Source organism: Schistocerca americana, chromosome 11 (genome assembly GCF_021461395.2).
Source record: "Schistocerca americana isolate TAMUIC-IGC-003095 chromosome 11, iqSchAmer2.1, whole genome shotgun sequence".
Lineage (NCBI taxonomy): Eukaryota > Metazoa > Arthropoda > Insecta > Orthoptera > Acrididae > Schistocerca > Schistocerca americana.
Genome location: NC_060129.1, coordinates 129,248,954 through 129,321,042, shown reverse-complemented (window position 1 = coordinate 129,321,042; position 72,089 = coordinate 129,248,954). Strand labels below are relative to the sequence as shown.

Below are 72,089 nucleotides of genomic sequence, written 5' to 3'. Positions count from 1 at the left end.
ATTCTGGATTATAATAAAACAAAATCAGGAGTAGATCCCTCTGCCACACACCGTCAGGTGGCTTGTGGAGTATGGATGTAGATGTAGATGTACTATGGACAAGCTGCTTAGAACGTACACTACAAAGAGGATGAGCAGAAGGTGGTCAATGGTATTATTTTACAACATGATTGATATCAGTGCACTGAATGCATTTATCATAAGGCTACATCTTAGAAAGGACCAACTACAAGAGACGGGCAATTCTCATAGAATTAGGAAAGCAGCTCGTCGGAACAAAGCCAGACAAAATTATTTCCCCAGTACTTCCATCAACAGTACAGACAATAAAAAAGAGGAACGAGTCCGTTTTGTATAAGGTCTGAGGATAGAAAATTCACCGATAAATGTTCAAAATGCGGATTTTCTGTGTGTAAAAACCACTCTGCAATTTATTGCTGTAAGTGTAATGGGTCAGAAATGTCAATTCGGAATTTAAACAGAAATGTTTGTAGTTTCATGAGAATCGTTTGTAAATTATATGGAAATAAATAATTTAAAAATATGTATTTTAATTTAATGTAATGTCACTGACATCAAGTTTTAGATTGTGGAAAAAAAAAAGAATGTAATATTATTCTACCATTATTAAAACTATCTTTAATAAAAAATAAATTCCGTTGGGGTCACTAAAGACCCCAATGGTACTCAGTGTAACAAAAAATACTCGGTATTAGAAGGGTTAAAAGAATTCCCGACGTCAGCTTTTAACTAGTATACCTGTACATCCCACTGTTTTCGTTTCTCTATCATCAACCCTAAAACACTTAACCGAATCTTTATCAACAACATGACGGAAAATTTAGGGCTATGGAACGGTTCTGACAAAGGGACAATGGACTTTTCATTGCCTGCTTTCAGTTTGCTTTACATTTACTTATCATTCCTTTGAAAAACGCGTAACGACTTGAGAGTCACAGCGATGAAACAATCAGTTTGCACATTTTACAGGCGATAACATGGTATTTCGGTTGGACTGAGACAAGTCACCTGGGCAGAAGCAGCGGGTGGCACACATAGCTGCCAGCACCTGTTAGTTGCTACTTGCAATTAATTAAAGTGTAATATTTAATGTAACGGATCTCATAATAGCCTAATTACAGTGCTGAAGGATGCAACCCGTGAATTCGTCAACTGCGTTTCTACCTATGGCGATTCTCCAGTTTCTATTTATTCATGCGCACCAAGTTCTTCTCTGCACCAATACGCCCAGACCACAAAATTACACTGAGCCGTCCAAAGCTATTGCATTTTTTTCTTTATTGTATTTCAATGCCCCATCTGGGGTGGGCTGGCAGCAGCGTTTGCGCTGCTCTTCAGCCGAAAGACATTAATCATACAACAGAAGACATTTAAAATAACATAAAGGAGAGAATATGGCGTACATACGTATAATAAGGGGGAACATCATGGAAGAGAACAGACGAAAGGGGGTCGACTGAAAAATGGAGATAAAAACCGCAACAAATTAGTGCACAGAAAACAAAACAACACGCTGGATCATAAATGCATCGACAGACAGCGTAGATGTCACAGCAAAGTTCAAACTCTGAAGGGGGAGGTGCTAGAAATTGCCCTGATGAAGGAGATGGAGGGTGTGGTGATTAAGAGAGGGAGGGATATAGCGATAAAGTCGCAGCAATGGGCGAGGGGTGGAGAGGAAGGAGGAAACCAGGGGGTGAGAAGGAACAAGCCTGTGGACAGTGTGAAGGATGTGTGAATGTCGGAGGAGAAGGAGGAGGTGGGGGAAGAGGATGAGGTCATATCCAAAACTTTCATTACCCCTCAATAACTTTTTTCCCTTTTTGTTCCTTTATTCTTATTTCATTCCTCACACGAGGTGGGCCTGCAGCGGCCTACATATGCGGTTCTTCAGCAAAATGGTACAACATTAGATACAATAGAAAACAATAGAAAATATATGTAGGGAAAAACATGGTGACAATACGTAACACGATAGAAATGAAGTCGTTCGACTGTAGGCTTGGTATACACAAATGAAGTCAACAGTTAAAAGAAATGTAGACATCCAGTTGGAGACACAAACGTAGAAGGACACCGAAAAACACTGTTGAAGAAACAGTGGTGCACTAAACCACTGTGGTGAGGATCATCAGCGAAAAGGTAACCAACACACTGAAGAAGGGGGGGGCTGCCACTGAGTGTAAGGAAAAGGCATGAAGAATGGAGAAGGGGAAGTAGCAAGTGCGAGAAAGAAGGGTGGGGTGAGGGGAGAGGGTAGGTGTTGGAAGCCCAGGGAGGAGAAGTGGAGGAAGACAGAGACAAGGGAGAAAGTCGTTCGACTGTAGGCTTGGTATTCACAAATGAGGTCAACAGTTAAAAGAAATGTAGACATCCAGTTGGAGACACAAACGTAGAAGGACACTGAAAAACACTGTTGAAGAAATAGTGGTGCACTGAACCACTGTGGTGAGGATCATCAGCGAAAAGGTAACCAACACACTGAAGAAGGGGGGGTGCTGCCACTGAGTGTAAGGAAAAGGCATGAGGAAAGGAGAAGGGGAAGGAGCCAGTGAGAGAAAGAAGGGTGGGGTGAGGGTAGAGGGTAGGTATTGGAAGCCCGGGGAGGAGAAGGAAGAGGGGGATAAGGGAGAGGGGCGAGGGGAGAAAGGAAGGTGGGGAGAAGAGAGGAAGACCAGGAGGAAAAAAGGGGGAGAGAGGGTTAGAGCTGGTAGGAGGGCTAGATGGGGGAACAAGGATATCACAGGGAGGTGGAGTCGGCAGAAACCACCTTGGGCGAGAGTATGGAGAGTGTGAAGATGGAGAGCAGGCGGGATGCAAGAATACAGGCACGGCAGTGGGCCAGGATGGGCGCAGATGCGAGAGACAAGTGGGTGTGAAGGATCGAGTCCGCAGGGGGTGCAAAGAATTTGTTTGAGGAAAAGGAGAAGGTGCGGGAAGGGAATCAAGTCATAAAGGATCCACATGGGGGATGGGAGGTGGATGCAATAGGCAGGGCAGAGCACATGGCATTCAAGGATTTGGATGGACTTATAGTATGTGGGAGGGGCGGAAACCCAGGTGGGATAGGCATAGCAGATGAGGAATTGATAAGTGTGGAAGAGAGTGGAGAAGTCGAAACCCCATGTTTGGCTGGAGAATTTAAGGAGACAGAGGCAGGTACGGGCCTCAGCTTTGACTGCCCAGAGATGGGGGTCCGGGAAAGGCGGCAGTTGAGGGTGACACCACGGTACTTGAGAGTGGGGGGGTGAGGTTGATGGGGTGGCCATATATGGTTAGGTAAAAATCTCATGACGGTAGATAGGGGTGGTGTTCCCGACCATGATTGCCTGGGTTTTGGAAGGATTGATCATGAGCAACCACAGGTTGCATCAAGCAGTGAATTGGTCAAGGTGGGATTAAAGAAGGCATTGGGAGCGTTGGAGGGTGAGGCCGTGGGCAAGTAAGGCAGTCTCATCAGCAAATTGGAGGAGTTGGATGGGGTGGGGTGATTGCACATTCGCCTTATAGAGGAGGTAAAGAAGAGGGGAGATGATGGAGCCCTGGGTCACACTGGCGAAGGGGTAGAAGATGTAGGAGTCAGTATTGTGGATGGTAACATAGGAGGGTGATGGGAGAGGAAGGAGGCGACGAGACAGGCATAACTGATGGGAAGGGCGAAGGTTTGGGGCTTGAAAAGGAGACCGAAATGCCAGACATGGTAGTACACCATTTTTAGGTCAAGGGACATGAAGATGGTGGAGCGATGGGAATTTAGTTGGCCGGAGAGGAGGCGCAAATGCCAGACATGGTTGTACGCATGTTCGACATCAAGGGACATGGAGCGATGGGAATTTAGTTGGCCGGACAGGAGGTGGGTGAGATAGAGGAGGAGGTCATCAACAGAGAAGGAGGGTTGGAAGCCACATTGGATAGAGGGAAGGAGACAGTGCAGGTGGAAGTGCTGGTGAATTCTTCAGGTGAAGATGGACCAAGACATTGCTGAAGAGTTAGGGGATGGTAGGAGGAGCCATCAGTGGGTGGTTTGGTAGGATTGACAAACATCAGGATCTGTGAGGTTTTACACAGGACGCAGTAGTAGCCGGTCATCAGGACCACATTATAGAGCACAGCCAGAATGGTGAGGAACGATATGGGTGCCTCACAGAGATAGTGGTAGGTGACAGAGTTGTGACCAGGAATGGTGTAACGTTTAGTGTGAAGTGTGGCTATGGTGTCTTGTGTGGTGATGGGAATGTTAAGAGGTGTGTGTGGGATGTGGTCCAAGTACTGGAAGCTAAGGGCATGCGGGGGACCAGAGGTGTCAGTACAATCACAGACATCTGGGAAGAGGGAGTAATCAAACATGGGATCATCAGAAATAGTAAGGATATTGGACAGGTAGGAAGCAAAATGATTGGTCTTACTGAGGTTGTCAGGAAAAGGTTGATCATCATGGAGGAGGGGATACTGCGGGGACGGATTAGATCCAGTAAGGCAATGGAAGGCTGACCAGTACTTGGATGATGTGATAGGGAGAGTATCACTTAGGTGGGTGCTGGTGCCAGCCCAGCGTTTTTTGGCAGCGAGCAAATTTCGGATCCCACCCTAGAGTTGCCAGAGGCGATGGAACGTGTCCCAGTCCCATGTGTGGAGAAAGTCGTGGTAGAGATGGCAGGATTCATGAAGGAGAAGGATGGCCTGTGGGGGTTAAGTGGGGCAGTGCAGGTGAATGAAGGTAGTGGGGAAATGAGCTTCAACAGCCTCAGACAGGGTTTGGTGGAGAAAGCAGGTGGCATGGGTGACATCATCAGGATGCTGGAAGGCCAGAGGGTGGTCATCAAACCAGGTATCTAGGGTCGCCTGGTCGGCATTCTATTTAGCACGGGACTAGTCATGGACGAACTTTTGGGGAGGGTTGGTGCATGGACCGAGGTGTGGGTTTCATCCATCTGTCACGGTAAGGTGGACAGGGAGATGGACGCTACCAATACGGTCGAGAACGTCCGCTGTAATGCGTCCAAGGCAGTTGGAGGAGGCCAGGACTACGTTGGGAATGGTATTGGATTCAGGGATGTTGTGGTGGGGGACGGGAAGGAAATCACCTTGAAGTGAGGCGAGGAACTGAAGCCACCATCCTAACTCGGCGGTGGTATGACTGTGTATGTCTAGGTTGGCGGCAATCATGTAGGAGGAGTAGGTGCAGTCAATGTGGGAAAGGATGTTAAATGGATTGGGACCAGTAGCACGGACATAGATGGTGGCACAGGTTATGGTGAGACCAGGGAAAAAGAGGCTGAGGATAAGATGTTCAGTGGGGTCACGAAGGAGGGTTTGGAGCCAAACAGGGATGTGGCATAGGTGGCTGATGGCAACTCTGCCACGACCAATTAGGAAGGGATTATCGGAGCAGTGAATGAGGTAGGGCGAAATGCTTATGACATGCGGGAGCTGGAGAAAAGTTTTATTGAGGAGGAAGGCATCCACGTAGTGGGTCAGAAGAGTGTGCATGACGAGATGGTTGTTGGTAGCTAGAGAATGGATGTTACTGAACAAGATACGATGCTGCCACGACATGGTGAGGTTTAAACTAGGATGTTGAGATGGGAAACCGGCTTTAAATGATTACTGTAGGGAAATAATACAGCTCGCTACGTATTGCACATAGGGTCATAGTGAGGATAAGATTGGAATAATTGCTGCACGCATGTAAAAAATCTTGCTTCCCGCACCCCATGCGCAAATCGAGCAGGAAAAAGCCCTAATAACACGTACAATGGGATGTACCCCCCGCCATGCATCTCACAGTCGTTTGCAGAGTATAATGGTTGATTTCACTTATGGTCGTAGTTATTGTGCTAGTTGAGAATTAACTTACCTACTGCAAGAATTTCCAAAAGTTTGCATTGAAAACTTGGAGTAGCTACGAGTTTGCATTTGGTGCATGTTAGCTCGTATGTTTCTGTATACAGAAAGCAAATAATACAGTGAAGTAGAAGGATCACCAATACACAGACATGAAAGAAAATACCAACACCAAGAAGGAGTTGTGCATTATAAACAAAAGCTGACAGGTGTGTTTCTACGTCTGAAAGATTATGTCTTTTCAGATTGCGTCACAGTCGCATAAGGGTGGTGCTAGTAGCTTCAGTTGCCTCTGCTATTGGGTGTGCTGAATTGATGTTAGTCAAGAATGCCTTTCAAAAATGGTTCAAATGGCTGTAAGCACTATAGGACTTAACATCTGAGGCCATCAGTCCCCTAGACTCAGAACTACTTAAATCTAACTAACCTAAGGACATCACACACATCCATTCCCGAGGCAGGATTCGAACCTGCGACCATAGCAGCAGCGCGGTTCTGGACTTAAACGCCTGGAACCGCTCGGCCGCAGCGGCCAACAACAATACCTTTAAGGAGACAAAGATGCCATTATCAATGTCTCACTGAGTTTCAATGAGGCTGTATGATAGGGCCAGGCAAAGCTGGATGTTCTGTCTGTGATACTGCAAAAAGACTTAGCTGGAAAGGACTCACTGTACATTTTTGCTGTCAGCAGTGGTCACGAAAATGTAGTCACAAGAAAAATGATCTCCAGACAGGCACGTGGCACTTTCAAGAGGGACGACCATCGTGTTTCGCATATGGTTATGGCGCAGCGTATTGCATCTGCCCCAGGAGCCTAAGCAGCAGTTGGCACTATAGTGACACAACGAACTGTTAGAAACCAGTTGCCTCAAGAACAGCTCCAAGCCAGGCGCCTTGTAATGTGCACTCCACTGAACCCAAACCATCGCCATTTGCGACTTAATTAGTGCCAAGCGAGAGCTCATTGGACGGCAGGGTGCAGTCTGCTGTGTTTATTCATGAGAGCTTCTTGTGTTGGTCGGTGCCAGTGATCGCCGTGTGTTGTTTAGGACTCGGCCAGCTGAAGACCTGCAACCAATTTGTCTGTGTGGTAGGCACAATACACCTATACTTGGAGCTATTGTCTGGAGTGCGACTTCGTATCACAGCAGGAGCACTCTCGTGGTTATCCCACGCATTCCGGCCGCAAATTTGTATGTAAGTCCGGTGATTCGATCTGTTGTGGTGCCATTCATGAAGAACATTCCAGTGGGTGTTTTGCAACAGGATAACACTCGACCCCATACAGCTATTGTAGCTCAATACACTCTTCAGAGAATCGACATGTTGCTTTAGCGTGCTCCACCACCGATCTGTCTGATCGAGCACATATGAGACATCATCGGACGACAGATCCAGTGCTATCCACAACCAACATTAACCATACCGTTATTGACCGACCCAGTGCAACAGACATGGAACTCAACCCCACAAACTGACACCTGAGACCTGCACAACATCTACGATTTCATGGTTTCAATCAACATTTTGGAACTTACGCTGGTTAATAGTGTACTATCCCTTTGATTTGCGACAGCTTACCTTGCACTTAAATTAACCTATGATCTTGCAGTGTTAATCACTGAAATATGTTACCAAAGCAAGTTTAGCCAAGAAATTTCATTACTCCACAGTAATTATTATTTGTTGGTGCGATTTTTTAATCTGTCAGCGTATTTGACACTCTCTGTGTTCAACCAGTTCTCACACATCTGGACTCAATAAAGGGACATAGATGGTTAATTTACAGACTTTCCCAATCGTACTTCACGATATCTTCTCACTTGTAAAAGGCTGCGCAAAGTATATTCACGTAAAAGCTTGAAAATTAACAGCAGTTTCACCCTACGAAACATACACTATGTGATCAAAAGTATCTGTAATCCTGGCTGAAAATGACTTACAAGTTCGTGGTGCCCTCCATAGGCAATGCTGGAATTCAGTACAGTGTTGGCCCACCTTTAGCCTTGATCACAGCTTCCACTATTGCAGGCATACGTTCAATCAGGTGCTGGAAGGTTTGTTCGGGATTGACAGCCCATTCTTCATGGTGTGCTGCACTGAGGAGAGTTATTGATGTTGGTCGGTGAGGCCTGGCACGAAGTTGGCATTCCAAAATATCCCAAAGGTGTTCTATAGGATCCAGGTCAAGACTCTGTTCAGGCCAGTCCTTTAGAGGGATGTTATTGTTGTGTAACCACTCCCCCACAGGTCGTGCATTATGAATAGGTGCTCGATCGTGTTGAAAGGTGCAATCACCACCCCCGAATTGATCTTCAACAGTGGGAGCAAGAAGGTGGTTAAAACATCAATCTAGTGCTGCGATAGTGCAACACAAAACAGCAAGGGGTGCAAGCCTCCTCCATGAAAAACACGACCACTCCATAACACCATCGCCTCCGAAGTTTACTGTTGGCACTACATACGCTAGCAGATGAAGTTCACCGGACATTCGCCATACCCGCACCCTGTCCATCGGATTGCCACACTGTGTACCGTGATTCGTCACTCCACACAACGTTTTTCCACTGTTCAATCGTCCAATGTTACTCTCCTTACACTAAGCGGGGCGTCGTTTGGCATTTACCGGCGTGATGTATGCCTTATGAACAGCTACTCAACCATGAAATCTAAGTTTTCTCACCTGCTGCCTGACTTTCATAGTATTTGCAGTGGATTCTGATGCAGTTTTGAATTACTGTGTGACAGTCAGGATAGATGTCTGCCTACTACACATAACGATCCTCTCCAATTGACGGTGGTCTCTGCGAGTCAACAGACGAGTTCGGTCTGTACGCTTTTGTGTTGTATATGTTACTTCACGTTTTCACTTCACTATCACATCGGAAACAGTGCACCTAGGTATGTTTAGGAGTGTGGAAATTTCGCATATAGACGTATGACACAGGTGATACCCAATCACTTGACCATGTTCAAAGTCTGTGAGTTCCGCGGAGCGTCCCATTCTGCTCTCCCATGATGTCATTGATACGGAGTACCTGGCAGTAGGTAGCTGCACAATGCAGCACAGAGCTGGTTGATGTGGTGAACGGTATCTGTGGTTCTGAATGCCTATACCAGTTTCTTTGGCGCCTCAGTGCATAAAAACCATCATAAAAATTAGAAATTTAGATTCCAGATTAGTATTATTTTGTCAAATAAAGGGCGCACAGCCCAATCATGTCGATTTGTCATTCCACTCCCAGCATCATTGTACATACATTTATCCATTTGCTGCCATGGATTAAGTAGCTAGAATTGTCTGTGATTGCTGTGTGTTTTCGTACTAAGAAAAACCCGGCTTTTCGTTCCAATCTATCACGTAGTCTTTTGGCAATATGCGCAGCACTCAGAAGGGTCCTGTATGTGGTTGGTAGAAATCAGACGCGTGTTCTTCAGATGATAGTTTAGTTGTTTTGTCTGTCAGTAGCTCAGCAGAGTGGGAGGGGAAGAGCAGAGAGGAGCTTAAACAAGGGTCTAGGCATATGAAGATAAAGTGGGCCTGGTTGTGAGATTAAGTGGCATAGCTATTGAAATGGAAGACGGAGCAGCAGCAAGGAAGATCTGCTGGAGGGTGTGGGGATGCTGCAGTGGGTGGATATTCTGCAGAACAATGGTCAAGAACCAGATGTCTTCAGCTGTAGGGGGAGGGTGGAGGAAATTGATGGGATGGATGGGCTGGTCAGTGTGATGAACGGGGGCAGTGAGCTCAGGATTGGTGAGAGGGGGTTCGGCTTTGCATTTGGAGTAGGTGGGGTGGAATTTGTAGCAGGTGTTGCAGGAAGGAGGAGGCCAAGGTTAGGACATTATTTAAGTTAGTGGGAGGCACTCCACGAGGTAATGGTGGACGCAGGGCAAGTAGAGGTGTAAATAATGGTGCAAGTGGGTGTGTCCATGATGGAATGCGTTGTCCACTGGCAATAGGAGTCACTGAAATGGGAAAACAGAACAGATATGGAGGGTGGCTGTGACGGGGACAGGGGGGCGGCGGCGGTGGTGTTGGGAAGCATCGGACGGCATCGGCGGTGGCCGGCAGAGAGATGGCAAAGGCACCTTTAGAGTAGCCCGGGTGGCATAATCGTCCGATTTGGAAGTGAGGGGATGCAACCCTCGAGATGTTAATTTTTTCCCCTTACTGAATGTCAATCCCCCCTGTCGATAGATGCGTTAAGCAAAAAAAAAAAAAAAAAAATATTGAAGATAAACGATATAAAAAAGCAATAAAACGGCGACTTTGTTAAAAACGGTAAAATGGCGGAAAAGTTGCAGAAGTTAAAACAAAGAAAATATGGGGTTGATGAGGCTAATGAAGAAATACAGGAAGTACACAGGCAAAATTTAAAAAACATGGCGACAGTATGTTTTCTGTTCGCAACACGCATGCATGTGAGCCCGCCGGCGACTGTTTCATCAAACCTAATCGTACTTCTCCAGTCAACACCACCAAGAAACAAAGCCTCACAATGCCTGCTGTGACATCACAGCTCTGGGACTGTGTTCAGAAACTAGCATTGAAGTAGCGCGAGGGAATGCACATTCGCTATTTAACTGATAGAAGTAACGAAAACAATGACACCTAGAACTAAGAGAGTACTGCATACTGTATCACCTAGTTCGTAAATGATGAATTGTGTCGTAACACGATTGAGTGAAAAATATTTATATAAATATTGGATCGTGTATCTTCAAAGCCAGTTTATATAGTCACCACTACCTACTTTTTAGGATTTGAAGCACTTATAGCGTCACCTTACTGCTGATTAGATCTTACAATTAGGTAACCAACGCAATATTTCGAATACCTAAGGAATAATGATTTTCCTTGAATACATAATAAAAAATACACTAGGACCTTAAAAATTCACCGCAAATACTGCAAACCATTTATTAAAAGTTTTTTCATTTAATAACTTATGAAAATGGGACATGTGATACTTAACAAGCTTCACTTTAATAAGTAAATTTCCAGAAAACATTTATTTCACGATTTTTTGTGACAAGGAGTCAGATGTCAAGACTTTTTAATTCTTTTATAAATACTTACATCTTTTGTCACACACACATAATTTATTCGTTTTACAAAGTTGTTTAGTAAAATATTTGCGCTGCAAGTCAATATACAATGTATGATAGATTCAAGAGTGTGACCTTTTAAATATGGACAATTTATTTTAGATGCACTTGGTGTGAGCAATATAATGGAGTAATGGCCAAGTGTTTTCCTCTATTTTATCAACATCACTATCATCAACTACTACATTTGATAGCTCAGGGTTGTCGATATCTTGAAAGTCTGGGATTCTACAACAAGCAGCATCAACATCATTAGGTCTTACAACAACATCACCAAACACTTTGGCCTTTAATACAAGGGAAAACATACTCAGGGCCCTTAATTTTCCTTCTGTTTCAAATAGCTGCCTTTGTGATACATGGTAACTTCCCCCATTAAGTTGGCGGTATTTCCCAAACCTGTCTGTCTGTATTTTCCCAAAGAGCAAATATGTTCTCTTCTTCTCACACAGCCAGTATTCACTAAAATCAATAAAGGCTGCAGTAGTATGTTTGAGAGCAAAGTGTGTTTCTCTGGTCAATTTCTTTCCTCCATTGCAATCATCCCATGAGCACAACCACGAGAGAAAGTTTCTCAAAAAGTCATGGATATGTTTTGAATTGAAGGTAATCTGTTCTTGGTATACATTTCTTAGCCTTTTACCCTTCAGCGGCGTTTCAACATTCAATATCAAACGACTGACTTATTATTTTTACAAATGTGGCAGTAGTCTCCCAGTTTTAAAATTCATTCTTACACCTAGTTCTTGCATTGCAACAACTGTCATTATATTAAAAATACGCAATGCTAATTTCACATTTTTGCTGTTCAAAAGAATCTGGATATAGTGACTTAAGTGTTAAAGTGCTGCCATACTGCAAAAGTTCACCTTTTTCTAGTAAATGTAGTTCCTTCAATGCTGTAACAGAAGCAAGACCTCCCTTCAAGCTATCACTAAAAGAAGGAAAGCACATAATTTGGTCCTTTTCGTTACCCCAGTTGTTCCGTTTACATTTTACAATGTGTACAGTATCCACAAAATAGTAAAGTGGGCGGTCTGCAGAAGTCTGCTCAGGATGAAAATGTCTTCAAAGCAAGACAAACTTGCCTAAAATGGAGCCGCATTTATATGAAACATCACATACAACTCTTTCAAAATATTGCTAACTGTACCAGTATCACTTACTTGATTTGGTAATTAAATCTTACCAGCACACTTTAGCTCAGCTTCCTTCACAAATGCACTTACCACTAAATCTCTATTTGTAATGACATGACACTCAACACTTAGATAAGGAGCATCCTTTAACACAAAAGACAAATTATTTGATTTGGTTACCGTGACCCAGTCACTGTGCTTTTCACAATCAGATAATTTTGATTTAAAATCTTCTAAACTAGCAAATGAACTCTTCTCCATCATTTTTTGTGTGATTCCACACTCTGCTCAATGACTTTCTCAAGTGCTTGGTTCCCCAAACGTTCGCGACTCTCTGGATCTTCTCGAGCTGGTGCTTGTTTTGAAGATAAATACGTAGGTCTTCCTGGCAACTTTGATGGTACAGCATCTGCAAACAGAGAGAGAGATAAACATGAGATTCGAATAGCAATGTTTATTGATCTTAGATATTTAACAATATCGCAAGAAAATTAAGGAACCTGTACATTAATCTGTAAACTGATTACAAGTACCCTTTACGATAAATTTTCACGAACGTTTCTTTAAACGTGGACGGTCCAAAGGTGCTGTAGTTTGTCAGTTTTGGGTCGTAAGCACTGGTAATTTTCTCAATGTCGTCTGCAGTGAAATGCAGTTCACATATCTGAAAAGAACCATATATTTTACTGTTAACGTAAAGGCAGAATGTAAACTGACAAATGAAATCTAACTGAGGACTGCTTAAAGTGAGCTTAAAAGTATAATACTTTGTTATAGACAGGGTATTGATTTGAATTTTCATCTCTGTAACATAACAGTATTAAAAAGAGTAACAATATAGAAATAAAGTTAAGTTACAGATACAACGAACTGTTTACTGGGTTCCCAGTCTTTCCTATGAACTGCAGCGATCCATTTCAATCTTAAGGCTTCATTAGACAGGAATGAAAAGACGCTAACTTTTAAACCGTTGTCGTAGTTTCCCCTGCAATAGGGCATACAGCACTTGCGTGGCATCTCGAGCAGATGCTCAATAACAATCCGAGTCGTATATAACAGTGAGAGCAAGATTTCCGCCACAAATGTTACAAAAACAAAGCCATGTTTTCAGACACTGCTGCGAAAACAACCCATGCCGTGACCACGCTTCCAAACACCGCTTCAACAACAGATAGCACTGCTCAACTGCAGAACGCTAACGTCACAGCTCCCACAGAATTGTGTGCGTAAGCTTTGTTTCTAGGTGTAGTTGCTCCAATGCGACTCGTTTTCGGCCAGTCACGAATTGCAGACGGAGCTAAAATGATCGCCATATTTTCTGAGGTGGCGTCTCGCAGTGACATCTGTTGGCAGCGCCCAGCAACACTGAAGGATTCAAGCGCTGCTTATTTTACTTTACAAGTTCAGCAGGAAAATATTGAGAGTAAGAAACAATTCCGTACTTGTATCAAGTATTTTTTTCTATACCGCTAATAAAATAGCAATAACCACCCTCGCCCTTGGTTTGTCTGTGAAGAGTATAATTCATACCCACAAAATTTCTTGGTAAGGTATGATTTAAATATGGCCACTTTCTGCTTAGTCCTTATTACTTCGTTGGCCTCTAGAAAGTGATTTACAATTTTTGGAAGGGTCGGATAATTTATTCCGTCCCTACGTATCAAGTAGAATAACTGTATTGGTGTCTTTTCGCTGTTTACCTATGTGTTAAATGTATATTCTCCCTACAACATTTCTCTTAAGAACTGCAATATGGTTTGCTAGTGCGTTATGGGGCTGACGTATTTGTATATATCCCTGTCTCCCCCAGTAATTCCCAACAAGCAACTCCTCAAGCTAAGGGTCAAATCGTGTAGACTGCTATTATTTCCAAACTTCGACTTTTGAAGAAGTCGGACACTTAGTTTTAAACCTACATCGAGTTTACAGTAAAGCACCCACCTTACTTTTATTTTCGTGTTTATCTTACTTCTCTGCCCAATCTGTAACTTTCATCGATTCAATGGTTGCATGATAGTTTAGTTTTTTGTATGAAGTTCCAAGCATACTTTCGGCTTCCCTCTCTCCAGTATTGAAATGACAGTAAGCTTTTCTTTCGTCGCCGGCGCTCAGCTTTGGAAATCCAGGCAAGTACAAGACTTAGACTGTAGCGACAGCGAAACACAGGAAGTGGCGGACAGAAAGACCTATGTTTGCTATTGTTTTCGTCGGGGTAGTAGATGCCGCGTGGAACTTTTCTAGTTAATAATGGGCTTTGTGGTATTGTGAGTTCTAAGAGACGAAAAGCGGAACACAAAATTGTTGGAGAGAAAACAGGAAATGTAATGTACATTCGGATTCTGGGATGCAAACAGGCTGATCGGTTAAAATGATTGTGGCTAGAATATCGTATTTTCCCATAGAATGTAAATGTATAGGATCTATTTAGACTGTGACGTATGTAATAAAGCAGCACGTGTAGTGTTGTACTCATGAACGTTATAAACGGCAGATTTAGTTTCATAGCTGTGTTGTATGCAACTTACTACTGTTGTAGTGGCCGTTGAAAGGCCTCTTGAAAGGTAACTCTCGTTGAAGCCTGTTCAGATGTTCATTAATGGAGTTTTTGGACTTTATTTTTACTCACTAAAGTACATAGCGATGAAACTCGCTAAAAACAGGAAGAGAAATGCAGCAAACTGGAGATAGTGAGGGAAATTCGCATTTGCAAAATATGCTGATACAGCAGGTAAGAGTTCATGTGAATGTCCCGCCTGACATTCAGGTAATTCTAAAATCAAATCAGTGTCTAGTGAATTCAATCTTCATTATTGGTCATAAGGACCATTAGGGAGTAAATGGTTTAGGATGTAAGTATTAGAATTTCAATGTTAGAATGGACAATTTTTAGATCTAAGCTGCGCTGCTTAGAAAGAAAATGCTGTAGGGCAGATTGAATAAAAGTATTCTGTTTGTGGGTCAGTACAGTGAGAAAGATATCCTAAGTGCACAGCAGGTAGTACTGGCCTTTTTGGGTTTTAGCAAAAAGATGCAAACTCAGGACCAATGTTCCAACAGTAATTAAGTTTCTTTTTTGATAATTTAGTTCTCTTTTCTTGCCAATTGGCAGTCATTGCATTCGCACAAGGTCAGGTGCTTTGACCCGTAATGTCATGGAGAGACTCGATGTTTGTAGTGTGACACGAATTGAATGTTTCATGTTGGTATTGAAAGAATTTGTGCTGGCTTTCTGGTGAGTTACTTTGAATTTGCATACTTTGGCTGATAGATTCGTTTCTATGTTTGGAAATATTAGTGCCAGTGTTTCCTGTGGAAGGAGATTTAATATTTTTCTTTTTTCTTCTGTTGTGAAGAAGATACAGATAGTTAAGAGTAGCTCATTGCTTGTTGCAATAGGTGAAGTTGTTTGCGTATATTGGAATTGGTGGTGGTGAAAGTTTTCATGAGTTTTCGGGATTACCATGTTAGTCTTCGGTAATTGTTGGAATGTTATTAGTAGGTATCATGGGTACTGATGTACCATCGTTGTTTAGGATACATTTCTGACTTTAGTCATGTGAACATGGTTTGGTTTGTTGTGCTGAGAACTTTGGTTTAGATAGAGTACATGAAAGTTTTGTATCTGGAGCTTTGCGGGTGAAGTGAAATTTGCAACACAATGTTTTAGAGTGGTCGGTTCCTGGTATTGAGGGCTTTGTTGGAGCTGTGTAGCTGGAGTGAAAATTGTGTTGAGTTTTCGAGTTCTGTGTGGGTTACTGGTACTGAGGTCTTCATTTGCGATATATGGGTGACGTGAAATTTACAACACCAATAGTTTTCATTTTTGTAATTTTTTTGTTATATTATGTCATTTTTGTGTGCTTGATTTTTGGATGAATATTTGTTTTGCATTGATGTCATTACTCTTACTGTCGTGTATTTAGTTTGCCCTCTTCATTTGGTTGTTGTATTAGTTTCATTCTATTTCTGGAGTTAAATACTTCACATGCTCTTTATGTTTGTTCGCAGGTGTAATGAGTGATGTCGTGGTCACCATATTGTATTTGTTTGAAATAGCGTACACCTTGTTGAGGGCATTACTGGTCAAAACAGACAGGTGGAGTCATGACTTTACACCAATCTACCTTTTATAATTGAGAAGTAGATCACGTTATACAAACTGATTTTGTTTTTCAGATATAGTTTGTGTGTATTTTGATTAGTTAAAAGTAATGCTGTGTTCCAAAGATCATTGGTCTGTTTCTATCAAAATGGTGTAGATTACTTTGGATTTACACTCTGTGTCTTTGTTTATGTCTACATACTGGCTATTTACAGATTACCAGGTAACTTATTGGCTGAAAAATAATTATAATGAAGATATTGGTCTCTGTCACTGCTCATGTTACTGTTACAGAATGTTTACATCTACTTCTAAATAGCACAAGCAATCATTGTAGTCTGTTTATACCACAATGTTTTTGTTAAATATCCCTCTTTAAAGCAGAAGTTGCTAGAATAAGCAATTTCAGTTCAGATTTAAATTTTTGTAAAGGTCTACATGAGCCAATTTCCTTTGGTTTTGTTCTTCAGTTTGTATTTACCATGACTAGTTTTAAATTAACAAGCTGTTTATCATCAGATGGTGCATATTTATTGCATATTTGCAGCATTCTTGTGGCTCATGTAGTTATGGCAAGAGAATGAAACATACACGCACCAAATGTGGTTAGAAGTATGTACAGTTCTCGCCTGGCCACAGCTGCACAACTCCAACAAAGCTGCAAACATGCAATAAATGTGTACCATCTGCTGATAGTGATTCAAAACTGGTCTTGGTAAATAAAGATTGCAAAACAAAATTCAAATGGTGACTGAGAGTAATTTCAGGAAAGTTTCAAAAATTTTTTTAGCACCTCTCAGAGGAAATACGGAAGCGTCCGATACCGCCCGTCTGCTTTGACCCATGACGTCACAAATATGGCGGAAACGACCATAAACCACGATTCCAATATGGCGCATATAAAGTCGGTACGTACACATTATGAGGACGAAAATACATCAAAAAACAACCACACACACTTTCCACAAAAAGCCTATGTCACTAACGGGATAAGCACGGGAAATGGCGTGTTTTTGGGTGGGGGCAAACTAAATATAAACAAATTTAGACACCCACCCCCGTACAAAACGACGAGAAAAACCGAGATCACAAAACTCCCCAATTACCACTAAACACAATATGATCTGGAATCGGACACTTCTCTTGACCTATATAGCACAAAAACAACTCCCGATACCAATATCAACACACACAGCCACATATTGGGATCGAACACTTCCCTTGACCTGCGCAATGTTACTTTTATCCGTCATATCCATTCCTGAACAAAAAACAACAACCGATTAATTTTACTAAAATTATCACACGACCTACAGCGAACAACACTAAATTAACCTCCACACAAAATCGTTAACTCACTGAAACGAATTCCACCATAAACACAGCCAATACTCGAACAATTCTGGATAATGAGCAAAAGCAAACTGAGCCCATTACACCATACAGACGAAAACCCTGAACATAGCACAAGAGAGCACAACAAACCACAACACGATGACATCTACAAACACGCCACACTCGCAAGGCAAACTCCGCGCCGTCATGACGTCACACACGACAACACCCGTACGTCACAGGTCAAAGCCGACGCGTGAGATCGGACGCTTCTGTCAACCCCCATCCGATTATATTAGTGAATTATATATGAAAACTTTTGTGGTTATTGTTGAACGCTTTTGTGAACCTTCGGCCGACTTAGTGATAAACAATTGTTATGTTTTCTTCTAAATTTTGATTAAAATAACCTCATGGCTGGCAGACAGCTATGGTGGTGAAGGGTTGTGGCGGCAGCACCGTCCAACGCACGAAGGGCTGAACTACGGCACTGCCGACACAAGTACGGGCAGCTGTACCGTTATGCGGAATTTTGGCAACGGTGCGTCGCACACCGGACCGCACGGGAACAAAGCTACCACCAGTTCGAGCTAGTCGACGCGACGCGACACACGTCTCCCCAGTTCTTCCGCCGCGGACCACGTGCGTCGAGTCAACGTGACTCCGCCGTAAATGCGTACGCGCGGTCGTTAACGCAGTCGCCGTTAAATTGTCTTTCGCTTCTTCGCGGACGTTACGGCGCCTCCGGTCGCGCCAAGAGCAGAACATTCTGTGACGCGGCCTTTTGTCTCGCTCGGTCCACGCGGTCGCGCCACGGCTCGTCACGGGAGTGTACACCCTCCGGGATCGGTGACCGAGCCGTGCCGCCAGTGCAACGCGCCTATATAGACGGACATTAGCGAAGTATATTATTTGTCAATTATTGTAACGGCAGGAAAAATAAATGTGTCCTGTCCAGAAACCGCTTTAGTAGTTTATTGCCACAAAGCCTCTCCCATGAGCATAGTGCGTGGGCGCGGTGATAAATGCCGGTTCACTGCACATGAGCGACTGTAAGCGGAGATACAACACGTTCCCGCTTCACTGGTGACCCCGACGTGATCTGAGGCTAAAAAAACACGTGGTGACACTAACGTTCGTCGGTACGAGAGACGTGGAACCGCGAGTAGGCTTGCGCGCATACGCCCGCGCCGAACAGTGCTCCGTAGTAAAATTTTCTTTAACTAACTTTTTTTTGTATTGTTTTTGTGTGCGTATATTTTGATCGCGAACTGCTTAGTGTTATTTTTTTTCCTTTCGTGTGTTTCCCTTGTGTTATTTTCAGTGTGTACTTTCCTCTTGTACGAGGATTCGACTCTGAACTAAGATGGCGACACTAGAGGAGTTACGAAAGACAGTCGAAGAACTGCTCGCACGCAACACGTGGCTAGAGAATGAGCTACAGGCACGGACTACACGCGCGGACGCCGCGCAGCCGCAGACAGCTCAGGACAATGTTGGCGCGCAAATCCCCGCCACACCGACGCCTCCTACGACCGCCGGAACGCCGACAAGCGCTGGACGGGCATTGATCAGGCTGCCTCCCTTTTGGCCGCGCGACCCTGTGATGTGGTTCAGCCAGGTTGAGGCGGTATTTATGAGCAACCACGTGACCTGCGACCTGGCGAAATTTGGGCACGTAGTGAGCCAGCTGGACCAGAACTATGCGGCCGAAGTGCGGGACATAATCACCGCCCCGCCGACGCAGTCAAGCTACAAACGGCTCAAGGAAGAGCTGATCCGGCGGATTTCGTCGTCAGAGGAACAGCGTGTGCACCAACTGCTGCGGCAAGAGGAATGCGGCGATCGGAGGCCCTCGCAGTTCCTGCGCCACTTGCGGAGCCTAGTGCAGTCCGATATGGTGCCAGATTCGCTGTTACGCACTATCTGGGTGCGCAGCCTCCCAGCTCAGGTGCAGGCAGCGATAGCCGCACAGACGGAGATGCAGCTGGACGCCGTCGCTAACTTGGCCGACAGGGTGCACGACGCGCTGACAACGGCGCCTAGCACCGCGTCTGCGGCAGCTTACTACTCCGTCCCCCCACCACTGTGGCGACAAGCGCCTCCCGCACCCGCATCGGATGCCGACCTGCACCAGCTAGTGCAACACTTGACCGCACAGGTGGCAGCTCTCTCGACGCAAGTCGACCGGTTGGCGCGCTCGCAGCAAGAGGGCAGCACGCGCCGCAGCGGCAGCAGACCGGGCGACAGGCGGCGTGGCTCGCGCAGCCGGCAACACAGCAACAGCCGCTCCAACGGTACCCCGCCGACGTCACAGCACACACAAAGCGGCTACTGCTGGTACCACGCCCGCTTCGGCAACGAAACAACCAGGTGCCGCGCTCCTTGCTCGCACCCAAACGCCAGCTGCGACCGGACCTAGGCGCACGTGGCTGCAATATGATATCAAAGCGTCTGTTTGTTGCGGAACGGGGGCAGGCGGGAGGTACCTCGTCGACACGGGTTCGGACCTCTCGATATTCCCCCGTTCTATGTTACGAGACCGCAGGCGGGCCGAGGCACTCTGCCTTACAGCGGCGAACAATTCCGCTATAAAAACTTACGGCACACACAGCCGCAATATAGATCTAGGCCTACGGCGCACGTTCTCGTGGACTTTTACCGTGGCCGACGTCAATGAGCCGATCCTGGGCGCAGACTTTCTCGGCCACTACGGGCTACTAGCCGACATTGCAAACGGCCAGCTCATCGACGCCACGACTAATTTAAAGATAGCGGGACAGCGCCGGCAGGCTGCATACTACAGTGTTAAACCCGTGAAGTGCCCCGGACCGTACGCTGACATTCTTGAACAATTCCCCGACCTCACCCGCCCAGCCGGTGCACCGAGAGACATCAAACATTCGACGGTGCACCACATAATAACCACACCCGGACCCCCCACATCGTGTTGCCCACGTCGACTCGCGCCGGACAGACTCGCAGCAGCAAAGGCAGAGTTCGAGGCCATGCTGCGGCAAGGCATCGTGTGACCATCGAGCAGCCCATGGTCATTGGCGTTGCATTTAGTGCCAAAAAAAAGATAATTCGTGGCGCCCGTGTGGGGACTATCGCGCCCTTAATTCGCGAATGGTGCTGGACCAGTACCCAGTCCCACACCTTCAAGACTTCAGCTATGCCTTGGCGGGCTGCGCGGTGTTCAGCAAGATTGACTGTGCAAAGGCGTACACCCAAATTCCGGTGGCGCCCGAAGACATCGAAAAAACAGCCATCGTAATGCCCTTTGGGCTTTTCGAAAGCCTGTTTATGAATTTCGGTCTTTGGAATGCTGCCCAGACTTGGCAGCGGTTCCTGGACGGCGTCTTGCTAGGCTTGCTATTTTGCTTCGCATACCTCCACGACATCTTGGTGTATTCCAAGTCGCCCGATCTCCACCACCGCCACTTAACGACCATCTTTCAGTGCCTGAGTGAAGCCGACATCGTCATTAACCCCGCTAAATGCGAGTTCGGCGTGACGGAAATTGAGTTCCTCGGCCATTTAATTACGCTCACCGGATCGACACCGCTACCGGAGAAAGTGAAGGCAATACAGAACATGCCGCGTCCGCAGACGCACAAAGAATTACGACGTTACCTCGGCATGTTGAACTTTTATCACCGACACCTGCCAAACGCCGCAGCAGTGCAAGAGCCGCTGACTAAGGCGTTGCAAGGTCCTACCTCAAAAGGAAAGACCCTCGTGAATTGGACAGACGCAATGGAGCAGAGCTTCACGGACTCAAAAAGGAATCTCATGGAAGCGACGCTGCTCGCACACCCGGTACATGACGCGGACTTAGCTGTAGTCGTGGACGCCAGCCAGGCCGCCATCGGCGCGGCGTTACAACAGCGCGTCGGCGGGAGTTGGCAGCCTCTCGGTTTTTTCTCTAAAAAGCTTCCTGATTCGCAACGTGCATGGAGCGCTTATGACCGAGAGTTGCTTGCGGTGTACGCGGCGGTGAAATACTTCCGACCGTCCATAGAAGCCCGACAGTTCATCATTTTCACCGATCACAAACCCATTACCCACGCGTTCGAGAACAACCACACTAAGTGTTCACCGCGCCAACTCCAGCAGTTAGAGTACGTGTCGCAATTCACGACTGACATTCGACACATTTCGGGGAGAGACAATATCGTCGCCGATTGTTTGTCCCGAGCGTGTGCCGTTATTTCACCCCCTGTGAACTTTGAGGACGTGGCCCAAGTACAGGAGAGTGACGAAGAACTACACCGCTTCCGTCACGACACTTCCAGCGGCCTGCAACTGGAGCTGGTGCCTGTCCCCGGCTCCGCACGGAAGATTTGGTGTGACACCTCAACCGGCACGCACCGACCGTTTCTCCCGGAGAAATTCCGGCGCAGTGCCTTCGACCGTGTCCACGGACTGTCACACCCCGGCACCAACACCACTGCGACGCTCGTGGCTGCGCGTTTCGTCTGGCCCGGGCTTCGGAAGGACTGTCGCGAATGGGCGCGCACTTGCACCGCATGTCAGCGCGCCAAAGTCGGGAGGCACACCCACGCACCTGTGGGCACCTTCCCGGACGCGACACGCCGATTTGCGCACGTTCACGTGGACCTCGTCGGCCCGCTTCCTCTCTCACAAGGCAAGCGGTACCTCCTAACTATGGTGGACCGCTTCACTCGCTGGCAGGAAGCAACGCCCGTCGCGGACGTCACAGGTCTTCATTACATTTAAACAGCACACAACACAACACACAAACACAACATGCGCAGACATAGCCACAGTCTCTGGCTGCCAAGGCAAGACTTTGAGCATCTTGCACTGCTGCTCAGATTCTGGCCTAGGCAGCCAGACTATGTGGTCGGTTATGTGTGTATGTGTTTACGCACACTGCCACTGCCACTCGAAGAAACTGATAAACAAAACTGGTCTTACGAATTTTTGTGTGGTGCAGGGGGGGGGGGGGGGAGGGGCAGGGAGAAGGGTTGGAGGCACAGGGGAAGGTTTGCACTGCTCACATGCAAAAATCTATATTAGTATGTGTTAATTAAGAAATCCCAACGTAATAATGGATCTGCCACTATAGATTTAGCATTGCGTTAACATACCAGAATTAAACAATAATTTGAAAGTGATGAATGAAATCAAAATATTTTGTGATTGGCTCTGTATGGGATCTGAACCCTGTCACATTCATCTTTTTTTGTTGTAATATATTTGGCTACACTGTTGCAAAACTTCAGAAAGAATACACGAGAGGAAAGCTCCATAAAACAAGATTGATAGAAAAAAGTAAGTTAACTGTTAAGTATTTCAAAAGTGATCACCATAGCTGTGAATCCATTTATGCCCCTGTGAGACTAGATGGTAATCGCTTCATGGAAAAATGTTTGCGGTGTTGTATGAACTCTTGGTGTGAACCAAACGAATGACCAAGAATGTTTCTTTAGGGCTCCAAAAATATGGAAATCACATAAGGAAAGATTGGGACTGTATGGAGCTTGTGTGAAAGCTTCCCAGACAAAACTCTGCATCATAGTTTAAGCAACCTGCCAGTAAAATGCCTGCCAAGACTGTATAGAGTAGGTTGTAGAAGTTTTGCTGGGAAACACATATTCTCAATAAAGTCCCAATCTCTCTCCATGTGATTTCCATATTTTTAAAGTGCTGAAGAAAGGCATTTATGGCTGTCCCTTTGCTTCAGATAAAGAGGTGTGTGTCTGGCAACATTTTTCCACAAAGGCGTTGACCATTGTAAGGCAATTACAGTGGAATAAATGTGTTAGCAACTATGGCAAGTACTTCAGTATTAATGAGTAGTTTACTTACTTTTTTCCATCTTTTTCATATTTGACTGCCATTGTATGCCACTCTCTTAAGTTTGCTTTTGTAGCTCTGTGTACTACGTACACAAGTACTCTATTATTATTTTACAGCATTTTTTTAATGCCATGTTCCATTCATGATCTTGCAGCTGTGTGCTGGGTTGAACCTATCCCAAATTTGGTAGGTTTTCATAATGTAGCTAGATTTATCTGCAGTGCTAAAGCAATCAACAGTAACTTCAGAAACACTGATTGACATGCATCCACCATTTTGGATTTGAGCACTGTAGACTCACTTTTTTTAGGTTGGGACAGTATAATACATACTTCCATTGTAGAGATGAGGAACTTGAAACTTGGAAAGTTGGAGTAACTGCATTTGCTATAAATCTACTCCTTAGATAACTTTCTTATTTCTTTTTTTATATTCTGCTGGTTGTAGATGTACCACATTTACACAAAGCACCAAAATTGCTATTTAAGTGATGTTTCAGTAAAATTCATTATCTGTCAGTTTAACTGAGTTCTGCTAATGTAAACATTGTATGTGTTCTTTTAAGAGAAATCTGTAATTTGCTTTATTCAGAAGCCATATGCTCCAGAACATATTGTGAGCTAACAATTGTTTATTTCCAGAATGACATAAATTATTTGAAAGCCCTCATTTCACTCTATCATTAAACATTTTATTATTTGTGAAAATTAATTAACTAAAATGTCATTCATAATTAAATTTCCACACCCAGAAAATAATATTATTATTTGCACCTTTAAGTATGTTTATTAAATCATAGATGTAGTTATAATTTTCTTGCTGTAATTTTTCTGAACTAGAAAATAGCTTTGGTTATCAGAGTAATTTGACAATTAAGAAATGGAGGAAACTACTATCCTGTTAAATTTACAAGAGGCTTGGTAAATTCCCACGGCAATCTGCATGATATGAGTAAAATAATCCACCAAACTTTTCAGATAAACCAAATTATTAGTTGCTTCCCAATATTGTCATTGCCACTAATTTCAAAAATGTTCTCTTAATATAGCAATAGGAATTTAGGTTCTAGTAATTGTTACAGTAACTTCTCCATGGCAGAGTCACGATTAGCTATTTTCATCTTAATATCTCAATGTAAAAATCCATATGTACTCCACATTTCAATGTCAGAGTCACTAATATGAGCAGATCTTACTGTTACAGTCACTCAGTGTGATTATTTAATGAACTTGTTTGAAAAATCTGTCTGTAGTCATCCACATAACTTCTCTGTGTTAAAGTGTTAGTAAAGCTTCAGTGACTTAGTTCTTTCAAATGCTGTTTTCTGAAGGTTTACTTTTTTGTAGACTAGGATGACGACTTTGCCATGGAAAGAACCCACCACTGTTTAGAGTTCATCAATTGTAGTAGCTGACTTGGTCTATTTGAACTATAAAAATAGTTATACCAAAAGTTAATCTTCATCATTGTGTGTTTTGGCACTAATAAATGTGAAGTAATGACAAGTTTAAATCAATGATATTATGCCCATCACTGAACTAGACTACATCTTCAACCACTTTCAGATAATGATACTTCAAAAGTTTAGCAGTATAAAAGAATACCAGCAATATAACCAGGTCAGTAATGTTACATAGTGTGTTTAGCTTTTCACCATGGAACTGTAGAGTCCCTAATGATGATGAAAAGCTTCCTAATGATGCACTAAACATAAAATGTGGCTATCCATACAACTAAGAATGAGAGGAGTGCACACTAAAACAAGCATTTTGTAAGCAACTTCCTTTCCAACTGGAAAAACAGGTTGCCCAAAACTGCAATACTAAATGTTATACTGTACAGTCAAAGTGTTAATATGCACATCTTACAATGAAATTATGGAGTAGTCTACATACTAAAACAATGAATTTGTTGAGGCGATGAATCCATAAACAATTAACACATTCCAAGTACAGGAAACCTTGGCTAAATAGTGTTATGCTGATGAAGGCTAAATAGAATATTATAAAAAAGTACATGATACCTTTCACTGCATATGCGTAACTTTCTGGATTAAAATTATCTATCACAGATGAATAATATTGAATTCAGGTTGTTTTAATCACCAAAATGTTAATTAATTCGGGGATAAGCATTAGAGCTCTTGGTTCAAACATAATTCCTTCCTTTTGACAAAATGGTAGCATGTTGTAATAATAGTATTTCTTTGGGTTAGTACACACAGTAACAGAACACTGCTGTTGTAAATGAGAGCAGTAACGCTTGCACCAGATGTACATCCGCGAAGGTGCTATCCAGCATAAATATTTTGTTATGCGTACCCAAGACAAAGAGCTACAAAAAAAAAGGACTGGGTTAAGTAGGTATAATCTTGTGTAGGAAGGACCTCATGTCAGGACATGATACAAGAAAAGATAAAAAGACGTATTTACTTCCACAGTTACTTTTTATTTTCCGTGTACCATTAAGATTAATCAAATATGTGTAATAAGATACCTGATCACAATACCATTACTTCAGACAAACAAAAACTTATGAATAAACACAAGTGGTAGAACAGCCTGCCAAGATATTTTAAGAGCAGTAACTGAATTCCCCCTCATGAACCATGGACCTTGCTGTTGGTGGGGAGGCTTGCATGCCTCAACGATACAGATAGCTGTACCGTAGGTGCAACCACAATGGAGGGGTATCTGTTGAGAGGCCAGACGAACATGTGGTTCCTGAAGAGGGGCAGCAGCCTTTTCAATAGTTGCAGGGGCAACAGTCTGGGTGATTGACTGATCTGGCCTTGTAACACTAACCAAAATGGCCTTGCTGTTCTGGTACTGCGAATGGCTGAAAGCAAGGGGAAACTACAGCAGTAATTTTTCCCAAGGGCATGCAGCTTTACTGTATGATTAAATGATGATGGCATCCTTTTGGGTAAAATATTCCGGAGGTAAAATAGCCCACTATTCGGATCTCCAGGTGGGGACTACTCAGGAGGACGTCGTTATCAGGAGAAAGAAAACTGGCGTTCTACGGATCGGAGCATGGAATGTCAGATCCCTTAATCGGGCAGGTAGGTTAGAAAATTTAAAAAGGGAAATGGATAGGTTAAAGTTAGATATAGTGGGAATTAGTGAAGTTTGGTGGCAGGAGGAACAAGACTTTTGGTCAGGCGAATACAGGATTATAAATACAAAATCAAATAGGGGTAATGCAGGAGTAGCTTCAGTAATGAATAGGAAAATAGGAGTGCAGGTAAGCTACTACAAACAGCATAGTGAACTCATTATTGTGGCCAAGATAGACACGAAGCCCATGCCTACTACAGTGGTACAAGTATATATGCCAACTAGCTCTGCAGATGATGAAGAAATTGATGAAATGTATGATGAGATGTAAGAAATTATTCAGGTAGTGAATGGAGACGAAAATTTAATAGTCATGGGTGACTGGAATTCGACTGTAGGAAAAGGAAGAGAAGGAAATGTAGTAGGTGAAAATGGATTGGGGCTAAGAAATGAAAGAGGAAGCCACCTTGTAGAATTTTGCACAGAGCATAACTTAATCATAGCTAACACTTGGTTCAAGAATCATGAAAGAAGGTTGTATACATGGAACAACCCTGGAGATACTAAAAGGTATCAGATAGATTATATAATAGTAAGACAGAGATTTAGGAACAAGGTTTTAAATTGTAAGACATTTCCAGGGACAGATGTAGGCTCTGACCACAATCTATTGGGTATGAACTGTAGATTAAAACTGAAGGAACTGCAAAAAGGTGAGATTTTAAGGAGATGGGACCTGGACAAACTGAAAGAACCAGAGGTTGTACAGAGTTTCAGGGAGAGTCGAAACAAGGAGTACACAACATTCCATTAGAACTCCTGATAACCTTGGGAGAGCCAGTCCTGACAAAACTCTACCATCTGGTGAGCAAGATGTATGAGACAGGCGAAATACCCTCAGACTTCAAGAAGAATATAATAATTCCAAAGAAAGCAGGTGTTGACATACGTGAAAATTACCAAACTATCAGTTTAATAAGTCACAGCTGCAAAATACCCACTTGAATTCTTTACAGACGAATGGAAAAACTGGTAGAAGCCAACCTCAGGGAAGATCACTTTGGATTCCGTAGAAATGTTGGAACATGTGAGGCAATACTGACTTTACGAGTTAACTTAGAGGAATGATTAAGGAAAGGCAAAACCTAGGTTTCTAGCATTTGTAGACTTAGAGAAAGCTTTTGACAATGTTGACTGGAATACTCTCTTTCAAATTCTAAAGGTGGTAGGGGTAAAATACAGGGAGCGAAAGGCTATTTTTAATTTGTACAGAAACCAGATGGCAGTTATAAGAGTAGAGGGACATCAAAGGGAAGCAGTGGATGGGAAAGGATTGAGGCAGGGTTGTAGCCTATCCCCGGTGTTATTCACTCTGTATATTGAGCAAGCAGTTTTGGTCCTTTTCATTTCTAATTTGATTCGACTGTCTCCCTGTAATCTCACTCCGTCTTAAATATGTTCCTTCTTACACTACCTGTAAGATGCTCAGATAATCTGCCCTTCTCCCTCCTGTCCACGTGCAGGCACCAATTAGCTTATTCCTATCCCCCAACTGGAGCAACAGGCATGGCTTAGATGTAAGTCTTCATTTCAGTCAAAAGCAATTGCCCTCAGGACTTTGCTTACATAGCTGATAACTGCATTAACTCAGTGCGGGATGTGTTGCAGCAAAACCTCCAAAAACCCCTCACAAATATGTGCTGTTGCTGCTCTTGTCTCATCCAGATAAGGTTTAATATTCTACCCTATGTTGATACAACTGTTTAAGTTAAACAAGTCTGTAGCTCATTGTGGACTGTTTCTCTCCTTGCTCTGTGTCTTTGTTCATGACCTATATCCAAATTTTGTTATTTGAAGGAATGTTAAACATTTGTTGAAATTTACAGGCAAAAAACATGACTATACAGTTCGCAGTACCAAGGGGCTCAGTTGGACTCTTGACTGATGGTGAAAAAAGGAAAGTAAGAGAGGTACAGATACTTTGTTGTAATTCCAAGGTGGTATCATATTGTATCTCAAGTGACCTCTGTCATCCATTGTACAACAGCATATGATACAACTCAAACAGATGATAAAAGAACATTGTTTCATGCAGTTTATACTTCACTGAAAATATATTAAACATGAATTCATAATGCTAAAAGGGTAAGAGTAAGTTCGAGTAGTAATGCTGGTCATAATCAAACAGTTTTATTTCTAAAGAAACCTATATTCTACAGCAGTAATGGTTTCTTTGAAATGATCAAGTTTTTTAAATTATTTTTTTGGTTCTTGAATATTGTTTACTTTTCAGGATATGGTTTTTCAGCTCGACTCCCTTTCAGTTTCACCATTACTATACAGTTTAGATGTATGGGGAACTAATCTTCTAACTTTGTTTGGCCTTGCGTCGTGTTGGGGACTCTCCAGGTTCCTGTTCAGTCTGTTATGTGACCACTGTTCTATATATGTTAAATGTTGCAGGATTAAAGTTAGCTTCTTACTTCTGTAGAGAAAACATAGAGAAAGGAGGAGTTGCCAGTTTGTCAGAAACTGTTTTGATTTAAAGAATATTGATATTAATAAATTTTGATCAGAGCGGCACTTAGAAGCTTGTGCAACAGAAGTAGTGTTTTATAATTAAGTCCTTTATAATAGAGGTATGTACAAATCACCTTCAGGAAATTTTAACCTGTTCATAAGAAATATGGAAGGTCTGTTGTCGCTTCTCACAGTAAAAAAAAAGGAAATGGTGGTTACTGGTGATATTAATGTGAGTTTATTGAAAAGCTCTTGTCAGAGAACAATTATGGCACTCAGTAACACTATCTTTCGATTTAGTTCCCACTGTGGACTTTGCAGCTAACATATTTAAATGCTCAAAGATTGCCATTCATAATATCTTTGTATACAAATCAAGGGGAAAAAAGGCATGTCACAAAACCAATAGTAAATGGGCTATCTGATCATGACATGCAGCATCTTGTGTTATATTTTGAAACTTCTCAGGATAAGAAAAATGTATTAAATCTGAGTACAGGAGGATAATACATAAGTAGAAAATTTAGATATTGCTCAAAAACATGAACTGGATATATGCTTACAACACTTCTGACTCAAATGGAAAATACAAAGCATTCACTAATAAAGTTACCTCCACTTTTGAAAATTGTTGTTCCCTAAAGGTGGTGGTGGTGGTTAGTGTTTAATGTCCCGTCGACAACGAGGTCATTAGAGACGGAGCGCAAGCTCGGGTGAGGGAAGGATGGGGAAGGAAATCGGCCATGCCCTTTCAAAGGAACCACCCCGGCATTTGCCTGAAACGATTTAGGGAAATCATGGAAAACCTAAATCAGGATGGCCGGAGACGGGATTGAACAGTCGTCCTCCCGAATGCGAGTCCAGTGTGCTAACCACTGCGGCACCTTGCTCGGTTCCCTAAAGGTAACTCAAATCACACAGAAGTCAAACAATAAACCAAGGATTACACAAGGAATAAAGATATCATGTGGGACAAAAAGGAGACTGTATCTACTATCTAGGAACAACTCTGATGTTAACACTTTAATGTATTACAAAGAGTACTGCAAAATATTGAAGCAAGTAATCCAGAAATCAAAGCAGGTTTATTATGAGAAAAAGATAATTACATCGAACAACAAACCAAAAACTGTATGGGATATAGTGAAGACAGACAGGTGGGGCCAAAAAGGAAGGGAAACAGATAGCTCTAAAAATAAATGAGACTTTGGTAACAAGTGCATGTAGTGTTGCAAACCTCTTAAACAAGAACTTCATTTCTGTTACTGACAGCTTGGTGTCATCAGGTTCAGTGGGCAGTGCAATTGTGTATCCAACACAAGTCTCTAAAAATAACTTCAGTAAAACAGAAATGGCGCTCAGGTCTCCCAGAGAAGTAGCATGCATCATAAAATCCTTCAAATGTAAGTATTCAAGTGGGTATGATAATATATCAAAAGAAGTTAATCAGGCCGGCTGCAGTGGCTGTGCGGTTCTAGGCGCAGCAGTCCAGAACCGTGGGACTGCTATGGTCACAGGTTCGAATCCTGCCTCGGGCATGGATGTGTGTGATGTCCTTAGGTTAGTTAGGTTTAAGTAGTTCTAAGTTCTCGGGGACTGATGACCGAAGATGTTAAGTCCCATAGTGCCCAGAGCCATTTGAACCATTTTTTTGAATTTAATCAAAGAGTGCTCGTGCAAGTTGAGTTCTATCTTAAGTTGTTTCTGTAATCCTCAAGCACCTGACTGCAAATAATATACCGTCAAAGTCACAGTGTGTGTTACTTAAATGTTGTGATATAGAGAAAGCTATTAGAGGCTACTGGCATTTTCTGTGACCTGTCAAAAGCCTTTGACTGTGTGAACCACACCATTCTCTTAAGTAAGTTACAATAGTATGGTGTCACTGGCAGTGCTATGAAATTGTTTGTCTCTTATCTAACAGGAAACAAAGGGTGTTGTTGTGAAAAACCTAAGCAGGCAGCCTTCATCCGATTGGGAATTAATTACATGTGGTGTTAAAGGTTCCATCTTGTGTCCATTGTTTTTTTCTTGTTTACATTAATGACCTCATCTGTTACATTGCCCTACTCAGATTTTTACTGACATTGGTAAGTGATAGCGTTGGAGGTGCTGCGCCAGGTCTTCGCCGGAAATCACAGTTTATTAGAAATTAAGTGATTGGAGATATGTTGTTTCATTTACTTGTTAAATTATACATGTTTTCTTGGTGAGGTCACCAGCTACTTTGTTTTGGGATCGTCCCACCATTCTTCTCTGCTTGCCGACCTGTGGGAAATTGGTTATTTATGAATTGTGTGGTCCATTTTCCCTTGTGGAGTGGGGGTAACTTAGAGCAATCTGCAGTTCAGGTTGTTCAGTTATCCCCCCGTCAATCTGCCATACGTTAATACCTGCCTCTGTCATGTTTGTCGGATTCGGTGTTAACGAATTTATTGCATAAGGTGTAAAGGCTGAATTCCTGAAATATGTTTTTATCTTGCCTATCATCTTGCGAGGTGGTATATGTGTAATGTAGAGTATGTTGGAATATTTTATGTAAAATTGCATTTCATGGATTTTATTTAAACGGTCAATTTATCATATAAAGTTGCCACCCTTCCACCGTAAGAGTTCATTTAAAACAAGTTACACTTTTGGTGGCATAATTTTTAATGTGAGTGTTTTGTACCATTTACAACCCTCTTACAGGGCGCATAGTTTATGTGTTTGTGTGAGTTGTTAAAAATTTTAATTTAGGGTAATCTGGTGTGTTGCAGATTTGCACCAGAGTAGTCTTTAAGAGGTGTTGTGAGCGGTCGTGTCTACAGCCATGTTAAAAGGGAGCGGCAAGGTTCTCAGCTCGAAAGCTCATACCACAAAAAAAATTGTTATTTCTGCCTCTGAATAAATTGTAACTTGATATTTACAGGGTGCTTTCTGATTATAATTTTAAATCGGTTTAAAAAAGGCTTTTCGGAATAAAATTTCCATTTATTGAAAATATAATTTTTAATTTGTTTCTTCAGTTACCATTGACAACTACTCTCACGCTCACATAGTCTGATTAAATGTGTTAATGTTCTTCATGAATCACTAGTAAATAAAATAAATTTTTATGGATATTCTTTGAAAATAAATCAGGTTCAATGGAGGAGGGGATACTGTGGGGAGGGTTTAGATCCAGTAAGGTGATGGAAGGCTGACCAGTACTTGGATGAGTTTATAGTGAGGGTATCATTTAGGCAGGTGCAGGCCTGGCGCCAGTCCCAGCGTTTTTTGGCTGCGAGGAAATTACAGGCATGTCTTTAGAGTTGCCGGTGGCATCGGAGTGTGTCCCGGTCCCGTGTGTGGAGGAAGACATGGTGGAGATGATGGGATTCACAAAGGAGGATGGCCTGTGGGGTAAAAGTGTGGTGGTGTGGGTGAATGGTGGTAGTGGGGATGTGAGCTTCAGTGGCCTCAGACAGGACCTGTTGGAGAAAGGAGGCAGCATGGCTGATATCATCCAGATGCTGGATGGTCAGATGATGGCCACTGACCTGGGTATCTAGGGCTGCCCAGTAGCCATTCCTGTCAGCACGAGAGTAGTTATGGACGAAATTTGGGGGAGGATTGGTGTGAGGAGTGAGCCATGGCTTTTGTAGGTCTGTCACGGTAAGGAGGACACACAGCTGGTCGCTACCAGTGGGATCTAGGACGTTCACCATAATGTGTCGAAGGAGGTCACTGAATGCCAGGACTACATCGTGAGTGGTATTGGAATCAGGGCAGGTGTGGCAGGGGAGTGGAGGAGCTCCCCTTGCAGGGAGGCGAGAAGCCGATGCCACCATTGTAGCTGTGGATCGGTACAACGGTGGATGTTTAGGTCAGTGGCAATCACATAGGAGGAGAAGGTGTGATCAATGTGGCAAAGGAAATCAAACGGGATGAGGGCAGTGGCACGGGCATAGATGGTGGTGCTGTTTATGATAAGGCTGGGGAAAAAGAAGCTGAGGATAAGGTGTTCAGTGGGGTCAGGAAAGAGGGTTTGGAGCCCAATAGTGATCTGGCGCAGGCAGCCGATGGCAACTCCACCATGCGCAATCAGGTATGGATTATTGGATTGTTGAAGGGGGTAGGGTGATGTGCTGAAAATACGTGGGGGTTGGAGAAATGTTTCATTGAGGAGGGAGGCATCCACATGATGGGTTGTACGGATGTGCATGAAGAGTTGCTTGTTGGTAGGTAGAGAACGGATGTTAACGAACAAGATACGATGCTGCTGCACCATGGTGGGGTTTAAACTAGGGAGTTGAAACGGGAGAAGGTAAAATTGGCTTGGGTATGGGAGTAGGTGTCGAACGTGTTAGGGTGGATGATTGAAACGCAGCTAGGGAGATCTGTTGGAGGGTATGGGGGGGTTGAAAGTGGTGGATATTTTGTAGGACGATGGTTACAAATCTATCGATGCCTCGACTGTGGGGAGAGGGCAAAGGCTGTTTCCAGGAGGGGTGGGATCGTAAATAGGTCAGACCTGGACAGTGAGATCGGGAGATGTGGGGGGTATCTGGCTTTACATTTTTCAATAGTTTCTTTTTCCTTTATTGTAATTTCCATTCACGATCAGGGGCAGGCTGGCACCAGCATAAGTGCTGCTCTACAGCTAAGAGACATAAATAAACAGGAAGACATGTAAAACAATATAACGAAGGAAACATGGCGGAATATAGAAACAAAAAAGGCGAAATAGAAGAAAAGAAAGCATACGAAGAACTGACATTAAATGAGAGATAAAAATCTGAAAAAATTATGCTACACAAAAAACACACACTAGATTAAAAGGCACCAGGCAAATTATGGAAACCAGGGGGTGGGAAGGATATAGCCTGCAGACAGTGTAAAGGATGCAGATATGTTGGAGGAAAAGGAGGAGGTGGGGGAAGGGGATGAGGTAGTACAGGAACTGTGTGGTGGAGGGAAGGCGGATATGGAAGGTAAGGCACAGCACATGCCATTTGAAGATTTGGAGGGTCTTGTAAAAGCTGGTGGGTGCGGAGATCCAGGCAACACTGGCATAACAAAGGACAGGCCAGATGAGGGATTTGTAGGTGTGGAGGATGTTGGAAGGATGTAACCCCATGTCCAGCCAGACAGGAGTTTCAGGAGGCGGAGGTGGGAATGGGCTTTCTACTGGAATGTCAGGAGGTGAGGGGTCCAGGTGATGTGAGGGTTGACGGTGAGGTCAAGGTATCTCAGGGTGGGGGTGATTGGATGAGATGACCATAAAGGGTGAGGTAGAAGTCATGGAAGAAGCAGGTGGTGCGATCTATGATGATTGCCTGGGTTTTGGAGTTGTTGATATGAAGGGACCACTGTTTACACCAAGTGGTGAACAGGTCAAGGTGGTTTTGGAGGGTGTGTTGAGACCATTGAAGGGTAGGATAGAAAGCCAGGAAGGTGGTGTCATCAGCATATTGGAGAAGGTGGACAGGTGGGGATGGCTTGGGCATATCAGCGATGTACAGGAGATAGAGGAGAGGGAAGAGGATGGAGCCCTGGGGGACACCAGCAATGGGATGGAGAAGACCTCAGAAAGGTGGGAAGCAAAGTGGTTGGTTTTACTGAGGTTGTCGGGAAGGGGGCAGTCGTTATGGAGAAGGGGGTAATTCGGTGCGGAATGGGAACCAGTGAGGCGAAGGGAGGCGGACCAGTACTTGGAGGAGTTGATAGGCAGGGTGGAATTCAGTCGTGTACATGTCTGGCGCCAGTCTTGGCGTTTCTTTTCTGTAATAAGTTTCTGTACGTTTCGCTGTATTTGCCGGTGGTGTTGAAGAGTATCCCTGTCATGAGTGCGCAGGAAGGAGTGATAGAGGCGGCGGGATTCACAGAAGAGGAGGACAGCCTGCAGAGGGAGTGTGGGACGGTGGGGGTGGATGGTTTTAGTGGGAACATGGACCTCCAAGGCGTCAGTAATTACCTTCTGAAGGAAGGACGAGGCATGAATGATGTCGTCAGGATGGTGATAAGTAAGAGGATGGCTTTCGACCTGGGTGGTGATGGATTCCCAGTAGGCATCCCAGTTGGCACAATGGTAGACATGGATGACTTTGGGAGGGGGTGCAGGGCGGAGAGCTGGAGAGGCGTGATGAGCAGACATTATGGTGAGAGGACGGGGAAGTGGTCAGTACATGTGGGGTCAAGGTGGAGGTAATGACAACATTGTGGGTGGCATCGCTTTCGGGATGGATGTGTTTTGGATGTGGAACAAAGACGCCTTGGATCGTGGAGAGGAACTGATGCCACCAATGAAGGGCGGCAGGGGAGCAGCTATGGATGTTTATGTCGATGGCTATTACAAAGGTGCAGAAGGTGAAGTCAACGTGGGAATTGTTGGTGTGGGTGGGAGACAATAGGACAAACAGGGACAGTAAGCTCAGGGGTGGCATGAGGGGGTTTAGGTTTACACATGTGGCAGTAGGTAGAATGGGGGCTGTTGCAGCTGTTACAGGAGAGAGGGGTGGGTAGATTGGGGCAGTTTTTAAGAATGTGGGAGACCTTGCAATGGGGATAGTTGGGGAGGGTTTTGTAGTTGGGGGTCATGTGATCATTGTACATGAGGTGGTGCTGGAAGTGGTAGGATTGGGGAGGGATTTGGAGGATTCAACTGGATGGTGGTGGTGGTAGATCTGAGCACCCTGGGAGTGGAGGTGGTCAATGGAGGGGGTGGACTCCGAAAAGACCCTCATGAGATAGGTGGGACCAGCAGCATTGTGGATACGTTGGGCGGAGTGGATTTGCAGGTTAGGGTGTGAGTTCAGTTCCACCAACACCTCATCCTCTGTGATCACCGGGCTGAGTTTGGTCATCATGGCGGTGTAGGTGGGGGGGGACGATCGGGAGGCTGACGCTGACAGGGAGAGGAAGATGAGAGGAAGGGAGTCAGGGATGCGTGGGGGCCAAACATAATGTGCAGTAGTTTACGGAGGAGGTGTGTGTGAAAGAATGGGACTCGATGAGGACTGAGTCCCTGCAAGGAATCGAAAAATGGTTCATATAGCTCTGAGCACTATGTGACTTAACATCTGCGGTCATGAGTCCCCTACAACTTAGAACTTTATGCGTCCCGGTGGTCCCGGTCGCCTACGGTGGACTGGATGACCGAGCGGTGACCTCTTCAGCTGTCAGGATGCTATGAAATGGCTGTAGAAGCGTCAGAAACGCCAAAGAAACATTATTAATTCATAACACCTTTATTCGTGCCAAGTACAATGTGGCTTGGTGATATCAACGACCTTCCTCGAGCCCTCGCTGAATCGTAGCGATGACACCAGATCCAGGCCGCACCAGTCTTGCTAGCGCGGCGCCACGTGCAGTGATGTAGCGGAGGAATGCCCTTACTTTGGTTGCGCGTGGCTGGCAGCGCCCGGCTGGTGAGCCGGCTCGAGGCAGACAGCAGGCTGCTGCCCGTAGAGGCTTCGGGTTGGAGTCCCCAGCGCTGTTGGCACCAGAAGCTTTCTCGTAGTGCGGAGTGTACTCTATCCCACCCCATCTTCTTCCATGCTCCTCCTGGTGGCTCGTCCGCAGTGGACGGGCGGAACAGACTGCAGTCCCCTAGCGTCGTTGGCTCACCCGGCTGTGATGGCGGATGCACAGGGCCTAGGCCCCGCACGATCTCGACGATGGCTCACTGATGTGGTCAACATTGGCGGCAAGCGAGTCTGCCGCGATGTCTGCTAATCCTGGGTTGATGATTGATAGCGGCAGCAGAGAGGACTAGAGCTGGTACTGTCCCCTCACGTCTGCTGCTGGACGGGCCGCCCTTACTGCAACATCTCCTTAATAAAGAATAACATGTCGATCACCGACCTGTGTGCTACGCAGCAACCCAGTACACATCTCACTGCAAGTCTAACTGCGAGTGCGAGTGCCCTGTTGCTATCAAAGCTGGCGTACTTAAAGGAAGCACGAGCGACGTCCTGACGTCATTCTCGTTTGTAATGACCACATTCGTTCCACCTATAGTGCTGACTTATCTGTCGTACTCGCCCCTTAGGTGTTCTTGCAACAGAGTTACGTGTTGTTTCGACAGACTTACGCGAAGTTGTGAAATGCAGTACAGCTGACACTATACCTCTGTCTTGCACTCTACGAAAGTCTCCGTCTAACACAAACCCGCGTGCTTAGCAATTCTCTCTCGCCTGTTGTGTGGAACCAGGCCATGGCCCCTGTGTAACGACACATTCCATACATGTGCAATCCTCTTACTTCTTGGCCGACCTACTGCTTCTGGCTTTCGGCATAGGCAACGAAACTTGACAATAGTTCACGTCTCCAACTCTTTACTATTCCGCGACACTACAGAACCACTTAAACCTAAATAATCGAAGGACATCACTCACATCCATGCCCGAGACAGGATTCAATCCTGCGACAGTAACAGCTGCGCGGTTCCAGACTGAATCGCGCAGAATCGCTCGGCCACAGCGGCCGGCTGCGAGAAATCAGCTGGGGGATGGGAGCACCAGTGTCTGGGGTGGACAGGAGAAAGGTTTGGAGCGTGGGGTCTGGGGTACGGTTGTCAGGAAGAGGGGTAGTGTCCATGGAGACAATGGGGGGAGGGGGAGGAGGTGGTGCCTTTTTGCTGGAGTGGCAGAGTTGGAATTGAGGTGTTTGTGGAGTTTTTTGGAGACCATAGGCTGGGAGGAGGAGAGAGGGATGGGGAGGAGAGGGAGGCGGTGGGTGGCAGATCCTGTAGGCGTGGTGGAGGTGCTGGGAGAAGCAGCTGGTTCAGTGGCGGTGATTGTGGCCTGGCATGGCGTGGTGAATGCGGTGGATGCAGATGATGCAGTGACAGGGGGGTGAGAGGGAGCAAACCGACAACCTGAGAGGTGGCAGTGAAGGTGGCAGCAGAGGTGTACTTGAGGGTGGGGGCAGGAGCTGTTATGGGTGTGGAGGCTAGGGGAAGAGTGTAGATGTGGGGGGGGGGGTACACAGCAGAGGAGGATATGGGGGAATGGGGGGGGGGAGGGAGGACAGAGTATAAGGAGGGAGGCGAGAAGCAGCACTCCAGGAAGGGACAGTGGAAGAGGGGGAGGGGGAGGAGTAGATGACAGTGGAGGTGAGAAGGTTCATGATGGACAGATGGCGACAGACAGATGGACAGCAGGCAAAGGCGACGATGGACTATGGATGGACAAATGGACCGACAGACGGACAGATGGACAGCAGGCGGCAAAGATGATGGATGTCGGTGAACGGGCAGGTGGGCAGGCTGTCTGCCTGACATACAGGGCCGCACTGACACCTCTCTCCCCCCACTTGCTCCTAGCTTCCAGTACTTGGGGACCACACCACCATCCTTTCTCAACACCCCGATTGTCACACAAGACATCGTCACCACACTACACACCAATCGTAATATGGCTCCCGGGCACGACCGTGTTACATACTGCCAACTCAAAGATGCCCCCCTCTCCTTCCTTACAGTCCTAACCACCCTCTATAATGTTATCCTCTCCACCGGCTTCTACCCTGACCTGTAGAAGTCTTCCCGGATCCTTATGTTTCTCAAACATGCCAACCTCCATTCCGATACCTCCTCCTAGCGCCCAATGAGTCTCACGTCGGTGTTCAGCAAGGTCCTGGGGTACATCATTACCTGCCGTATTCACCACCACTTCCACCAGCACCGTCTCCTTCCCTTGACCCAATGTCACTTCCAACCTCCCTTCTCTCCTGACGATCTCCTCCTCCACCTGACACACCTTCTTTCCACTCATCTCAATTCCCATCGCGCCACCATCTTTGTGTCCCTTTACCTTGAACGTGCCTATAACCGCATATGGCATCCCGGGCTCCTCTTCGAACTCCAGACTTACACCTTCCCCATCAACTATGTTCGCATTATGGCCTACTTCTCCTCTCATTGCCCCTCCTATGTTACCATCCGCAACTCCAATTCTTACACCTTCTACCCCTCCACAAGCATGCCCCAAGGCTCCGTACTTTGTCCTCTACCTATTATACACGGCGGACATGCCGCAGCCTCCACCACCTGCCCACCTCTTGGAATATTCCGATCACACTGCCTTCCTTGCTCTTGCCCCTCCCTCCAAAATTCCCTAGCGCCTCCTCCAGTCCCACATTGACCTGTTCACCACATGGTGCAACCAATGGCTCCTTAAGATGAATCCCTCCAAGACCCAGGTAATCATCGTAGGCCACACCACCCCCTCCTTCCGCCTCCTAGATTTCCACCTTACCATCACTGGTTGCCCCATTGCCCTCACTCCCACCCTCAACTACCTTGGTATCACCCTCGACTGCCGCCTTTCTAGGACCCCCACCTCCTCACAGTCCAAGCCAAGGCACATATCTGTCTCTGTCTCCTCTCTAGTCGAACATGGGGATTAAACCCTTCTACCATCCTACATACCCATAAGTCCCTGATCTGCACCCTCCTATGTTATGCCCACCCCACGATGTCCCCTCCCCTCACCTATTACAAATCCCTCCAATTCATTGAGCGCCATGCACTCCACCTCACTTATTGCATCCGTCTCCTGTCCCCCATGCGAATCCTTTATGATCTGATTCCTTTCCCCCATCTTTCCTGTTCCTAGAATGAATACGGATCCTATATGTCTACCACAAACTGGATCCCCCCCATCCTTTGGTTTCTCCCATCCTCTCCCACCTTAGCCCACTGCCACACCTGCACCACAGTGTCCCGCCAGGTCTCCATGTCCACACGCTCCATACCCTCGCCCAAGGTGGCTTCCGCCAACTCCCCCTTCTGGATGATGTCCTCATGTCTTCCATCTACCCCTCCTACCAGATCTAATCCCTCCTTGTTCCCCCTCCTCAGGGCTCCCACACTCTCCTCCTTCCCATTTTCTTCCTTTTCCCATGCCGAACACCTTCTTTTTCCTTTTAACCTGCCCCCTCCTTTCCTTCTCCCCTCCACTGTCCCCCCTACCCCCTCCTGGTTTCCTCCTACCACCTCTACCCCCTTTTCTTTCTCCCTCATCCCTTCACCCAGTGGTAGGTCCCCTTCAGTGCTGTGATGTTTATCGTTTTTGTTACGGTGTCAGCATTACTCTAGTGCCGTGTGCAGTGTCGCCAGAATCACTCATTTGTGTTCACACTGTGGTATTTCTTTATTTTCGTGTCGAATTACAGTGTTCATTCTCCACATGTGTGTGTGGCTCCCGTCTATGTTGTTTTTAAATCTACCATTTATGCTCATCTATTTTTGTTCTCCTTTCTTCATCACTTTATACCATACTATGTTATGTGTTCTTTTCTCATTTGACTATGATTTTTCTGTAACTCTTTTGGCTGAAGGGCGGCGTATTGTGCCGCTGCCAGCCCTCTCCATTTTGGGGAGTGAAATAACAAAAAAGAAAAAAAACATAAAAAAGTTTGGCCTGGTATAGAAAATCGGGCCATGTGGCTGTCGCTTGGCGCCACTAACAGATGACAGGGCAGTAGCCGCACTTGTCTTTGCTGCGGTGTCGGCCCGTTTCCCTGCAGTTTTTGACGCTAGTTTCGAAGAAAGAGCGAGTCAAATGTGTGAATTTGTGTCTACAATGTGTTCGCCAGATAAAACAACTGACTAGCGACGTACCTATTAAGGTCGTTTCCCAGCAACAGCGGCGACAAACGCTTTCCGCGGTGACACGGCTGTTTGAGGAATTGGCAGTCCCAGCTGGAAGCGGCAGACGCTAGCAACAGAGAATGACTGTGCAGGTGGGGACCCACTCAGACCCGTGATGAATTTCATTAACTATACCACGAACCTACACGAAAGAAAGACGGAGTTGCGTGAAGACATACGAAGTTTTCATTTTCTTTGCAAAATATTCTTCCACATCCTTCATTATTCATGTTTTCTTACTTCATCATAAAGAGACTGAACGAATTACTGTTCATGACTGTCCCCTGTCTCATTATGTAGTGGACAATATTTAGGAAACTGACCGCCCCAGAACTAAAACTTGCTGTGACTCTCATAACAACTTTTAGTATTGACAGTTGCAGTACCGAAGTGCAGTTTACCATAATTATTGCACATCACCTCTTGTGGAGTAGGTATCTATAACCGAAAATGTGTGGCAGTTGATCCTTACTGTATATGAAGAAGATATGTGTTAACCCCTTTGTTATTGAAACAATCAGTGAAGCAGGATCACAATACTCAGCTCCATCGCTAACCTGCCATTAACTTTATATGAAAAATAAACATAAATCCAAAATCCACCCACCACAGTGGTACAAGTTTACATGCCTTTTAACACCACAGATAAACAGATTGAATCACTGTACGATGAGATAAAAGAATTTATTCAGATAGTTAACAGGGACAAATATTTAAAATGTGTTATATTACCAGTGGCGATAGAGGGGGAGGGCTTTGAGGAAGAGGCGGAGGGGTGGAGTTTGTTACACACCTGTTTCCAGCTTCGTGGTGGTGACAAAACCTGCCACGTTCCGTTGTGGCACAAGTACTAAAAACTGGACAACATTTTGCTTGTCCTGCTCATCTGACTTGCTTTCTTCTCGACGCTATAAACATGGACCAATAGTCTGGTATTCTGCGCAGCAAATTTAGGTATGTCCTCTATCTTGAAGGAGAACTCGATAGCATCAAAGTGATAACAATTACGAAAATCGAAGTATCTACCATATCGAGATGAACGCTGTGGTTTTTTCTCATAATTTCTCTCTCGAGCCAGGACCGACCATACAAAACAAGCCTTATGCTTTTCATTTTGAACATTAATGCATGGTGCTATATAGCTAGGCCCTACATTTACCGGATCGTAGACGGATATGCAGTGGTATGACGAAAAAAATATATGGACTCCTTACAATGGCGTTTCTGCCACTGCCGCTGCTGTTGCTGGCTTTCACCAGCCAGGTTGTGAATTATGCGCTGGACATATACTGAAACAAAACGAAATTCTTAACCAAAAGAAAAGAAGTAACGCTTAATCAATCTTTGAAATCACCTACAACAACAACATACACTGAATCGCCAAAGAAACTAGTACGGGTATTGCGTATTGAAATACAGAGATAATTAAGGAAGAATAAGGCGATGCGGTTGAGGGGACGGACATGTACAGGTATGGAGACAACCTCATGAACCCATGGACCCTGCATGTCAGTAGGGGAACGTTCAAGGTAGTGGAGGCTCTGTAATTATGAGGGGCTTGTGCAGTTGGAGTGATTTGGGAGCCCTGATATATCTAGATACGACTCTGACAGGTGACACATACATAATGATCCTGTCTTAATACCTGCATGCATTCATGTCCATTTGCATTCCGTCAGACTTGGGCAATTCCAGCAGGACAATGCGACAGCCCACACATCAAGAATTGCTACAGAGTGGCTCCAGCAACGTTAGTTTAAACTTTTCCACTGGCCACCAAATGTCCCAGACATTATTGAGACATAACAGGCATGCCTTGAAACGTGATGTTCGGACGAGATCTCCACAAAAGATTGCTTTTATTTAACTCGAAGAACAAAAAATTTCTTTCATGCAGATATAGTTATTTTTCTGCACATTTGCAGAAGAAAGGATTTTTTAACCTCATGAATTCAGAATCACTACATAATCCTAAATAATTCTTCATTTCCATACTATTATTAAAGACAATTGGTCAGTTGGACGTCACATGGCACAAGCCAGCCGTTCTGCACCCAAGCATGAAATGAGTGTAAATGGGAGAATTATCTAACTCGTAATTACCTTAGCATATAGAGCAATGTGAAACATACATTTTATAGTCTGAGAGGTGAATAAAGAAAAAAAAGGGTGCACAATGAACAACTTATGCAGATTGGTCACAAACTGAAACGAATATAGGTATCGGCAGAAAAGACAAAATTATAAACTTTGGTGCCCGATGGATAAACATGTGATGCTGCAGTGCAATATCAATGCGTGACTGGTAAGGCTAGCGAACAGGGGATGTGTCGATACCAAGGTATAAAGTCTTTGTGAATTTCATTCTATGTACTCAGCTACACAGTAAGTATGCCTGGCAGGTAGGCATGTGCACAATATACGCAGAAGTTAACATTTGAGAGAGGATGATGCCACTATTTGCTGATGGTAGCAGGAATGGGTGAAGCAAGGAAAAAAAACACCATCCAGAAGGAAGCGGTCAACTTTGAGAGACGACAGAATGTGAGGACTGAGGAAATGTCAGAGAGGCGCTCAGACCCTACATCAGGGACAAGTATACATTCAGAGGCCAACCTATTTTTCTCTTTTGATTGACAGGTCCTTAACCTAATGTTCTGCTAAGAGGATTATGACCCCATGGGGATTATCCTTCTCTTCGATTAACAGGCCTTTAACCTAGTGTCCACACCCATCACCCTACCCGTCCCTTCCCCCACGTCCATCCCCATCCCTCTGTGAACTCCCCTCGCCGATACGAGCACACTTTTGATATCAATTTGAATGATTGATTAATGATATCGATCAACTGATTAATCCCATCTAGGAAAACCCCCAGATCTCCCTCTCCGCTCCCCAACTGTGAAATTCAGTGTATGGAGAATTGTTTGAACAATTAGACAATGTGTGGAATATAGTTTATTTAAATTATTTATCAGATATATGACTCTGTATGAAAATCGTTCATTCATTTATTTGTTTATTTAATTACGGAATTTGTTGGAAAATCCATTGTAGAGTATGGAACATTGTTTAAACCGTTTAGGCAATATAGTTTATTTATTTAAAGAATTCGGTGGGAAAATGATGGTGGTTCATGGAATATTATGTGAAGAATTCAGACAGTGTGTGGAATATTGTTAATTTAAGCAATTTATTGGATATGAATCTCTGAATAAAATTTAGTTTATCTGTTTATGTATAGATTTCGGTGGGAAATCGATTGCAATGTATGGAATGCGTGCAATATTGTTTGTTTATATAATTCTTTATTTATATTATTGTTTATTTATGTAATTTATGGGATAGAATGTAATGTATAGAAAATTTGAACAATTGCAATGCTTTTTCATTCATAATGCATAAGCAAACACATATTTACACTGTCACAGAGTGCTTAAACATATCTGGAAAACTTGCTTCCTTTTCACCACCTGTGTAGGCTACCCGGATTTGGGACGCACTAGAGGGATTTAATGCGACTACAGTCCATTATCCTTGTTTTGCTTTTGTTAACTTTCATCTTATATCCTCCTTTCAAGACACTGTCCATTCCGTTCAACTGCTCTTCCAGGTCCTTTGCTGTCTCTGACAGAATTGCAATGTCATCAGAAACCCTCAAGTTTTTATTTCTTCTCCATGGATTTTAATTCCTACTCCGAATTTTTCTTTTGTTTCCTTACTGCTTGCTCAATATACAGATTGAATAACAACAGGGATGGTCTACAAGCCTGTCTCACTCCCTTCTCAACCACTGCTTCCTTCCATGCCCATCAACTGTAAAACTACCATCTGGTTTCTGTACAAATTGGAAACATCCTTTAGCTCGCTGTATTTGAACTCTACCACCTTCAGAATTTGAAAGAGAGCATTCCAGTCAATATTGTCAAAAGTTTTCTCTAAGTCTACAAATGCAAGAAACGTATGTTTGCCTTTCCTTAATCTATCTTCTAAGATAAGTAATGGGGTCAGTATTGCCTCACGTGTTCCAACGTTACTGTGGAATCCAAACTGAACTTCTGCGAGGTCAGCTTCTATCAGATTTTCCATTCACCCGTAAAGAATTCGTGTTAGTATTTTACAGCCATGAATAATTAAATTGATAGTTCGGTAATTTTCACATTTGTCAACACCTGCTTTCTTTGAGATTCGGATTATCATATTCTTCTTGAAGTCTGAGGGTATTTCACCTGTCTCATACATCTTGCTCACCAGATGGTAGAGGTTTGTCAGGGCTGGCTCTCCCAAGGCTATCAGTACTTCTAACGCAATGTTGTCTACTCCAGCGGTCTTGTTTCGACTTAGGTCATTCAGTGCTCTGTCAAACTCTGCACGCAGTACTCCTTCCACCTTTCTGCTTTCCGCTCTTGCTTTTGCACTGGTGTAATGCACGTGCATTCCTTTCACGTGTTTAAGCCAAGTATTACACACATTTAAGCAATCGGGAATGTTCAGTAGCTGCCAGGCTACATGGACAGTCTTAGACATAAAACCTGACCGCCGGCCGGCCACCACAGGGACTGAGCCTGAGTTGTTCACTTAAGGTGCCCAATAAAACCGACCACCCCTGACAACGCTAAGTCCGACCCTCGGCACAATCTGGCAACACTGTAAGATGTGGAAGTGTCACGAGGAAAGTTAGTCTGCTTCCTAGGTGTTCTTGTGTAGTGTGAGGCCGTGATCTAGTGGTAATCATAGTGCATTCTAAACTTATTGTCGCGTGTTTGTGTCCAACCATATAAACTTTTTTCCCCATGTATTGGCCCTCGTCTAAAGTTATGAGTATGATTGAACCCACCAATAATAAAAAATACTTCAAGAAACAATTCCACAAGACAGCTCGTGGCTACATCGCGATCAGAGCAGCTTGCGCTTGAGCGTTTCCTCGTGCTGTGGCAGCTACCAGCCACTGGCCAGGGGCCCTATTCTGTATCGTTCATACCGATTGGTGTAGTAGGTTTGTCTCGGTAGTGACGTCATTTTGGGTCTTTACCGAAATATCCTATTCAGTAAGCTTCTGAGACCTGTTACCGAACGGTCCTCCCAACGATTTTACGACAATTGTAACGAAAGGTTTTGGATTTCAGTGTGGTCCTGTTGATCGGTGAGCTGTGGTTTATGTACACCTATAATTTGTTATTTTAAACATATTTATCGGTTGTAGCTTTGGATTTAGTGATTGTGTTACTAAAGAATCACCAAAGGATGCATCCAGTGTGAAAGTGAGTTCATAATAGACAATTTTCCTTTGTTAGAAATATGGTTGGGTTAGGTTGTTTCTCTGAATGATTACATAAAAAAATGTTTTCGGTCATTATTCTCTCAAAATACATGTTATTTTTATGCAAATAAGAGTTTGAAGGCCATTAAATATCAAGACATCACCTCTGCTTACGTATATTACATGAGTGTGAACTGACGTTACTAGTGACTTCGTGTACTTTTTCCCAAAATGGTTTAGTTAGTAATAATCGAAACGTGTTTATAACTTTCAAGTAACAAAGGAAAGCAATTATGTGAAACCTGATACTGGAAACTGTGGTGTCACCGCTAGACACCACACTTGCTAGGTGGTAGCTTAAATCGGCCGCGGTCCATTAGTACATGTCGGACCCGCGTGTCGCCACTGTCAGGATCGCAAACCGAGCGCCACCACAAGGCAGGTCTCGAGAGACGGACTAGCACTCGCCCCAGTTGTACGACGACGTTGCTAGCGACTATACGGACGAAGCCTTTCTCTCATTTGCCGAGAGACAGTTAGAATAGCCTTCAGCTAAGTTAATGGCTACGACCTAGCAAGGCGCCAATTGTAACAGTGCATGTATCTTAATGAGTCTCAATTGTACCAAGAATGCTGTATACCAAAGGAGGCAGTAAAAGTTAAGTATATTCCAAAGCTACGTATTTTCTTTATAGCAGTCATAATGTATCCTGTTCCAGACTTGACGTCAGTCGGCGTGTGTGTACGCGTGCCGTTCGGCTTCCTCCTCAGTGTGGCGTAGCTAGCTTGTTACGCCACAACAGAAACCTTCCAAACTATCATGTATTTATGACTTACGCAGCACCGTTTTGCAACGAAGTTCCTCTGCAAAATAGTACAAGAATTGAGCGCTATGTTTCTGTTGTTTGGCGTGGCCAAGTGGTTAGCGCGTGGGTATTCTGTATACAAGCACCTGGGTTCGCACATGGGTGGGTGAAAAATTTTTTTTTCCACTTCATGTATGAGACACTGTTATTCGTGTAAGTTAAGATTTTTCTGCAATATTCGTTATTACTTACATGTAAGAGCGCACTTCCTCACTAATGATTTCGTGACTTGTGTGTGTTTAAAAAATGAAATACGAAATTGCTGGAGATGAAATTGCTGTGAGTGAAACAACCGACAGTGACCTTTATATTTTTTCTTGTCAGAAGTAATTTTCCATTTTTTCCGAATATATAGCGATTTCCTAGTTTCGGTTAGACAGGAATCTAAGAGCACAACTTAAATTACTGTGAATGTAACTAGCAGCAGTCATCTTCATAACCTTGCTTGTCACAACTGTTTATCTGCGATCGAATCCTCATCCACAGTAGACAGAGATGAAAGTCTCCGCCATAATATTTTTGGACTGTAGCACCATTTACGAAATATTTTTATTCATAAGATGAATGTTATAAACTTCGACGAACTGCAGGAGCTCCCCAAAATGTTTTTTTTTTTCAGTTTTGTTTTTAAGACCCAAATCGTTGACGTATCATATAGGGAAGTGGGCTACTTAATCATTTTAATCTCTAGGAGCGAGTTGTAACCACATTTTCGAATTTGAAGTTCTAGTTATATCTTGCAGTTAAGCATTGGATTTTGCGCACTTGAAAATCATGAACTACAGTTAAGCGTTGTAAAATTGGGTCACAAGTGGAAAAAGGTCATCAGCAACACAATATTTACTTTTTGTATAATAGAGGGCTGAATGCAGAGGAGGAAACTCGAAAGATTTGAACTGTGTCCGGAGCGAGGGCTTTTGCGAAAAATACGCCAGAAAAAGATATTATTGATTCAACAAAGATCGTTCTGGCATTAATGATTTTCCACGTTAAAGAAGTCTCGACTACTGACATAAGTGATGGATTACGATTTAACCATCATGCGACATTTGTATTCAACATGCAAGTTCAGAAGTCTGGTTTAGGAGTACTGAGTGCTCCAGTTCGAAACAACAAAAATCAATGGAATGAGTATAATTGCAGTTTGGCTTGAACATCATCAGGTCGCTCATTGAGCATTCCTATGCAATTCTGTTACTGGTGACGTGTTATGATGCTTTTATCGTTAACTTTCTAGGAAGAAATGAAAGGCTGAGTCCTACCAAAAGACGTAAACTCGAGCAAAGAGTAGTGTGAACATAATATTTTCCATCTGATAGCTCCAACAGTGTGTTTTGCACTACTACTACAGCTGGAATTTGTTGCCAACAATTGAGACACCATTCGGTCGCAGTGTCTCTGCGTAATTGATTGGTGCATGTGTTGTTCAACAGACAGCAGCCGTCACTCTCACTGGAATCAGTGACTCTCTCTCTCTCTCTCTCTCTCTCTCTGTGTGAGTGAGTGTGTGTGTGTGTGTGTGTGTGTGTGTGTGTGTGTGTGTGTTTTCATGTTCGTGCCCGATCTGAATCAATACTATCAACATAAGAGAGACAAGCAACAATAAATATTGCATCAAATGTAACTGTTAACCATTGTAATGCAATGGCTAGTTATTACAAACTGAATTTTTACTGAACCAATGTCCTGCGTATTACGTTAAGCAAGTAAGATGTATAAACTCCATTATATCGATACCAGCGACAGTGCGCTCTTGTTGTCGTGACCCGCGACAAGTGCAACGATTAGCAGTGCCCAATGCCGCCACGATTTGTCTATGTTGGCTGAGCGTGGACGCTGCTGCAGACGCTTCTCCATAAACAGAAGGAAATAAACATGGCTCTGACTGCAGTGAGCGGATATCACTGCCTGCGTGTTCTCATAGAAACCAACGTGAGACTCTACTCACAGGTGCCATGGAGGAATTGCAACGGGTATCATGTCATTAGTCATCAGAATATTGACCAGTGATGAAATTTCCACGCTATTTGAATCCCATGTATGCAGTAGTTGCACACAAGGAAATATTATGTCTTGCAAACATATACTTCATTTCTTCCTCTCGTATCAACGCCCTTGTTTTAGTATGAAATGAGGAAATAAACACAAAAAACTGAAGTTTCTGAGAGGCACGTAAGGCATTTCGTATTCTCATATTATAGGTTTTGTTTTCGTATGAAGTAAAAAAATAAACAGTTTAGGGTTCTGAAGTAGAATGTGACACCAGATTCTTGTCATACGATCTATCGAAAACGCAAAACCAGGGAGCTCTCCATTCTTTTGTCCAACAGTTTGTTTCCTTTCATGCATTACTACCGCTCGCAGATTCTTATTTAAGGATTTGGAGGCATCAAGTTCTTAAGCAGAATGAGCCTTATGTTATTTTGCTAATTACGGTACGAAAAAAATGCAACAAAGACGAGTTCTCCTAGAGCAGTAAAAATATTTGCACATGTCTGTATTCAGAAATGACTGCCAGGATCGCACCTACATGGAACCTGGTACCTGAGCGCTACTACTGTGCAACGAGGGACTACCGAAGCAGCAGGACACCAGGTTAGTGATACTAAACCAGAGAAGTAAGGCAGAGTTGCTTCCTTCTCACTACAATGCCACTGTCGAAACTTAAGTAATTGTGGTTGCAGGAGTTACAAAGAGTTCTTCCAGACGTATGTGGAAAAGAACTTGTATTTAGATGATCCCCTGAAAGAAACGGATTTAATATCAATTATTTTGATCAAGTTGCCTCTGAGGGTACAAGGAAAATTGATAGGAATATATAAGTCAGATGTAAACGCAATTGTGCAAGCGTTGGACCAATTGGATTCATTTTCAGGGAACAATCAGAATCTAGAAGGTTGGAGAAGGAACCCCTGGGGAAATAACGGACCTAATGAAAATAGGATAGAAGGAGAACTGACAAACAGACAGATACAATATCCTCAACACACAGATAATGGAATAAATCAGCAGGAGACAATGATAGACAGGATACACACAACTGGTCAAAGGATCAACGGAAAACCTCAGCCGGCTGTGGTGGCCGAGCGGTCCTAGGCGCTACAGTTTGGAACCGAGCGACCGCTTCGGTCGCAGGTGCGAATCCTGCCTCAGGCATGGATGTGTGTGATGTCCTTAAATTAGTTAGGTTTAAGCAGTCCTATGTTCTAGGGGACTGATGACCTCAGTAGTGCTCAGAGCCATTTTTTTAACCTCGGAGGGCGTTGTGTTCTCTACAACACAAGGTGTTTAACAAACACCTGGCACTCAAGTTATTGACAATATTATTTCAAAAAATGGTTCACATGGCTCTGAACACCGTGGGACTTAACATCTGTGGTCATCAGCCCCTTAGAACTTAGAACTACATAAACCTGACTAACCTAAGGACATCACACACATCCATGCCCAAGGCAGGATTCGAACCTGCGACTGTAGCGAATATTATTTCAGTTTCCCTTCATATTGTCAATCTTCCTCTTCTTTCAGTCAGAACTATTTACTATCATCTTTAATTCTTCGCTATCCAACTTCAGAGTATACCACTGCTTTGCAAGGTAAGGTACGTGACACACACCAGGTGCTCAGGCATTGTCAAAATATTCCAATTCTCGTCATATTGGCAATATTCCCTTGTTTCTGTCAAAACGATACTCTATCATCAGTCGCTGCTCATCTTCGAATATAGGAACATGGGAATAGCAAGTGACACTGGTAAGTGAGAAAAAGAGACGGTACAAAAAAGGAAAAGCTATCTATAAAATTGTCTTATCCTGTTGGAAAATGTTTAGAAAAATCTGAAATTATATGATTATAACATGTAACGACCCTAAAAGACAGTCAGTACAACAAGGAAAAAGCTATGATTGGAGTAAACAAGGTATAGAGACAAAGAATATTATCCTGTTGGAAACAAATTTAACAAATTCTAAAAAGACACCGTGGAGACAGTGAACAAACAACTTAGCAGCCCGCATCTCGTGGTCGTGCGGTAGCGTTCTCGCTTCCCACGCCCGGGTTCCCGGGTTCGATTCCCGGCGGGGTCAGGGATTTTCTCTGCCTCGTGATGGCTGGGTGTTGTGTGATGTCCTTAGGTTAGTTAGGTTTAAGTAGTTCTAAGTTCTAGGGGACTGATGACCATAGATGTTAAGTCCCATAGTGCTCAGAGCCATTTTTTTGAAACAACTTAGAAAAACAGGAAAAATAGATATGAGTGGGTATCATTCTGCAATTGTGCTTAGATAAGTGAACAGTAACGAGACTGAATGGTAACAAAATGCGAAACATATGTTTAGCCAACTGACAAGGTAAATGGTGACCAAAGGATAAAGAGGTAAGTGCAGCAGAATATGATGAAGAATTGAAGTTATGTAAGTATGGGAACTGGGTCCAAACACCATAGAATAAAAGAAAGAAAAGGTATAAGTTAATGAGCGGCTGAGGACGGTATCCCTATAAGTTATGTAGTATAAAGATGATGAGGGTCATACAAAGGTGTCCCCACATCTAATAATGGGTAATGGTAACCCGAGAGCTACCTTGAGTAAAGATAAGAAGTATTGAGATAAGTTAGAGGGAATGCTTTATAGTTATAAGAGTGAGAAGGACGTCATTCACGACGAAAAAGGAAAACAAAGTAGTGAACCAGTGACTAATAGGACGGCAATTACATAGCCGATGATTATGGAACATGTTCTTGTATGTAGTAGAAAATGGACATTATAAAGTAAGATTAGCCAAATGCGAGTTTTATAAATTTTTGATTAGCTTGTTCTGTATCGGATATAGAAATAATTAATATGTAAATGTTTAGATGAGCTAAAAGGAAAGGGCATGTGAGTATATATTCCATCTCAGATAAAACAGTAGTGCATCAGAATAAGTATTCAATTGTAATTAAGGTATGTATTAGATAGTGTTCATGGTATATTCAGAAAAGATTTAAAGCTAAAATGGTGCCACTCTCAAGGCATCAGATAAAGATCGCATCAGATAATGATCAGAAGTAATTTTAAAGATAGAATGCATACTCACTTTAATGGGACATATATTTGTATAGCTATATCGTGTTAAGGATAGCGTAATAATAAGAACAGTAGTCGATAAGCAATGATTGTAGAGTATGCGTAAGATTAAGTAATACCAGTGATTAAAGAAGTTAACCGAGGGCAAGAGACACCCAACCGAGAATATTTCAAAATTAAACAAGGTCTTCGAGCATATTGAATTTTGAAAATAAAAGAAGAGGGAGGAATGTGTAATGCACTTTCAATCCCTTCACGTGTTTAAGCCAATTATTACGCACATTTAAGCGATGAGGAATGCTCAGCAGCAGCCAGGCTACATGTTCATTTGACAATTAAGCGTCAACAAGGAGCATTAGTGATGAAACCATAGGAGGCAATGTTGTGCAACCTTAGTAGGGACGAGATCCGTCTATTCGGAGTAGGATCTTACAATCTGAGACAGTGTTACGAGACAAACTTCCGTCACAGTTTCCGTAAACATGATGTCACATCCGCCTAGCAACAGCAATCTGAACGCCCATTGGCTGAAAGTTTGGACATATATATATATATATATATATATATATATATATATATATATATATATATATATATATACGTTGTGTGTAGGAAATGAGCGAAGTGTCCTTATAGGCTGAGAGAGAAAGGTGGGGTTTCTCTTGTCCGTCGGGAAGAGAGGGCGAGTTAGTAGCGAGGCGCCACTGAAAAAGCACGTTCGAGTAACTGGGGGTGGCTCCAAAAGAACGATGACGAATAAATGTTCCAGCTGTTAAACATGAGATAGTGAAAGTTAGTTATCAGTGAACGCCACGTGTCGTGGGCAGTGTGTATTACGATTATGGAAAGTTAGAAAAGTGTTAATTTGTTGTAAAAGGGTTGAATAACGGCGTAGCCAAGAGCCGCCATATTGGAAGTTCGGTGAAGTGTGTTTCAAAGTATTTTCTTTATTAAAATGAGTATAGTACAAAGCGTTGTTGGCATTTAACTACTGGCATCCAGAAACACTCCACTTCAGCAAGATCGCCCGTACATTGAACCTGGTGGCTGAGTGCTAATACTTGGGATGAGGGACTACCGAAGCAGCAAGACACCAGGTTAGTGATACATAAACCAGAGAAGTAAGGCAGAGTCGTTTCCTTCTCGCTACAGTGTCACTAAGGGCATTGTACTGGGTTTCTATCTGAGCTCTTGATATTCAAACAAGTGGTTCTCTTTCCTCCAAAGGTCTCTTAAATTTTACTGTAGGTAGTATCTATTTCACCCCTGGTGATATATGTCTGTACCTCCTTTCTTTTGTCCTCTAGCCATTGCTGCTTAGCCTTTTTGCCCTTCCTGTGGATCTCATTTTTGGGACGTTTGTATTCCTTTTTGCATGCTTCATTTACTACATTTCTAAATTTTCTTCTTTCATCAATTAAATTCAATATTTCTTCTGTTACCCAAGGATTTCTAATAGCCCTCATCTTTTTACCTACTTGATCCTCCCCTGCCTTCACTATTCCATGCATCAAAGCTACTGATTCTTCTTCTACAGCATTTATTTTCCCCATTCTTGTCAATCGTTCCCTAATGGTCTCCCTGAAACTCTCTACAACCCCTCGTTCTCCCAGTATATCCAGGTACCAAGTTCTTAAATTTCCCACCTTCTTGCACTTTCTTCATTTTTGATCTACAGTTCATAACCAATAGATTGTGGTCAGAGTCCATGTGCGGATCTAGTTGGCACATAAACTTGTTCTATTGTGGCAGGTGTGGGCTTCGTGTCTACCTTCGTTACAATAAGGTGTTAACTATGCTGTTCACTGTAGCTCACCCGCACTCCTATTTTTTAAATTCATTATTAGACCTTCTCCTGCATTACTCTATTTGATTTTTTATTTATAACCCTGTATTCACCTGACCAGAAATCTTGTACCTCCTGCCGCTGAACTTGACTAATTCCCACTATACGTAACTTTAACCTATCCATTTCCCTTTATAACTTTTCTAACCTGCCTGCCTGATTAAGGGATCTGACATTCCACACTCCCATACATAGAACGCCAATTTTTTTTCTCCTGATTACGACGCCCTCCTCAGTAGTCCCCACCCAGAGATCCGAATGGCGGCTACTTTACCTCTGGAATATTTTACCCTAGAGGACACCATCATCATTTTACCATACACTGAAACCACACGCCCTCGGGAAAAATTACGACTGTAGTTTCCCCTTGGTTCCAGTCATTCCCAGTACCAGTACTAGAGGTGGCAAAAAATAACGTAACTGATAGAAATAACCGGATACTGAGAAGTAACGGTTACCGCTATAACCATTCCTCTGATACAGGCAGTTATTTCAATAACTATCTAGTGTCAACAGTGACTCACGCCATCTGTTGACCGAAGATCATACTATGCTATCCTGTCAACTCATCGGAGATCAGGTTACGAACGAAAGAGAGGGATAGACCATTTGGAAAGCGTTCTATAGACCATGGGAATAACTGTGAGACTGCGCGCCATCTGTTGACAAGAACTGTGTACTATTTCATGTGCCGTCGTTACTTTTAGCACAAACAATTAAATAAAGTTAATGTCCGAGCGGTGGCTGATAGGAGCTGCAGTACAGGAATTAACAAGTATGGTTGTTCCCTTGAGCCACCGCCTTATATGTCAATTTAGCGTGGATGGGTAGTATAAAGAGAGTTACCATAAGGAATTCGAGCGACTATGGAAATATCTGTCAGCGATTCATAATTTACTCAAGGCCGACTGGAATAGCTACCGGGATACCCTCTCACCTACCACCACCCTGATGATTTTATCCGTGCCCCCTCCTTTCTCCTGCAGACCTTGTCTGAGGCCGTGGAGACCCACATAACTTCCGTCGCCATCCACCCCCACTGTCCTACTTTAGCCCCACAGGCCGTCCTCCTTCTCCGTGTTTGCCGTCGTCTCTACTGTGCCCTCCTTCACATGCGTGAACCGGACACTGGCCACACGCAACTACAACGACACCTCTGAAACTTGCTCGCGGCTAAGAGACGCTGGGACTGGCGACAGACATGCACCCGTCTTAGTGCTACGCTTCCTATCAACTCGTCCAAGTACTGGTCAGCTTTCAGCTGCCTTACCGGATCTAAACACCCTCCCTACTACCCTCTCCTTCACGATGATCAACCCTTCCCTGACAACCTTAGTAAGGCCAATCACTTTGCCTCCTACCTGTCCAATGTCTTTATCATCCCCGATGATCCCCAGATCGATTACCCCCTCTTCCCAGATGTCCATGATCGAACTGACACCTGTGTCCCTCCCCTAGCCCATGGTTTCCAGTACTTGGACAACATTGCACACACCAAACTCAATGACCGCATCACTACTCAGGATATCATCGCTACACTCTGCACGAAATGTAACACCGCTCCTGGTCAAGATCATGTCACCTATCGCCACCTTCGTGAAATTCCTGCCTCCCTCCTCTCCACTCTGGCCAGGCTCTACAATGTAGTCCTCTCCATCGGCTAGTACCCTGACCTGTGGAAAACCTCCTGCATCCTGATGTTCCTTAAACCCGACAAACCGCCGTCCGCTGTCTCTTTCTACAGTCCCATCAGCCTTACCTCGGTCTTCAGCAAGGTCCTGGAATCCATCCTTCCTGACACATCCTCTAGCATCACCACCAGCACCGCCTCCATCCCTTTACCGAGTATGGCTTTCGGCCGTCCTTCTCTAATGATGACCTTCTCCTTCACCTCACTCATCTCCTCTCCCAACAGCTCAATTCCCGTCTATCTGCTATCTTCCCCTTCCTTGATCTCGAACGCGGCTATGACCAGTAGTGGCATTCCAGTTTCCTCTTCAAGCTCCAAACCTACGCCCTTCCTATTAACTACGTCCGTCTGATTGGGTCCTTTCTTTCCCAACGTCCTTCCTACCTCACCATCCATAACATGGATTCCTACACCTTTTTCCCCGGTGCCAGTGTGCCCCAAGGCTGCGTCCTCTCCCCTCTTCTGTACCTTTTGTATATGGTGGACATGCCGTCGCCTTCACCTCCCATCCACCTTCTCCAATGCGCCGATGACACCACCTTCCTTGCCCTCGCCCCCACCCTGCAACGCTCCCAATATCTTCTCCAGTCACATCTTGACCGGTTCACCACATGGTGCAACCAGTGGTTGCTCAAGGTCCAACCTTTCAAAACCTAGGCGATCATTGTAGGCAAAACCACCCCTTCCTCTCGCCTCCTCGACTTCTATGTCACCATCTATGGCCGCCCTATCGCCCTCACCTGGACCCTTAAGTACCTAGGCGTCACCCTTGACTGTCGCCTCTCCTGGACCCCCCACCTCCGGACACTCCCAGCCACACTCCAAACTCTGTCTCCTCAAGCTCCTTTCTGGCCGTACATGGGGTCTGGACCCCCGTCCACCATCCTCCACATCTATAAATCCCTCATCTGCCCTATCTTCTGCTATGCCCACCCTGCCTGGATCTCTGACCCTCCTACCTTTTCCAAATCCCTTCAGATCCTTGAACGCCATGCTCTTCAACTCGCCTATCACATCCGTCTCCCCTCCCCCACGTGGATGCTGCATGACCCTATTTCGTTTCCCCACCTCCTCCTTTTCCTCCAACAGATACGGGTCCTCTACACTTACCGTAACCTGGATCCTCCTCACCCGCTTGTCTCTCCCATTCTCTCCCGACCCCACCCGCTGCCATGCCTGTATTTCTGCTTTCCACCAGCTCTCCATCTCACCACTCTCGTTACCCTCTCCCAAGGAGGCTTCCACCAGCTCCCCCTCCCTGATGATGCCCTCCTCCCCTCCATCTACCCCTCCTACCAATATTGATACTCCTCTCCCTCTTCCTGTGTTTGTTCCTATGGGCACCCTCTCTCCCTTCTCTCCCCCTTCCCTCCCTCCTCCTTTCCCCCCCTCCTCCCCCAGCTTCCCCTACCCCCATACCTTCATTCCTCCCACCATCTCCTCTGCCATTACCATCTTTGCTCTCCCCTCTCCCTCCCCCACCAACTTCTTCCCCTCTTGGCAGGTCCCTGGACTCGAACACGTTCAGTGGACATTCGCACGCTGGATATTATCGCCATCAGTTTCTCGTGTGTGTGCCATCGTGTTTGTGATTTAGTGTTTTTTCCCGCCACGCTCCTTCGTTCACTTGTACCATCTAAGTCATCAGTGTTTGTGCGCAGCGCTGACCATTTCTTGTGTTTTTTCGTCGAGTGTGAATGGCTTCGTGTTTTTAATTTTTGTACCTACTGTTTTTTTAACCACCAATCTGTTACTTTCCTGTCTTCGTTTTCTCTTTTACTGTAATGCTTGTGGTTGAAGAGCAGAGTAGATTTACCTGCTGCATGCCTACATTTGTATAAGGTGAACAATAACAATAAAGAAGTAATAATTTCCTCTTGGCTGACTGGGATGCCTACCGGGATACCCTCTCTATCCAGGTCGATAGCGATTTCACAGCTCTACAATAACTTTATTATTTGAGATATTTTCACAATGCTTTGCACACACATACAAAAACTCAATAAGTTTTTTTAGGCATTCACAAATGTTCGATATGTGCCCCTTTAGTGATTCGGCAGACATCAAGCCGATAATCAAGTTCCTCCCACACTCGGCGCAGCATGTCCCCATCATTGAGTTCGAAAGCACCGTTGATGCGAGCTCGCAGTTCTGGCACGTTTCTTGGTAAAGGAGGTTTAAACACTGAATCTTTCACATAACCCCACAAAAAGAAATCGCATGGGGTTAAGTAAGGAGAGCGTGGAGGCCATGACACGAATTGCTAATCATGATCTCCACCACGACCGATCCATCGGTTTTCCAATCTCCTGTTTAAGAGATGCCGAACATCATGATGGAAGTGCGGTGGAGCACCATCCTGTTGAAAGATGAAGTCGGCGCTGTCGGTCTCCAGTTGTGGCGTGAGCCAATTTTCCAGCATGTCCAGATACACGTGTCCTGTAACGTTTTTTTCGCAGAAGAAAAAGGGCCGGTAAACTTTAAACCGTGAGATTGCACAAAACACGTTAACTTTTGGTGAATTGCGAATTTGCTGCACGAATGCGTGAGGATTCTCTACCGCCCAGATTCGCGCATTGTGTCTGTTCACTTCACCATTAAGAAAAAATGTTGCTTCATCACTGAAAACGAGTTTCGCACTGAACGCATCCTCATCCATGAGCTGTTGCAACCGCGCCGAAAATTAAAAGCGTTTGATTTTGTTATCGGGTGTCAGGGCTTGTAGCAATTGTAAACGGTATGTCTTCTGGTTTAGCCTTTTCCGTAAGATTTTCCAAACCGTCGGCTGTGGTACGTTTAGCTCCCAGCTTGCTTTATTCGTTGACTTCCACGGGCTACGCGTGAAACTTGCCCGCACGCGTTCAACCATTTCTTCGCTCACTGCAGGCCGACCCGTTGATTTCCCCTTACAGAGGCATCCAGAAGCTTTAAACTGCGCATACCAACGCCGAATGGAGTTAGCAGTTGGTGGATCTTTGTTGAACTTCGTCCTGAAGTGTCGTTGCACTGTTATGAGTGACTGATGTGAGTGCATTTCAGGCACGACATAACGCTTTCTCGGCACCTGTCGCTATTTTGTCTCACTGCGCTCTCGAACGCTTTGGCGGCAGAAATCTGAAGTGCGGCTTCAGCCGAACAAAACTTTATGAGTTTTTCTACGTATCTGTAGTGTGTCGTGACCATATGCCAATGAATGGAGCCACAGTGAATTTATGAATCGCTTCAATCATTTGTAATAGCACTGTATATTCACGTAAAAGCTTGCAAATAAACAGCAGTTTCCCACTACGAAACATACACTATGTGATCAAAAGTATCCGGAAACCTGGCTGAAAATGACTTACAAGTTCGTGGCGCCCTCCATCGGTAATGTTGGAATTCAGTACAGTGTTGGCCCACCTTTAGCCTTGATCACAGCTTCCACTATTGCAGGCATACGTTCAATCAGGTGCTGGAAGGTTATTTCGGGAATGACAGCCGATTCTTCACGGCGTGCTGCACTGAGGAGAGGTATTGATGTCGGTCGATGAGGCCTGGCACGAAGCTGCCATTCCAAAATATCCCAAAGGTGTTCTGTAAGATTCAGGTCAAGACTCTGTGCAGGCCAGTCCTTTAGAGGGATGTTATTGTCGTGTAACCACTCCCCCACAGGCCGTGCATTACGAATAGGCGCTCGATCGTGTTGAAAGGTGCAATCGCCACCCCCGACTTGATCTTCAACAGTGGGAGCAAGAGGGTGTTTAAAACATCAATGTAGGCCCGTGCTGTGATAGTGCAACACAAAACAACAAGGGGTGCAAGCCTCCTCCATGAAAAACACGACCACTCCATAACACCACCACATCAGAAGATTGCTGTTGGCATTACATACGCTAGCAGATGACGTTCACCAGACATTCGCCATACCCGCACCCTGATCATTGGATGCCAGATTGTGTACCGCGATACGTCACTCCACACAACGTTTTTCCACTGTTCAATCGTCCAATGTTTACTCTCCTTACACCGAACGGGGTGTCATTTGGCATTTAACGGCGTGATGTGTGGCTTATGAACAGCTGCTCGACCATGAAATCCAAGTTTTCTCACCTGCTGCCTGACTTTCATAGTACTTGCAGTGGATCCTGATGCAGCTTTGAATTCCTGTGTGACAGTCAGGATAGATGTCTGCCTACTACACATAACGATCCTCTCCAATTGACGGCGGTCTCTGCGAGTCAACAGACGAGGTCAGTCTGTATGCTTTTGTGCTGTATATGTTACTTCTAGTTTCCACTCCACTATCACATCGGAAACATTGCACCTAGGTATGTTTGGGAGTGTGAAAATTTCGCATACAGACGTATGACACAGGTGATACCCAATCACTTGACCATGTTCAAAGTCTGTGAGTTCCGTGGAGCGTCCCATTCTGCTCTCTCATGATGTCATTGATATGGAGTACCTGGCAGTAGGTAGCTGCACAATGCAGCACAGAGCTGGTTGATGTGGTGAATGGTATCTGTGGATCTGAATGCCATCATAAAAATTAGAAATCTAGATTCCAGATTAGTATTATTTTGTCAAATAAAGGGCGCTCAGCCCAATCATGTCGATTTGTCATTCCACTCCCAGCATCATTGTACATACATTTATCCATTTGCTGCCATGGATTAAGTAGCTAGAATTGTCTGTGATTGCTGTGTGTTTTCGCAATAGAAAAGCCCGGCTTTCCGTTCCAATCTATCACGTAGTCTTTTGGCACTCTGCGCAGCACTCAGAATGGGCCTGTATGTGGTTGGTAGAAATCAGACACGTGTTCTTCAGACGATAGTTTCGTTGTTTTGTCTGTCAGTAGCTCAGCAGAGAGGCAGGGGAAGAGCAGAGAGGAGCTTAAACAAGTGTCTAGGCATATGAAGATAAAGTGGGCCTGGTTGTGAGAGTAAGTGGCGCAGCTATTGAAATGGAAGACGGAGCAGCAGCAAGGAAGATCTGCTGGAGGGTGTGGGGATGCTGCAGTGGGTGGATATTCTGCAGAACAATGGTCAAGAACCAGATGTCTTCAGCTGTAGGGGGAGGGTGGAGGAAATTGATGGGATGGATGGGCTGGTCAGTGTGATGAATGAGGACAGTGAGCTCAGGATTTGCATTTGGAGGAGTGGGTGGGGTGGAATTCGTAGCAGGTGTTGCAGGAAGGACGAGGCCAAGGTTAGGACATTGTTTAAGGTAGTGGGAGGCACTTCATGAGGTAATGGTGGATGTGGGGCAAGTAGAGGTGTAAATGATGGTGCTAGTGGGTATGTCCATGATGGAATTCGTTGTCCACTGGCAATAGGAGTCACTGAAATGGGGAAATAGACAAATATGGAGGGTGGCTGTGATGAGGACAGGGGGACGCCGGCGGCGGCGGTGGTGGTGGGGAGCACCGGGCGGCAGCCGGCAGACAGATGGCAAAGGCACCTTGAGAGCAGCCCAGGTGGCATAATCCTCCGATTTGGAAGTGAGGGGATCCAACCCTCGAGATGTTAATTTTTTCCCCTTACTGAATGTCAATCCCCCCTGGCGATAGATGCGTAAAGCCGAAATAAGAAAAGAGAAAAAATAACACATTATGGGAAGATAACAAACGATATAAAAAGGCAATAAAACAGTGACTTTGTTAAAAACGGTAAAGTGGCGGAAAAGTTGCAGAAGTTAAAACAGAGAAAATATGGGGTTGATGACGCTAGTGAAGACATACAGAAAGTACACAGGCAAAATTTAAAAAACATGGCGACGGTACGTTTTCTGTTTGCAACGCGCATGCGTGTGAGCCCGCCGGCGACTGTTTCAACAAACCTATTCATACTTCTCCTATCAACACCACCAAGAAACAAAGCTTCACAACGCCTGCTGTGACGTCACAGCTCTGCGACTGAGTTCAGAAACTAGCACTGAAGTAGCGCAAGGGAATGCACATTCGCTATTTAACTAATGATAGAAGTAACGAAAACAATGAAACCTTCAACTAAGAGAGTAGTGCATACGGTATCACCTAGTTTGTAAATGATGAATTGTGGCGTAACACAATCGAGTTAAAAAGATTTATATAAATATTGGATCCTATATCTTCAAAGGCAGTTCATATAGTCACAACTACCTACTTTTTAGAACTTTAAGCACTTATAGCGTCACCTTGCTGCTGATTAGATCTTACAATTAGGTAACCAACGCAATATTTCGACTACCTAAGGAATAATAATTTTACTTGAATACAAAAAAATAAATAAATAAATAAATAAATAAAAATAAAAAAAATAAATTAAAAAAATACACTAGGGCCTTCAAAATAAGCCTACAAATAAAATAAATCATTAATCCTATTTTTTCAGTCACCACTACCTACTTTTTATGTGATGCAAAATTTTAAGCACTTACAGCATTGCCTTGCTGCATATTCGATTTTATAATTAGGTAACCTTCCACATGATAGTTTAGACTACATAAGTAATAATGATTTTCCTTGATTGTTAATAAAATTACGCTAGGACCTTAAAAATTCACCGCAAATAATGTAAATCATTTATTACAAGTTTTTTCATTTAATAATTTATGAAAAATGGGCATGTGATACTTAACAAGCTTCACTTTAATAAGTAAACGTCCAGAAAACATTTATTTCACAATTTTTTGTGACAAGGAGTCTGATGTCAAGACTTTTTCATTCATTTGTAAATAATTACATCTTTTGTCACACACACATCATTTTTTTGTTTTACAAAGTTGTTAAGTAAAATATTTGCACTGCAAGTCAATATACAACGTATGATAGATTCAAGAGTGTGGCCATTTAAACAATGGAAACCAAGAAGTAAGTCTTTTGGCACATTAATGGCTGCTTCTTTCACAAGCACATTTCTTTGACTTACTTGTTGCAGGAACAAATTTTTCCTTTTCTTTAAGAATTTTTTGTAGTATTAAGTATACATAGGAAACACATGTGACTACATCACTGCTAGGGTATGTTAAACCTCCCCTGTCATTTGCCATTATCAAATCATCTGCTTGTCTTGTTTCTTCGGATGTTACAAACCCTTCACAATATGGACAATTTATTTTAGATGCACTTGGTGTGAGCAATATAATGGAGTAATGGCCAAGTGTTTTCGTCTATTTCATCAACATCACTATCATCAACTACTACATTTAACAGCTCTGGGATGTCGATATCTTGAAAGCCTGGGATTCTACAACAAGCAGCATCAACATTATTAGGTCTAACAACAACTTCACCAAACACTTTGGACTTTAACACAAGAGAAAACATACTGTGGGCCCTTAATTTTCCTTCTGTTTCAAACACAAGAGAAAACATACTGTGGGCCCTTAATTTTCCTTCTGTTTCAAATACCTGCCTTAGCGATACATGGTAACTTCCCCCATTAAGTTGGCAGTATTTCCCAAACCTGTCCTTCAAACTGTCTGTCTGTATTTTCCCAAAGAGCAAATATGTTCTCTTCTTCTCACACAGCCAGTATTCACTAAAATCAATAAAGGCTGCAGTAGTATGTTTGAGAGCAAAGTGTGTTTCTCTGGTCAATTTCTTTCCTCCATTGCAATCTTCCAATGAACACAACCACGAGAGAAAGTTTCTCAAAAAGACATGAATATGTTTTGAATTGAGAGTAATCTGTTCTTGGTAAACATTTCTTAGCCTTTTACCCTTCAGCAGCGTTTCAACATTTAATATCAAACCACTGACTTATTATTTTTACAAATGTGGCAGTACTCTCCCAGTTTTCACTTTCTTTCTTGCACCTAGTTGTTGCATTGCAACAACTGTCGTGTTATTAAAAATACGCAATGCTAATTTCACATTTTTGCCGTTCAAAAGAATCTGGATATAGTGACTTAAGTGTTAAAGTGCTGCCATACTGCAACAGTTCAACTTTTTCTAGTAAATATAGTCCCTTCAGTGCTTTAACAGAAGCAAGACCTACCTTCAAGCTATCACTAAAAGAAGGAAAGCATATATTTTGGTCCTTTTCATTACCCCAGTTGTTCCGTTTACATTTTAAAATGTGTACAGTATCCACAAAATAGTAAAGTGGGCGGTCTGCAGAAGTCTGCTCAGGATGAACATATTTTATCTGTACACTAGGAGGGAGGGGGGGGGGGGGGAAGAAAAGTACGAAATAGCTTTCTTATTAATAGCATTATTGTCAGCTACTACTCCTATTACCTGAAATCCCACTGCTTCTAGTTTAATTGAATTGTGTGAACTGGGAGAATATGCACCACATCTTTGTACACTGAATCCATACTCTGGATCATAAAAACATAAGCACAAGTTGCACACAAAACCACATCTGTGTTAAAAGCACCACCTACAACATTGCCACCTTTATAGTCAAGTTGTGACTTTAAATAAATCTCATCCATCAACAGGACAGTTTTATCATTCACAGATAAAGCACCAACTTTTTGTGGTATGTAACTGAGAAACTGCTCACTCTGAAGCTCAATGATTGGGTTAGTTGGAAGTTTACTGCAAAGTTTTGACAAAGTACTGGGACTTGAAATGGAAAAATTACGAGCACTCGTCAAAAACCTATATGCATGTGGCCTGATAGAATAAGCTAATGACCATAAAATCATTGAAACACTCCCATACCTAATCTCTGTTGGACTATTAAATCTTGGAAATGAAACTTGTTCCTCCAAAAATTTAATTTTATGCTCACTTTATGGTAATTTTTCTTACAAGTTTTCCAAAATGTCTTCAATGCAAGACAAACTTGCCTCAAATGGAGCCTCATTTATATGAAACATCACATACAACTCTTTCAAAATATTACTAACTGCACCAGTATCACTTACTTGGTTTGGTAATTTAATCTTACCAGCACAATTTAGCTAAGCTTCCTTCACAAATGCACTTAACACTAAATCACTATTTATAACAACATGACACACAACACTTAGATAAGGAGCATCCTTTAAAACAAGACACAAATTATTTGATTTGGTTACCGTGACTTAGTCACTGTGCTTTTCACAATCAGATAATTTTGATTTAAAATCTTCTAAACTAGCAAATTAACTCTTCTCCATCATTTTTTGTGTGATCCCACACTCTGCTCAATGACTTTCTCAAGTGCTTGGTTCTTCAAACATTCGCGACTCTCTGAATCTTCTCGAGCTGGTGCTTGTTTTGAAGATAAAGACGTAGGTCATCCTGGCAACTTTGATGGTACAGCATCTGCAAATAGAGAGAGATAAACATGAGATTCGTATAGCAATGTTTCATAATCTTAGATATTTAACAATATCGTAAGAAAATTAAGGAACCTGTACATTAATCTGAAAACTGATTACAAGTACCCTTTACGATCAATTTTCACGAACGTTTCTTTAAACGTGGACGGTCCAAAGGTGCTGTAAACTGTAAAGAGTTTGCCAGTTTTGGGTCGTAAGCACTGGTAATTTTCTCAATGTCGTCTGCAGTGAAATGCAGTTCACATATCTGAAAAGAAGCATATATTTTACTGTTAACGTAAAGGCAGAATGTAAACCGACAAATGAAATCTAACTGAGGACTGCATAAAGTGAGCTTAAAAGTATAATGCTTCGTTATAGATAGGCTATTGATTTGAATTTTCAGTTCTGTAACATAACAGTATTAAAGAGTAACAATATAGAAATAAAGTTAAATTACAGATACTTACAACGAACTGTTTACTGGGTTCCCAGTCATTCCTATGAACTGCAGCGATCCGTTTCAATCTTAATGCTTCATCAGACGGGAATGAAAAGACGCTAACTTTTAAACCGTTGTCGTAGTTTCCCCTACAATAGGGCATACAGCACTTGTGTGGCATTTTGAGCAGATGCTCAATAACAATCCGAATCGCATATGGCAGTGAGAACAAGATTTCCGCCACAAATGTTACGAAAACAAAGCCCAGCTTTCAGTCACTGCTATGAAAACAAACCCATGCAATGACCACGCTTCCAAACATGAAACACCGCTTCTACCACAGATAGCACTGCTCAATCGCAGAACGCCAACCTCACAGCTCCCACAGAATTGTGTGCGTAAGCTTTGTTTTTAGGTGTAGTTGCTCCAATGCGACTCGTTTTTCGGTCAGTCACGAATTGCAGACGGAGCTAAAATGATAGCCATATTTTCTGAGGTGGCGTCTCGCACTGACATCTGTTGGCAGCGCCCAGCAACACGGAAGTATTCAAGCGCTGCTGATTTTACTTTACAAGTTCAGCAGGAAAATATTGAGAGTAAGAAACAATTTCGTAGTTATATCAAGTATTTATTTCTATACTGCTAATAAAATAGCAATAACCACCCTTGCCCTTGGTTTGTCTGTGAAGAATATATTTCATACGCACAAAATTTCTTGGTAAGGTATTATTTACATATGGCAACTTTATGCTAGTTGCTGTAATCTGGATTACTTATCTTTACTCAATTGTGGTCAATTTTTGTAAGGTACAGATGGTATATTCCGTCCGTATATAATCTGCACAAATTGTGTATCGGTATGTCTTCAGTTAATTACTATACGTGAAATATATACGTTCCAACAATTATATTATCAATTGCAATATGGTTTGTTAGTGCGTTATGGGGCTTGACGTATTTGTATATATCCCTGTCTCCCCCAGTAATTCCCAACAAGCAACTCCTCAAGCTAAGGGTCAAATCGAGTAGACTGGTAGTATTTCCAAACTTCGACTTTCGAAGAAGTCGGAAACTTAGTTTTAAACCTATATCGAGTTTACAGTAAAGCACCCACCTTACTTTTATTTTCGTGTTTATCTTCCTTGTCCGCCCTATCTGTAACTTTCATCGATTTAATGATTGCATGATAGTTTAGTTTTTTGTATGAAATTCCAAGCGTACTTTCGCCTTGCCTCGCTCCAGTATTGAAATGACAGTAAGCTTTTCTTTCGTCGCCGGCGCTCAGCTTTGGAAATGTAGGCAAGTAGATTCTAGTTAGTAATGGGCTTTGTGGTATTGTGAGTTCTAAGAGACGAAAAGCGGAACACAAAGTTGATGGAGAGAAAACAGAAAATGTAATGTACATTCGGATTCTGGGATGCAAACAGGCTGATCGGTTAAAATGATTGTGGCTAGAATATCGTATTTTCCCATAGATTATAAATGTATAGGATCTATTTGGACTGTATGTACTAAAGCTGCACGTGTAGTGTTGTACTCGTGAACGTTATAAACGGCAGATTTATTTTCACAGCTGTGTTGTATGCAACTTACTACTGTTGTAGTCGCATCCGTCATATCCATTCCTGAACAAAAAAACAACAACCGATTAATTTTACTAAAATTACCACACGATCTGCAATGAACAACACCAAATTAAGCTTCACACTCACTAAAACGAGTTCCACTACAAACACAGCCGACACTTGAACAATTCTGGATAATGAGCAAAACCAAACTGAACCCATTACAGCACACAAACGAAAACCCTGAACACACCACAAGAGAGCACAACAAACCACAACACTCACAAGGCAAACTCCACGCCGTCATGACGTCACACACGACAACACCCGTACGTCACGGGTCAAAGCAGACGCGTGGGATCGGACGCTCCTGTCGTTCCCTCTCAGATTATATTAGTGAATTATATAAGAAAACTTTTGTGGTTATTGTTGAACGCTTTTGTGAATCTTTGGCAGACTTAGTGATAAACAATTGTTATGTTTTCTTCTAAATTTTGATTAAAATAACCTCATGGCTGGCAGACAGCTATGGTGGTGAAGGGTCATTCTTTATTTACATCATTCCACATGGAATGAGCAAGAGCTGCACATGCAATGCAAATAGAGCAAAACTTACATTCAGATTACTTTTATTGTTGTCATTGTCAGCAGCAATGGGAAGTACATCAGTGGGGATGGTGGATAGAACAACAGTTGGCTCTCGCCTTCCTGTGCATCGTACTGCAGCTGAGAAAGCTGTGTGGTGCCTAAAAATCAGTCATTATAGTGGGCACATAGGTGTCAAGAAAGAACAGCAGTTGGCTGACTCTTAGTCACTGCCACAATCACAGTTACTTTAATCAAGGCATAGTGTGGTTGTGAAAAAATCAGTTCATGCTGAAATTTGATCTGCACTATCAATACAAGACAGAAATATAACTTTTGTGTAAACTTTGCATCCTTAACTAAGATTTAACAAAGTTATGTATTATGGTATGAAGATATTTGAGAAGCTCCCATCTAACATACAACAAGAAATTAGTTATCTTAGGAAATTCAAAGGAAATTTATAAAATACATCAGTAGTGACTCCTTCCATTGATTATCTTAGTGCAAGGATTTCATTCCTTCTTTAGATGGATGGCAGGTAGTGTGTTGTAAACTGTCCTATGTAATTACATATGTAGGTTACTGTTTTTTTCTAAAAAATACTTGATTAATGAACTAAATATCAAGTTTCTTATAAGACATCCTGAAGGTACCTAATGTAACTGAAGTAGCAGCAGCTTTCCTTCTAATTCACTAGAACACATTTAACTGGCATAAAAAGAACTAGCATTAAGCAGTATTGTGATATTTTCTTGTTAATATAGTGTACAGCTTAAGCAATGTTTGGTTGTCTTTTGTTAATGTTTACCTTCACTTACTCCCTGTAGGTTCACCTCCTTGGCGGTAGAGTAGAAGAAATTTCTATTCTTTTTCACCTTCTTGGTGGGATGTACAGAATATGATGAATGAGTAGAATAAATTTCTATTCTTTTGAAATTGTGATGGTTTATTTATGTCAAGAAATGTTAGTAAATGTATATAATGTGAAGGTGATACTAGAATGCTTAATGCCTTGAACACGTACCTATATAATGAGTGTCAGTAAATCCGTAGCATCACTATCTTCAGCTGTCCAGTTGCCATGTGCATGCAATACATGATCAGATTAGCTGATTAAATGTGCCACCATTTAACAACTTAATATGTAGTTAAATGTGTGAGTTTTATGAAAATGATTTGGACCTAATTGGCCACAGAGTGGTGTATTCTACATACAAAATTCATATTGCTGATCAGTACATACATAATTCTTTTCTTATTTGACATTTATTGATGTTATTCTAATTTGACATCTAATGATGTTATTCTACGTACGTTTGTTCTTTCCATTACTGCCAGGTTCTATCTTAAAATATGCAATAATTCATTCAATATATCTTTTATGTATTTTCAGAAACACATTGCAAATCCAGTACCACAACAGAGTGACTACAGGATTGCACAAACAAACGTTCTCTGCCACCACCCTATATTTTCTGGGATGGTTACTAGGGATAGGCAACAGCCAGTACCCAAGATCATTATTTTTATTTTACCATCTGTGTCAAATTAATGTGTCTGGTAATATATTAATAATGTTATATCACTGTCTGTAGTAGTATCATGGATACACTTTAAGAAAATGAAATGGTTTACATTCCACTGTGAAAACCCATGTCATAAAATGTTTATTGACATGGATGACACGTGTATCTCTTGTGTTGGAGTTACTGTTGCAGTGAATGTGATTTTTTAGTATGACATGTTAAAAACAACAGCAGTAAAATAAATTTGTTTATTGCAAAAGGAGTTACCGGTATGTCTTTTACGTATGTTGTATTCTCCCATCTTATACATGTGTTGTTCACATTCCCTGCTCCCATCCCCACCCACAGAAAGTAATTACAGAATCAAGAATCTGTGTTGTGATTGGTTCTGCATGGAATGTTGTTATAATATATTCAATTATTCAAAATTTGTTTGCTTACTGTGAACTATTAGACATCATCTGTATTAGGTATATTAGTGACATGTGAAAATTTGTGCCGGAGTGCAACTTGAGCCTCATCAAAGATTCACTGTGTATATGTTTAAAATAAGGTATAATGAGCTAATTGTAGCACATTCGGCCAGTGATACACAGCTTCTTATATGGCATGTGTTCAGTTCTTTTTCTTTGATTCATTCCACGCATCACCTCTCCTCTGCTTGTAACTTCAGATTGATCAGTCTGTGAGAGTACATAATGGGCTACGAAAATGGACACTTATTTACAACAGTTCCTTCTAGATATGTTCAGTTTGGTTTGACCTTCTGAATGTGACATGATCTCGAATAAAACAAGTAGAAGTAGTAACAGTTATGACCAGTGATTGATTTATAAAAAAGAAGAGGTACCAGTACAGTGACTTGTCGGACGTATCAGTATGGCATACCATTACAAATCGAGCACTGGTTATAACAACCAAAGCAGTTTTTTGGTTTAGTATAGTGATGCCAGTAACTGTACCTGGATTGCTTCGTCTTGTCACAGCAATGAAAAATGAAGATATATGTTTGACAGTTTTATGAAAAGGATAGTTGCTACCCACCATATAGTGGAGTCGCTGATTCGCAGATAGGCACAACAAAAAGACTGTCAAACACAGCTTTTGGCTAAACAGGTCTTCATTAGATTTAAACAGCACATAACACAACACACAAACACAACATGCGGAGACTCGGCCACAGTCTCTGGCTGCCAAGGCAAGAGTTTGAGCATCTTGCACTGCTGCTCACATTCTGGCCTTGGCAGCCAGACGCTTAGGTCAGGTATGTGTGTTTGTGTTTACGCACACTGCCATTGCCACTCAAAGAAACTGATAAACAAAATAGGTCTTATGAATTTTTTTGTGGTGGAGGGGGTGAGGGGGATGGGAGGGGTTGGAGTCAGAGGGGAAGGTTTGCACTGCCCACATGCAAAATTCTATCTTACTATGCGTTAATTAGGAAATCCCAACCTAATCATGGATCTACCACTATAGATTTAGCATTGCGTTAACATACCAGAATTAAACAATAATTTGAAAGTGATGAATGAAATGAAAATGTTTTGTGATTGGCTCTGTATGGGATCTGAACCCTGTCACATTCATCTTTTTTTGTTGTAATGTATTAGGTTACACTGATGCAAAACTTCAGAAAGAATACACGAAGAGGAAAGCTCCATAAAACAAGATTGATAGAAAAAAGTAAGTTAACTGTTAAGTATTTTAAAAGTGATCACCATAGCTGTGAATACATTTATGCCCCTGTGAGACTAGATGGTCAATCGCTTCATGGAAAAATGTTTGCAGTGTTGTACGAACTCTTGGTGTGAACCAAACGAATGACCAAGAATGTTTCTTTAGGGCTCCAAAAATATGGAAATCACATAAGGAAACATTGGGACTGTATGGAGGTTGTGTGAAAGCTTCCCAGACAAAACTCTGCATCATAGTTTAAGCAACCTGCCAGTAAAATGCCTGCCAGGACTGTATAGAGTAGGTTGTAGAAGTTTTGCTGGGAAACACATATTCTCAATAAAGTCCCAATCTCTCTCCATGTGATTTCCATATTTTTAAAGTGCTGAAGAAAGGCATTCATGGCTGTCCCTTTGCTTCAGATAAAGAGGTGTGTGTCTGGCAACATTTTTCCACAAAGGCATTGACCATTGTAAGGCAATTACAGTGGAATAAATGTGTTAACAACTATGCCAAGTACTTCAGTATTAATGAGTAGTTTACTTACAATTTTCCATCTTTTTCGTATTTGACTGCCCTTTTATGCCACACACTTAAGTTTGCTTTTGTAGCTCTGTGTACTACGTACACAAGTACTCTATTATTATTTTACAGCATTTTCTTTAATGCCATGTTCCCTTCATGATCTTGCAGCTGTGTGCTGGGTTAAAGCTATCCCAAATTTGGTAGGTTTTCATAATGTAGATAGATTTATCTGCAGTGCTAAAGCAATCAACAGTAACTTCAGAAACACTTATTGACATGCATGCACCATTTTGGATTTGAGAACTGTAGACTCACTTTCTTTAGGTTGGGACAGTATAATACACACTTCCATTGTAGAGATGAGGAACTTGAAACTTGGAAAGTTGGAGTAACTGCATTTGCTATAAATCTACTCCTTAGATAACTTTCTTACTTCTTTTTTTATATTCTGCTGGTTGTAGATGTACCACATTTACATAAAGCACCAAAATTTCTATTTAAGTGATGTTTCAGTAAAATTCATTATCTGTCAGTTTAACTGAGGTCTGCTAATGTAAACATTGTATGTGTTCTTTTAAGAGAAATCTGTAATTTGCTTTATTCAGAAGCCATATGCTCAAGAACATATTGTGAGCTAACAATTGTTTATTTCCAGAATGACATCAATTATTTGAAAGCCCTCATTTCACTCTATCAGTAAACATTTTATTATTTGTGAAAATTAATTAACTAAAATGTCATTCATAATTAAATTTCCACACCCAGAAAATAATATTATTATTTGGACCTTTAAGTATGTTTATTAAATCATAGATGTAGTTATAATTTTCTTGCTGTAATTTTTCTGAACTAGAAAATAGCTTTGGTTATCAGAGTAATTTGACAATTAAGAAATGGAGGAAACTACTATCCTGTTAAATTTACAAGAGGCTTGGTAAATTCCCACGGCAGTGTGCATGATATGAGTAAAATAATCCACCAAACTTTTCAGATAAACCAAATTATTAGTTGCTTCCCAATATTGTCATTGCCACTAATTTCAGAAATGTTCTCTTAATATAGCAATAGGAATTTAGGTTCTAGTAATTGTTACAGTAACTTCTCCATGGCAGAGTCACGATTAGCTATTTTCATCTTAATATCTCAATGTAAAAATCCATATGTACTCCACATTTCAATGTCAAAGTCACTAATATGAGCAGATCTTACTGTTACAGTCACTCAGTGTGATTATTTAATGAACT

The 72,089-nt window shown here is 43.1% G+C and overlaps 1 protein-coding gene across 3 annotated transcripts; it reads right to left on the bottom strand.

Moving 5' to 3' along the window:
- Window positions 1–12,295: 12,295 nt before the first annotated feature.
- Window positions 12,296–65,285, bottom strand: LOC124553981 (THAP domain-containing protein 1 B-like). Of its 3 annotated transcripts, none has more exons than XM_047128004.1 (3): window positions 64,996–65,284; window positions 64,676–64,793; window positions 12,296–12,528 (listed from the first exon to the last, which is right to left on the bottom strand). In XM_047128004.1, exons 1-3 carry the CDS (start codon window positions 65,146–65,148, stop codon window positions 12,380–12,382), a joined length of 420 nt encoding a protein of 139 aa, XP_046983960.1. In that variant the 5' UTR covers window positions 65,149–65,284; the 3' UTR covers window positions 12,296–12,379. The 3 variants fall into 3 exon arrangements, 2 of the variants coding, with proteins under 2 accessions (XP_046983960.1, XP_046983961.1); XR_006968190.1 differs by lacking the exon at window positions 12,296–12,528 and adding an exon at window positions 64,382–64,529 and having other exon boundaries at window positions 64,652–64,793; window positions 64,996–65,285; XM_047128005.1 differs by lacking the exon at window positions 12,296–12,528 and adding an exon at window positions 64,382–64,529 and having other exon boundaries at window positions 64,996–65,285.
- Window positions 65,286–72,089: the final 6,804 nt, after the last annotated feature.

Coding starts and splice junctions, on each gene's coding strand:
- LOC124553981 (XM_047128004.1), bottom strand. CDS start 65,148: ATGCCACACAAGTGCTGTATGCCCTATTGTAGGGGAAACTACGACAAC. Junction 64,794..64,995: donor AACCCAGTAAACAGTTCGTT/GTAAGTATCTGT, acceptor GCTTCTTTTCAG/ATATGTGAACTGCATTTCAC. Junction 12,529..64,675: donor CCGTCCACGTTTAAAGAAAC/GTTCGTGAAAAT, acceptor CTCTGTTTGCAG/ATGCTGTACCATCAAAGTTG.